Raw genomic sequence first — 72089 nt, forward strand, 5'->3', positions numbered from 1 at the left:
ATTTAACTTATCTTTAATATATATTTTATATTTTAATATATATTTTATATTAATAACTAATTTAGTAACTAAATTTTAATGTATAATTAAAATGGGTGTAAGTGTATATAAAGCAAGGTTTTGAAAACTAAATTTGGTCATTGAATTACTTTACTTATTAATTCACTAGTTTACTAGTCCAATTGATTGTAATTCAACCAAAAAAATTATTTTATAATAAAATAATAATAAATTTTAAATTAACATTCTAAAACATAATTATAATTTAATATAAACTTTAAAATATCTTCTAAATTTAAAACATTATATGAAATATCATCAACCAAAGTCTTCTTATATTAAATCTTAACAAAGTATAAATTCAAAACTTAAATGACTAAGATGTTTATTTAAATATATTTTGAATATTAAAAGTGAATTTTCTCGATAAGAAGGTATTTCGACTGCCAATTGTTTCGACTACAGAAGTAGAGACGGGCAAGCCGAAGTCAAAGAAAGATTGTGCAAAGAATGTCGAAGTGGAAAAGTAGTTATTATCTTTCCTTGAAGATCAAGACTTGTTCCTCGACCTTCAAGCTGAATGGAGAACATATGTATGAAATTTGAGGAGTAAACCGAATAAAATGTAGGACTTGAAAACCAAAGAAGATGTGAGTGTCAAAACTTAGGAGTCAAGATTATTCATGGTCAAGACAAGTTCATGGTCTGAGAAAAAGAAAAGAGTAAGATTGTGGCCAGATTCTCCATGACAAGTCTATCTTCATGGTGTATAAATAGGAGAAACTCATAAGAGTTCTGGACTTCAATAAAAAGCACTAGATCATCACACAAAATTCTACAAAAATTTCCAATTCCAGTGACGCAATAAAAGATCATGGAGTGCAAGTGCGCGTGAGTGTTGGAAGTCAACTTTTATTTTATTTTCCTTTATTTTTTTGTTTGAATTCATTTCTTTACTTTAAGTATTTTATTGTTATTTTGCTTTCTTTCAATTTTAATTTTACGCTTTCATTTATTTAAAACTTTCATTTATTTTACGTATTTTTCTTTATTTGCTACAATTTTCCACCAGTAGTTCGATGCAGTTCGCTTCAACACTAATGTAAGACCCGGATAACTAATATGTAATTAACTTATAAATAAAAATTTATTTTAGAAAATTAAAAAATTGAATTTTATAGTTAAATGTGATAGAGCTAATTAAAAAAAGAATTTTGACACTAATTTTAAAGAATTTGACCCAAAATTAGGCCAAACGGGCCAAACCGGACAAACCGGACCCGTATTGGGCCCAAGACCCAACCCATTAACTCATTAATGAAGGACACAGCCCTTCCTTCCCCAGCAAAACATCACACACGCCGAAAACAGTTTTGGGGAAGGGAAGAATACTCCATAAAAACTAACCCACACTTAGAGAATCAAATCCACATAACTTTCTATCCGGAGTTCCGATTGCCGTACTGTTTGCGGCTACACAACCGCGACGTCGAGTTCTATAAAGCCCACAAGATTATTTAAGAGGTAAGCCACGCATTTTTTCCAGTCTCCCAGCCCTTGATTTTTGAATTTATTGAGTAAAGGTGTTAAGATTTTAAGTTCCTTAATGTTATAGGGTCCAATTAGCTTGAGAAAAACGCTTAATCTTACCTCTTTAGTCCGTTGGTATGGTAAGAATCCTCAACCCATAGTAATTTATTGAATATATGTGATTAGCTATTGAGTTTGTATATGTGGGTGTCTATGATGTGTATTAGGCAATATATATGTATGTGGTTTGGTGCTTGATTGAGATTTTGGAAGCTAGGAAGTGAAATTGTATGCTAAAAAATTTGTTGGTGAGGTGTTAAGGCCTTGGAAGCTTGAGGAAAGGTGAATTGAAGGTGTTCCGAGTTGATCGAGAAATCGGCTAAAGTATGGTTTCGGTTTCTCGTATCTAAAATGTAATGTAATGTGAAAATTTAGGCTAGTGACCCTAGGATAAGAATTGAATTTGTGATGTTGTTGATTTATTGAAATGGATTGTATTGGTTAATTGGTTGTTGGTTTTGGAGGGTGTAATTGATGTCCTTGTTGATGATATATGTGATTTGTATATGATGATGATTGGTATGTATAAAGGTTGATTTTGAAGTTGATATTATACTTGATATGGATATTTGATGATGTATATTGAATATTGTGAAATTGGAAGTATGGGATTGGAATGTGATGAAAATGGAGAATTGGTAGGATGATAAATGTGTATTGTATATTGTTGAAATTGAAATATTGAGTTGAGATTTATGAAGGATGCTGAATTGGTAAAGGTTTGGGTTGGTTCTAAAGGGTTTGGAAATTGTAAGTTTTTAAATTGGAGGTTTGTTAAGTTTTGTGAAAACTATGATTTTGACCAACTTTGGTAGAGCATAACTTGATCTCCAAACCTCTGATTTATATCAAACTTTTTTAGAAAGAAAATTTGGCTCGAGATGTTTATGCCATTCGAAGAATAGAGGAAAATGTTTTAAAACAAGAAAGTAATGCGCGATAAAATTTTGGGTATAAAACTGAAAATTCTGGATTTAACAGCTTTTTGAAACTTCTGCTATACATGCGTACGCGAACCCCCAGCATACGCGGCCATTTGTTTCTGTTAAGTGTGTGCGCGTACGCGGGCAGGTGCTGCGTACACGTCATGGGACAAAAGGGACACTCGTGTACGCGGGCACACGGCTACGTACGCGGATGTTCGTCTCTGTCCAGTGTACTTGCATCCGCGAACAAGGGATGCATACTCATCTTGAGAAACATTGCATTCCCGCATACGCGTGACATGGTTCGCGTATGCGGAGCCCTATTTTCTTCTAAATTTCGATTTTTTATTTCTAAGGTATTCCTCCAGTTTTCAAAACCTTATTTTCTCTTGTTTAAAGCTTGGTAGGTGAATTTTGGATAATGAAGTATAGTGAAGAATGTGAGGAAGATAACTTGTGGATGAAGTAAGGTGTGAATTAGTAATGAATCATGACTAATGATGATTATATGAGTTTGCTGATGATGATGGTGAAAGTGTTGTTTGTGTTATGAGCCAAATGGCTGTATATGATAATAAATTATGGTTGCTTATGGATTATGTTATGGGTCGGATGGCTGTATTAATATTGAATTATGGCTGAGCATGAATATGTATGATTATTGATTTGATAATGTGATTGTTGCACTTCCAAATATCTTAAATACGAGTTTCCTTGGGTGAAAGCAGTGGCGAGCCACCACGTGCTCCAAGTTGATTCTCGATACTCTGCTGACCTTATGTCGTAAGTGTGGCCAGACACTGTAAAAGTTCCGATAAGCTCGCCCCCATGGAATAACGCTGGAGTGTATTGATTGATTAAAATTATGAATTGTTTGAGTTTTGGAGATGCACGACAGAGGGACAGTCCAATGGTTAGCTACCAAGACTTGTCGATTTGACTTTATAACCGACAGATGAGACTCATCAGCCACTAGGACAGGCATACTTGATATGCATCTATATGTTTGCTTGGTATGTCTTGTGTGGATTGCCTAAGTGATTGCATAAACTATTTGCTAACTGTTTATTTGCTATATATGCTTTCTATCTGTGATTTCCTTGCATGTAATAATTGTGTTTGTAACATTTGATTCTGGTGGTGGTTGAGAGGTTCGGAGGAGTTGGAAAGAGGAGTTTTAGATAGATTGAAGACCCGTAGCTAGTTGCCTATTTTATTTTACGGTTTAGTTTATGTTATAAGATTAAATTTCATGTCAGGAGTTCTAGGATTGCCTTTGCCTTTCCCAGGACATTATATGTTAGATATATGGGCACTGTTACCATGTTGAGAACCGCTGGTTCTCACCCCATACATATTTTGTGGTTTTCAAATGCAGGGCGTAAGGTGCCTTGCTGGGGCATGCTGAAAGCTTCTGATAACGGAGATCTTTATTTTTTTCGGATTTACTTTTGGCTTTATATATATAGTAGATGCTTGTTATCTCCACTGCTTATGCATTTGATGTATCAACTTTCTCTTAGAGGTTATTTTGGAGAAACAGGTTCTGTAAACTTTGTCTTTTGGGTTCTTTTAGGTTCTCTAATATATATATATATATATATATATATAAGCTCTGTAACAGTCCAAACTACCCGCTAGCACGATATTGTCCGCTTTGGCATATAAGGTCTCACGGTTTTGCCTTTAACGATAGGGATGATAGCCGAAGCCCCCCACACTCACTCGTCAAAACGTGTCATGCTAGGGAGAGGTATCCACACCTTTATAAGGCATGCTTCGTTCCCCTCCCTACCGATGTGGGACCTTACAATAAACCTGTAATAGCCCAGACCACCCGCTAGCACGATATTGTCCGTTTTGGCACACAAGGCCTCACGATTTTGCCTTTGATGATAGGAATGATAGCCGAAGCCCCCCACACTCACTCGTCAAAACGCGTCATGCTAGGGAGAGGTATCCATACCCTTATAAGGCATGTTTCGTTCCCCTCCTTAACCGATGTGGGACCTTACAATTCACCCCCCTAAGAGAGCCCAACGCCCTCGCTGGCACATCGATCTGGGTTCTGGCTTTGGTACCATCTATAACAGTCTAGACCACCCACACGAGTGAGTATGGGGGCTTCGGCTATCATCCCTATCGTCAAAGGCAAAACCGTGAGGCCTTGTGTGTCAAAACGGACAATATCGTGCTAGCGGGTAGTCTGGGCTGTTACAGATTTATTGTAAGGTCCTACATCGGTTCGGGAGGGGAACGAAACATGCCTTATAAGGGTGTGGATACCTCTCCCTAGTATGACGTGTTTTGACGAGTGAGTGTGGGGGGCTTCGGCTATCATCCCTATCGTCAAAGGAAAAACCGTGAGGCCTTGTGTGCCAAAATAGACAATATCGTACTAGCGGATGGTCTGGCCTGTTACAGATGGTATCAGAGCCGGAGCCCAGGTTGATGTGCCAGCGAGGGCATTGGACTCCCTTAAGGGGTGGATTGTAAGGTCCCACATCGGTTGGGGAGGGGAACGAAGCATGCCTTATAAGGGTGTGGATACCTCTTCCTAGCATGACGCATTTTGACGAGTGAGTGTGGGGGGCTTTGGGCATCATCCTTTTCGTCAAAGGAAAAACCGTGAGGTTTTATGTGCCAAAACGGATAATATCGTGCTAGCGGGTGGTCTGGGCTATTACAGATTTATTGTAAGGTCCCATATCAGTGGGGAGGGGAACGAAGCATGCCTTATAAGGATGTGGATACCTCTCCCTAGCATGATGCGTTTTGACGAGTGAGTGTGGGGAGCTTCGACTATCATCCCTATCGTCAAAGGCAAAACCGTGAGACCTTGTGTGCCAAAGCGGACAATATCGTCACCACTGGTGGGACATAGACTTAACTGCCTTCGTCACCGCCTCAGTAGGATCACGAGAATGACGACGACGACTACTAAAATTGTTAGGGTTTAGGCCTTTGTTTTACTTTTTTTATTGTATTTAATTTATTTGACTTTTAATTTATTTGAACATTTGATATTTAATAATATTACATAATTAGTTTCTATTATTTATGATTTGATTATTATTTGTGTGAAAAATAAATTTAAATAAAAATTAAAATTAAAAAGAAAAAGTTTAAAAAAATTGTGTCATCATATTTTTTTAAAAAAATTGACATTACCGTCAAATTTACCGAGGGCATAATCTGACAGTAATAGTGCGAAAAATAGTATATTGTGGCGCTAACTTTACTGTTGAAAAATTTCGTCGGCACCCAAAAGGTTTCTCGGGCAGGTATTCCGTCGCAAAATCAGAGGGTAATTACTGTCGAACAAAAAAAATCCAATGGTAACTGGTTACCGGCGAGGTTTATACCGTCAGATTACTTCCGACGGTAGATTCGTCGGTAATTAACTTATCGCGGATTTTATTCATTTTTCTGACGATAATTCCAATAGTATTCAGTGTTTTTTTTGTAGTGAAAGTAACAATATGAGAAAAACACAGAAACTCAAGGACAACAATACACAACAACAATTTAACAAATAAACAAGAATAAAACCTGAATAAAAATTCAGCAAATTATATCGTAACAACCTAACAATTTGGCAATTAAAAAAACAACAGCCCAACAATTTCGCAAATTACCAACTTAATATAATAAAGAATCCTAAACTATAGTAATAATAACAATAACTGAAGAAGAAAAATCTGAGATTAACAATCCTAAACTATTTTTTTTTTACTAAAGATAGGGAGACTCGAACTCGTGACCTCTTAGATGAGTATGAGAAGACTATGCCATTTGAGATATAACTCATTGACAACACTCCTAAACCAATTAAAACAATAATTACAGTAAAAAATACTTTCTAGAGCTGAGGTGAGGGAGCACAGAGGGCTGGATGCGGTAGAACTAGAGAAGAGGTGTCCTCTACCGCTGCGAAACTGGAGAAGTGGTGGCCTGGACCGCTGCGAAACTGGAGTTGTGGAGGTTGGAGTGCGCTGGAACTAGAGCAGAGGAGGGTAGAGCGTGGCAGAACGAGAGCAGAGGAAAATTGGTGCGCGGTGGAACAGTGTCGTTGCAGTGAAACAGTAGCTGCGTGACGGAAGAACAACACGAGATGGGTTACAGTGAGGACGGCGGCTTCAAGCATATGTGACGAAGCAAGTGATGTATTTTTTATTTTTCTTTTGCCGAGGGAGTGAGGGATGAGAAGTGGAGAGCTCAAGAAAAAGGAGATGCAACTTAGGAAAAATTAGGTTTACCGTAAATGAAAGAGATGAAGGGGCAGAAGCGCGACAGAGACGAAGTCCTCGCGACGAGCAGCATGACGGTGGTGGGTTTAAAAAAGTTGTGGCTGAGCAAAGGAAAGCAGCTCCTTGCAGCAGCAACGATGTTATAACCTAGGGTTGGTAGTGCTTTAGGATGTTGAATAAATGAATGAAAGTTGAAAGTTGAATAACTTGGAGGGATTGGACTCATCAAAATGATGAGTTTCATGAGAATCGGTTGAGTTTCAATTTGATTCAACTAGTTGGTTCAGCAATTTTTAAACGGTTTTAAAATTGTCAATTTCAAACAATAAATCAAAGTTTATTACTTTTCGATTTGCAGTTGGACTGATCCAATCGGGTAGTCCAATCCAACTTTTAGAACCATGAGTCCCAGCAACCAAGAGTCACTACATCCGCGTCGTACAACGTCCGTCCACGACACAATCAGAGAAAAAGAGTGGCAGAATGGTGCTTCAATAAAAGTATGAGAGTAAGTACTCCTCATACTCTATAATCTATCTAAGTGTAATGTAAGGTGGGATAAAGCTAGATAGCCCCATGTTAGGAAAGATCCACAGATTTGGAACTGGGAAGCGTATCTTCGATTGGAGAGTGAATCATTCACAATTTTTGTGGATAATTTACCTAGCAATGTTTTAAAGAATGAATTGTTTCATATGTTCAAGTGGAAAGGAAGGATAAATGACATCTATTTGGCACGTAAGGAGAAGTATGGCCGGATCCATCGTTTGTTTTCATCAAGTATACTACAAAGGAAGGGCATTAAAGGCCATCAAGGAGATTAATGGAATGCGATTAAGGAGCAAAGAGATCTTTGTGGGTAAGGCTAAGTATAGGAGGAGGATTGATGTCCGGAAAAAAATCACTACGCACGATGAAGATTCTCCTGCTGGAAAACAAGAAAAAATTAAAGAAAATGATATTGAGGTGAACGAGAAAGAGAGAGTTGTCTTGGAACACCATAGAAGTGAAGAACTAGAAATTCAGAGGGAACCATTGGAGTTGGGATGGGATGTGGTGGTAATGATGCCACAGGGGCTATGGGAGGCAGATCATGACAAGGATAGAAAATTATTTGCTGTTGAGGATTTGGATGAGTGGCATGAGGATTTTTTGAAAACGCAAACAGATAATCCTTTGGTGTATCCAACAGTTATGGTGAGTGCAAAATCTATGGGATCTCAAACAATCAGTAACGAAGCAATCTCTGAAAGAACAGAGACTTGGGAATTCGGGGATAAACGGAAAGAAGGGGTTGATCTGGTGTTGAACAAAAGTTCAAGCAGGGTTGGGTTGAAGCATATAAGGCCCAATATGTTAGTGGAGTGTGGCGGCGAAGTGGCTGTGTGGTGCGGCAAAAAGTACATCATTGTGCATTTTAAAAGGGCCTCCTTTCTGGCTGCTGCGGGCGACGGTGAAGATATAGCCGTGGCTGGTCATGGAGTTCGCGAAGGGGTTGATGCCACGGTGAATAGCGCCGACGAGGAAGATCTGGGAGCAGTGCGGAAGTCAGCTTCTAGTGGCAGAGGTGATAATGTCCACGGTGAACTTGATGGCATGGAGGGCAGGGAGGAGTGTGAAGCCCCTTATGCACCCGACGAGCAGAATCAAGCCGGAAAAGAGATTGGCGGTGTAACACCCTACTATACAAGTTTTTACGCTTAAGTCGTAGAACAGAGGTAGTGTGGTGTTACGGACCTCTAATACAGTAAAATAAATACATAATAGAGAAGGGGGTAATATACTAGGAGCCTTGAAACAAAGCGGTAAACAAAAATCGCGAAAAATTAAAAGCGCAACACTCAACGTAAAGGATTGCTTGCGTGCTAAGAAACCTAATAAAAACACGATAGGAATAAGCAAAAGAATAAGTAAAAGCCATGGAAATAGCTTAACTAGCTCTCTGACTCAGCCTGCGAAGCTAAGGCTGGCCAAAGGATGTATATATATATATAAACATATATAGATATCCCCAAAATACATCAAAATATCAAAGTAAACTCCTAACTCTCCTTCAACTTCTAAGAGGGGCAGCATACATAAGTTACTTGGAGAGTAAGCTAGACCTATATATACATATATACAACCAGAAACCAAAATACACCCAAGGACTACTTCGCTTCCCAGGATCCAGACGCCTAGCGAGGAGTCTCTCGACCTGCATCTGAAAAACAACAATACAATATGGAATGAGAACCAAAGGTTCTCAGCATGGTAAAAGTGCCACGCGTAAAATAAATACGGTCCTGAGAATGCTGTAGGCAATCCTAGAACTCCGTTATTCAGTTAACCAGCTTAAATACTAAACAGAAGCCATAAACAGGGGTAGGTATTCTAAATCTACCTATCCTACTCAAGTTTGATCCTAACTTAACGCCAAACCGTTTCTCCGATTCCTCCATTCCTCCATCATTCATAATGCAACAAGAACAAACATCCAAACAAGTTCCGCATAAGTAGTGAACAACTAGTACAAATAGCAAGTATAACAGATAGCAGGTGATATATATCAATTAGGCATACCCAGGAATTGCATAGCAACCAATACAAACAAATTCATATGATGCATGCCTGTCCTATGGCTGATGGGGCCCATCTGTCGGTTATCCAACCAACCCGACAAGTCCGAAAACCTTAGACTGTCCCCCGTCGCGCATTCCCAAGAGTCTATGCATAGAGTTCACATTCATTCGTCATATAATCACTCAATGGGGCTATCCATACCCGGGAATTTATACGTTTCCGGTCACCCTTACGACGTAGGGTCAACAAAGTATCAAGATTCAACCTGGAACACGTGGTGGCGAGCCACGGTTCTTCCCCAGAGAAACTCGTATCTCAGATATCTTTATTCATAAGCCATAACAATTATCATCAATACATCATTAAATGGCAAGCCTTAACTTTAAACCTCATTAACATTCTCATTTTCTTCATAAAAGCCACCGTTTACAACTTTTTTCACCCTCAAGTTATCTTGTTTTCCTAGCTTCTTTTGTCTACTGGACCTAGAACCATACTTAAAGCCTTAAAGGGAAGAAAATGGAGGTTTAGAAGTGGAAAAATTGGTTTAAAAACAGCCAAAACCGATTTTTGCAGCAGGCAACATCCACGCGTACGCGTAAGCCACGCGCACACGTGGAGTGTACATCAAGTCACATGTACGCGTGAGTCATGTGTACGCGTGAATATGCACACACGCGTACGCATGCCTTTCGCGCATGCGTCGCCAAAATTCTACGCCACGCGTACGCGTGAGCCACGCGCACACGTGGGTGGGCGTGTTTTGAAAAAAAATGGGCAAAATGGCCAGAAGCATTTGGCAGCCAGCTTTTACCATCCTGCAACACAGTTTTATACCTCAAACTTGCAACATCCATAACTTTCTCTACGAAGTTTCGTTTTTCACAAAATTGATATCAATCAAAAGTTCTTAAAACCATCTTTTACTTGCAACAAACCACAAATCAATCAAGAATTTGAGGAATAAATTATAGATGTCCAAACCTCATCAAAATTTCGTTTTAACCACTTTCAATAAAACCTCATTTTCACCAACTTAACTTTCTTACCATATAAACCTTCATTGTAATGCCATATCCACTCAATTCATCAACAACCATTGCCAATAATAACTTTAATCAACTTAACCAACCTCAATCATCAATAATTACTCACTTTTACCTCATACATCAACAACCCTTCATTGTTCATATCAAAATTTTACCTATACCAACTTTCACCATATATTTATCAACCTCCCATCCATATACCAATTTAAATGCCATTAGCAAAATCAACCCTTCATACACATTAATTCATCAATTTAACATAATAACTTGTCATTAACAATTACCAATCATAATTCATCAATATCAATATCAACATAACCCATTATAAGTAAGTTCAACAACATGGAATTAATAACATCATCATCCCAATTAATGTTCATCAATATTTATACCAACAACAACACAAAACTACTCATTAAATGCCATTAATAAGTAAATATTAAACGTGCGAAACTTAAACCATACCTTGGCCGATCACTTAATTCACCCAAGGCAGCCTCTCAACACAAAATCACAGCCCCTCCAAGCTCAATCAAACAGCCCCAAAGCAAGCCTTGTCACCAACAAAGCTCCAAGTAATCCAAATTCAAGTCCAATGCATAAATACCCTCTTAACCTACACCTAATACACATATATATGTTCCAATTCAGTTTTCTATTATCAAAAACAAGATTGAGTTAGGGTTAGGATGTTTTTACCATACCCATATACTCAGTAGCTTGAGCCCACAAGTTCCGGATGCTAACTTGAACTTAGAACATAGAAATTGGACAAGATTCACCATATGTTTTCAAGTTTACTAAAGAAAGAGGGATAGGGATTCTGAACTTAATAGGAGGCTTACCAGTGAAATTGTTCGGATAGCAAGGTAGAGCTCGACGCGCTGAGCACGTGGCCGCGAACGGTGCGGCGATCGGAGTCCGGACGGAGGAGTTATGGTGGTGAGAAGAAAAAGTGAGGGTTAGGTTTCTTCTCCTCCCCTCTTGCTGTGTGTTTCGTTGCTTTTGTGAAATGGAGAAGATGAAGCTACTGCTTCATTTATGCTATGGGTCCAGTTGGACCCACGGGCCCGGTTTGGGCCCCAGTTCAACCGGTTCGGCCCTTCCAGTCTGATTCTGAGCCAAATTTTCGAAATTGGTATCAAAATTCTCGTTTCGACGAGCTCTATCCTATTTTGATATTAGTTTTGCATTTTTAGCTTTCCTAATTAAAATTCCATTTATTAACTAATAATTTACCAATTTTAGCGGGATTTATAGGCGGAGGTGCGAAGAATTATTTGAATAGCACAGTAGAGAAAAACGTTCCAGTAAGTATAGTTAATGAGATCCACGCCAGTTTGGACAAGCATGGTAAGCAGCATGTTGGCATATGTCAGATGAGGGGTGATGCAGTGCAAGATTCAGATTTAGAGGATGAGAATACAATGGTGCGTGCAGGAAACTGGGTTGGATGATGAATGGACTGTAAGGAACTTGGAAGATTTGGAGGACTCAGAGCAGGGTGTAGATGATGAAACTAATCAAGATGAACACGGAGGAAGTTGGGATAAAGATATGCCTGAAAATAAGGCTGCTTGGGATCTGGCTGTCGAATCAGGAGCTGTTTTATATGACAAGGATGAGGACATTATGGCTATTCTCCAATCTCAGAATGAAGTATTGGCACAAAAAAGAAGGCAAGCAAAACAGAAAGAAAAGGCAAGAAGGTGTCGCCCCAAAAACCGAAATAAGGTGTGTAATAAAGTTTTTAAATGATTTTAGTTCGTAGAATATGAGGGGTTTAGGGAGTGTTGGAAAGTGAAAAATGGTAAAAAATTTAAGCGTAAAAATAATGTGAATATGTTTGGATTGATAGAGATAAAGAATGAGGTAATTTCTAAGTTTTATATAGTGCAATTTTGGAGTAATGATGCGGTGAGTTTGGAATTTGTGGGATCGGAAGGTGCTTCTGGAGGTTTATTAATAATGTGGGATGTTATGATGTTTAGGTTGAGTAATTGTTACAAAAGGGAGAGATGGTTGTGTATAGAAGGAGAATTGACAAACAATAATTTTTATTTGTGTTGTTTGCTTGGTGTTTGGTGCGCATACAAGGGAAGAAAAGCTTGCTGTGTGGGAAGAGTTAAATTTTTTTACCGAAAATATGTCAGGTTCCTCTTTGCTACATGAGTCTCTTCAATGAGGTTGTGCAGTTGGAAGAAAGAAAATGCGCTAGTGTCTTAAAAGTATTATCAAACCGGTGGATATAGAGCTGAATGGCCGTAAGTTTACATGGTTCAGGGGTCAATCGTGCAGTCAAATTAATAGAATATTGGTGAGTTTGATTTCATTGTTATCATTTGGAGCACTTGTTTGAAAAGAAATGACAGAATTTCAGGAATCAAGAATCAGATGTTGCAGGAATATTTAACAGGTCGATTAAAAATTATAAAGAGTGGAGTGATATTTGATCTTTTTGATTGTTGATGGCTTTTGTCAAAAATGATTAAGAATTAATTTATTTTATCTGTTTAATACTTTTTTGTTGAGACGTTGATACTTCGTCTTGTTGTATTGAATTTTTTATTTCAAAAAAAATTTTAGAACCATGATATGGAGACGTAACTTTAGTATAAGTATCAACTATTAACAATTTGGATAGGGCAATTAACATCTTTAAAATCTTGTAAATATTTTGTACTATACGTATGCCATTTGGTTACTTGCATTTTATAGAGCGAAGTTTTGACAATGAAGTGAGTTTGATAAGATTTTTTTAATATTTGCATATATATTATAAAATAGTTATTTTTTTTATTTGAAACACTAATTTAATTCAAACTGAAGATGGTGAGATAGGTAAAACTAAATAAATATCGCAATACAATTAATAATAACAATTTAGATGTAAAAGTTTGGAATTATATTCCTCTTATTAATAAGACAAAGTTTGTAATTTAATTAAGTAGGGAAGTAAAGGAACACACACATGATTGAACGATTATTGCTGATGAGTTGAATTGGAGTATAATATGACGTCAGCGATGACCAAAGATTGGACTCCAAAAGCAAAGAAATTGAGAAGTGATTATTAAAAAACAAATAATATGTTGACTGCCCAATTACGTGTCAATGACTCTTGTAATTCAAATAATTTAAGAAGAAACAAAATGTGCTTATTTCAAAGGTTGCGGCGATTAGTGCTTCCAATGAGAAACACAACGAATTTAAAACGTAATATTTAAAGATCAAATCCAGTGATCCCAGTCTTCTATACTCAGTTTATTAAGTCAAACTTTCATCACGTTTTTTAGCCTTAGCTGTTTCTAGAGTTTAGCATAAATAATCCTAAAGCAGAACACAAAACACACAAAATTTATATAATAATTTATATACTCAAATTAATTAATTATTTAAAATATAATTTTGTTTAATTTTAAAGTGAATTGGTAATTAATTTTTTTACACCTACATAAATCGGGTTTATTAAAAAGTGGAATAAAAATTCAAAATCTCATTAAAAAGGGTTTAATTTTAAGTGAATTGGTTTAATTTTGTTTCTAAATTAATATTCGAAACAAAAAAATTCAAAATCTCATTAAAAAGAATGTTCGAAAGTGGAATAAAAATTTATCAGATTTATCTAGAATAAAGTATTGTTTTTATTTTTAACATTTTGCGTAAATTTTAAAATTATTCTTAATATTTAAATCGCTTTATTTAAGATCTTAATATTTTAAAATTATTTTAATATTATTCAAATTGTCACAATCTTAGACTAAGTCAGCCTAACTCTCAATATTTAATAAGAAAGCTAAGAACACAAGAAAAATGAAGTTTTGGTAAAAAAAATACTTTACTACTCAAGTATTTATTACAAATGACTCACACACTGTAATACAAACTTTCACCTCTATCTATAGCCATCCACATACTCAATAGACAATTAGAATTAAATCTAATAACGGTCCAGATCGAGTATTCAGAACTTTCATTATAAATATTTAACCTACCACATTTTTTTAAACTCTTCTAGATTATTTTACGCCACTCTTCATACTTGTACATATATCCACATTCTTTTAGAATGTTCTGTCATTAATGATTTGATAACAGAACTGATGGTAGGACAACATTGGAATGATTTTGAAATATTAGAGACTTAAATAAGACGAAAACATTAGGAACAATAACAATACATTACTTTTAGAAGAATTATTAAATTAATTAAAATGAAAGTGAATTTTAACGAAATGAATTGTATTACGAATTCAAGATTTTTACTCATCATTGAATGCTTATAGCTTAAAATGACTAGGAAAAAGAGTATCAAATATATATATATATATATATATATATATATATATATATATAATAAAATATAAATTATATTTTTTTGTGTCTAGTGTACCGAATTTTTTTATGTTTATTTTAATAAATTTTAATTTTTTTCTTCGATAATATCAACTTTTCGAGTAGATAATTATTCAATTATTTTATAATCACATCCAAGTAAATTATTCTTATAATCACATTACTTTTATTCTAAGTAAATTTATTTGTTTTTTTTTATTTTACTCTTAAAGATTTTTACTCATTATGGAATTAAGGCTGCTTATGGATTGAGTTAAATCCGTATATTCGCGGTATTTATCCAAATTCGATGTGAAAATTGCGGATATGATCCAATCCATAAGGCTATCGATTCTAATCCGATCTGCACACTAATAAAATCAGATTGTGGATTTCAGGTTGGTATCCACATATTCGTGGATCCATAAAAAATAAATAAATAAGTAAATAAATATTTTTATGTTTTATTTTAATTAATAATTATTATATATGTATTATTTTATTTTTATAATTTAAAAAATACGTTTAATAATACTTTAGGAGTAAACATATTTAAAAGAATAAAAAAATAAATTTTAGTGATATTTTCAATAGAAATAAACTTTCTAAAATAGTGTTATGTTTTTCGGATATATCCGATTTACAAATGTCCGGATCGGATTTGATCAGATTTGACTAAAAAACGCGAAATTGGATCCGATCTGATCTGCGTACATGCCTACATGAAATGACTGTAGAATGATGATTAGTAGATAAATTTTCGGAAAAGAAAAAGAAAAAGAGCATAGTATATATACAATAAAGTATAAATTATACCTTTTTTCCCTAATGTACAATAATAGACAATGCTTTAACAGGCTACATAATCAAAGGAAGAGGCAACGTTTTTTGCTAGTGGCCAAAGCATGATGACAACCAAAAGAACATATGTAAAGCGTTGCCTAATAAACACAGCTACAAAGCGTTGCCTATTTTCAAGAAAAGACAACACTCCCAAGGAATTATTTCCAAAAATTTTGTTTTTGAAACAGAAAAAACCATTGCTTCTGATCCAAGACAAGGCCACATCTGCAAGGCCCCAAAAGCGTCGTCTCAAGTCCTAAAAAGTTGTTATAGATAAACAATAACTCTTTATCAGTCTTTAGGCAATAATTTTTAAATATTGTCTTAAACTCATATTCTAAAAATGTAGTAAAAAGCTTTTTGAAGGGTAGTAAAATCCTATAAACAAGAGTCACGCATAAATTATAAGACTATATATAAACACCATCTAAACAAGAGTCATATAATCTCAACAACATATAAAAAAGTCAATGCTTAGTCACTACATAAAATTCCATAAAAACCTGTCCTGCAATATATACACACTTGAATTGAAGAAAATGCTATGAAGGAAAGGACGAAGGAGAAACATCCACTAAATATCATGAATAGAAAAATTCGTAAGAAGTAAAAGAGAGGATTGGGAGTAGAAGAATAGTACTAGAAAAACGTCGAGTATCGTTGGATTTAGCGTCGGTTTTACCAATAGTTTTGATGTGAAATTCGTTGGGCTAAATTGTTACTGGTGGATTCCAGTTTTCGATGGTAAATTGGCCATAATACCTGAAGGGAAAGTTGGGAAAATAGGTGTGAAATGTTGCATGAGATTTACCGACGGATTTAACCTATTTTAGTGAAACGTTACGTTTTGGTCATCCACAATGAGTTACCGTCGGATTTATTCACCGGTAAATCCGACTAATGAGCCCTAAAATTCAAAGCGCGAACTCCTCTCCCTCTTCAATTTGAAACTACTCTCTCTCTCTCTCTCTCTCTCTCTCTCTAGCCTCTCTTCTCCCTTTTTCTCTCTAGTTGTGTCTCAACCCCGCCGCCGCCGATGCTCCCCCCTCTCCTTGCACCTCCCATTCGCCGCGACAACGTCTCCATTAAAACCGTCGTTGCGAACCCTAGCCTCCGTTGTAGCCACCGCTCTTCTCACCGCCAACAAGCGCTATTCTTTGCATCGCCAGCTCTGTCATCCGCCGCCAGGTCTAATTTCGTCGTCGTCCACCAAGTTCAAGTTAGTGACATTCCTACTAATTTTTATTATCTTAAATCTAATTTTTATATTGTTCTACTATTTGTTCTGCTATTGTTTTACTATCTTTTTAAAATTCTTATTGTTTTTTATTATTGGTAAGCTATTTAAATACTTATAACTTATACTCCTTGGTATTTTGTGTGTATAAGACTATAAATTATAAGAAATTAAGAATAGCGATGGAAGTTATCATTTTTTGTGCTTAAGAGGTGGAGCTACATGAAATTGATAATAATGACAAGAGCTAATACTTAGATTATAATTTAACTATGACTATGACTATGACTATGCTTGCAAATTAATAACAGGCCGTTATATTGTTGATTTTATTTGAAAGATATGATATGATTGATGGATATGAGTAATAATTCCCACTTTTTGACTACGACATTTAATTTCTTTCTGTTCGTTAGATTTGTTTATACTTACTATTAAAAAACAGTAATAAGCTTATAATTAATCTTTGTCTAATTCTTATTGTTAATTAGACTTCATACTTCTCTCGTATTTAAAAGGTATTTTAGACTATAAATTATACTCATTAGACTACGTATGATTTAGTTATTGTCTTTGCTAGTTTTCTCTTAATGATTGTGCTCTTACACATTTTAGCATTTCTCACACTGTTTTTATGTTCTTAAATAAATTTCTCTATTGATCAGATCTTGAATCTTTTACATTTTTGGCCTGCTCACCCATGTTTCTCATTATTACAAGGCCTTTTAACTTTTTCCTATCTGATCTTTCTATTTTAGCATTGTTGTTCCAGTGAGTGACTGATTGTGATGAACTGAGAAAGAGGTCTTTTTAGTTGTTAGCTTTGATCAACTGATAATTAGTATTTTTTATTGAACCAAATAATTTATTGTCATCAACCGAATATTATGGGAAGAATAATTGAACATGGGAACAGAAACAACTGATGTACACTTATATTAGATAGTTCTGATTGATAAGCTTTTATTTAATTCTCTAATTATCTATGGCATAAGATCTGTTAATGTTCAATAATTGGTTTCATGGTTTGATTAATCATTCAGTAAGCAGTTTTGCTTTTTGTGAATCTACTTCAAGTTTTGCATATTATTTTTGCATTAGATTTATGCATGTCACATCTTATTGCTTTGGATTTGAATTATGAAGGTTCCTTGTTTAGTTGAGTTTAAAGCTTATGAAATTAATTGTGTGTTGAATGATGCTGTAGGTTGAGATTGGTTGGATTTGTGGGAACTGTAAAAGTGGTTATATGTCCAATTTTATGAGAGGTTATGTCTAATTTTTTCGGGGAGTTTTGTTGAATGATGATTCATGTAGTTAATATACGAGGATTAGTGATAATAATATATTCTCTTTGAAAACATAACGACATGTAGTAGAGGTAGACCGAGTGGGTCTCGTGGTCGCCCTCTACCCCGACTACGCCGTCGACCCCTATGACGTCACAGGCGGATCCAGCGGATCAGCAGTTCATCATGGTCCCAAATCCGAACTACGTACTTCCTTTTCCTACGCCTTCTACAGATCCAACAACAAATTTCACATTGGGTGATTCCTCTAATGCCCCCTAGCAGGATGCCTCTCCACCACTACTTATCATCCGGCTAAGGATTTGGCTAAGGATTTGGCCCGATGGAATACAGTTGTGAGTACATTCAATTTTTTAATCTTAAGTTTGTTAATCTTAAGTTTATGTGTTTTTATGTGCTTGTTAATGTTAGATTTTTTCTCTGATAGGTTTGCACCAATCTTCAATGCTTGTGCACAGGAGATCACCAGATCATTAAGTCAATGTACAACCACCCGTGGCCGAGCTACACGAAGATCCTGGCTGATACCAGAGCGATAGTTTCAGAAGTGGGCGGTAAAAAACCAATAATATTGAATTAATTAACTATATTTGAAATGTATTTATTTCGACTAACTAATGTTGTTGAATCACTTTGTACAGTTGAAATTCATATGGGATATGATGCAGAACATAATCTCATGATCAGGAAGACCTTCGATCACTGGGCAGCTAAACGACTTCAACAGATGATAAGCGACGTTCGTCATGGACGCGACCACCTAACGAGCTGGGTCCGTCTATCCATCAATAAGAAACTAGAGGCCCACTTTAGAAATGCTGAAAGGTTCAAGTGTCGCCGTCTGACGAGCGTCGCACATAGGGCTTCTCCCAAGTCATCGAAGTATACGGGTGAGTCGATGATCTTCTTGAAGACGAAGAGTAGATTGGTAAGAATTTTGTCATTGTTTGATTTTTTAATAGTCATTTGAATTTGTTGTTTAATTTGTTCATTTATTTTATTGGTTAATATATTTTGTGGTCAAAGTCGTTGGATCGTGAGGCAATACTGGCGGAGACTTTCAAGTATACCCATATCTTAAAGGCCAACAAGAAGAGATTTGCTGACGAGCAGTCTGTGATCCATTATGTGTGTTTAAATTAATTATAACTTTCAAACTTATTTGGTTGAAAGTCAATTATTTAACTGTTATCCTAATCACAACGTGTATGACACAAGAAGATTATATGAAGAGGTTGGAGACCACGACTCAACAATCTCAGCTACTTAGTGGAAACGACGAAGCCGGCTCCGAGATCTCAGTGGTAGATCCAGATAGGATTTGGCACGACACTACCTTTGAACACCACAAGAATCGTCGCTTCGAGTTAGGGTCATTCTTCACCAATGACCTCCACTCCTCTGCGTTGGCGGCTTCCTCTGCCTCTTCATCTGCCACCAGCCCTGCCGATCCCCAGGAAGTTGTCGACTTAAGGGAGGAGGTGCAAAAGCTGACACAGGCGCTTCACTAGCAAGCGGAGCAGTCTGAGCAGAGTACAATGACTTTCTTGCACGCGTGGGAGGAGCCGTTGCCATAAGCTCGAACCTAACGGAGAAGCTGGAGCAGCTAGATTGATTGCAAGAGTAGATGGAGGAGTACAACCAGCAGATGTGCTAGAGGCAGTAGCGCTACTGGTTCCACTGATAACGCTGCTGGTGGGGCACCGACGTCAGCACCTACTCCGCCGCCTTAGTAGGGGGACCACGACGACGACGATTACTGGGATCTGTAGGGGTTAAGGTTTTATTTTTTTGTTTGTCTATTTCATTGTATTCTACTTCTGTGACATTTTATTGTATTTAGACTATTTATTTTTAATAAAATAATTTGTTGATTTTTACTAATTTTAGATTTCATCTAACAATTTATTAACAAGATTTTTAATTTGATTACTAATTGTGGCTTAACTGTGTTCAAAAAAATAAAAAATAAAAAATACTACTGTAGGATTTACCAACGAATTACTCTGACGGTAATTTGGCATCTAAATACGTGAAATGGCACCAAAGTTACCGTCGGATTAATTCGATAGTAATCATCAACTCAGTCTCGACAAATCCATTGAAAATACTGACGGAAAATCCACCGGTAAACAGTTTCCGACACTGTATATACCGTCAACTCCAAGATGACGATAAATCTGATGGTACTCAATATTTTTTTTGTAGATAGAATTTTTTTAAAAGATATAAGGATAAAGAAACACAATTTTTTGGTGTATTACGAATTTATTCTGTTCATTCTTAATTATAAAAAAATTTCATCTTCTTTCATTGCCCTTGATGGAATGAGATTGGGAATATTTACTGGCCTTTGTTCTCCATTTGATTCTTGACAGATTGGTAGAACATGTGCATGTATTGGTATTCAACGGCAAAACTCAACCATCAAAACAAAGATATGAGTTAATCAAAGTGCTTTCAATGGTGATGAACCCTGAAAAAAAAAACACACAATAGAAAAGGAAAAAAATGAGCAGAATGTGTGTTAGTAATTTTCGTTGGAAAATTATTTTGTGCTAATAAATAAAGATTAATTTAATTGGACTTATTATTAAAAATATTATTTATGTAGCACTACTGTAAAAATATTTATCAAAAACATACCCTCAATTAGGGCGGAGTGGGGTGGCTTTACAATTGAAAAGCGCTGGATAAGGTAGTTAAAGATAACAATATAGTGAAAATTCACATTCAATTATTTTTATATGAAATTTATATTTAAGAATTATTAAATGAGTGCTAATGAGTAATAGTTCAAATGGCATAATCTTTTCATACTTAATTAAGAAATTACGGATTTGAGTCTCCTATTTTTAGTAAAATAAAAATTATTAAATAAGTTAATAAATTTAGCCAAATTATTATCTAATAATTTTTAGTTATCAATCTCATATAAAGACAATCCTACACGTGAATTTTTACCTAGGAATATATAAATTAGTTGTCATTGCAATTAACACAAACTGTTACTATAAACGGTTACAAGGAATAAGAAAGTAGGTAGGGGCGGAACTATAAACACAATTAGGTTACATTGAACCATGTCGTGATATCGATAAAATTAGGACGTTGACCGAGTGTTGCAGCAAAACCCACTGTGTGATCGAGTTTGACAACATTAAGGAAAAACAAATCTTCTTATTATTATATTGCTCACTTTTGTTTAGAAGCGTGTCATAAGAAGTCAACGGGTCAGCCCCAAATGCAAGGTCAAAGACTCAGCCAAAACCTACGAGAAAAATAATACTCTAGACCCATTGAGTCAATTAAAAGATTTTCAATTCGCAGCCCCCCAACTTGGTTTTGACAAATACTCTATCTTGGAAGTGCACATTCTCCTAAATCCAGTGCCTCCTAAGAGCTTACACATCCCTATATATATATATATCACCATTTATATCTCCCATGTGCTCAACAAATCCTAAGCTAAGATATTTTTCTTTCTTTCTTTGTTTCTTTCTCTGAAGCAATACAGAAGATATATAGTGCGTGGTTTTATGGAGATGGAGTACACAAGCAGTGTTCACATGATCATGAGAAGTTTATCGGATTGTGGCTCTTCAGTAGCAAATGGGAGCGAGGAAGACATGGAAATTAGAAAAGGTCCATGGACAGAGGAAGAGGATTCTGCTCTGTTGAACCATATCACCACCTATGGTGAAGGACACTGGAACTCTGTTGCACGCTCTGCAGGCAAGCATTATTCATATATTTACCATTATTCATAAAAAGCTTATACTAAAAATCTTTCGGTGATTCACAACAGTTTTGTTAAGTATACATAAAAAATCAATGACCAAATAAGCCACATGTACATTGAAATAAGTTAAACAACATATGTATTTATACATAAATACCATAGCTAATTTTTGGTGTGCATTTACCATTTTTGGGTTCTGAATCATACACACCATGCATGTCTTAAACAAGGATATGATTGATATAATTAATTAATAGTGTGTTTATTAATGAATTGCAGGTCTAAAACGAAGCGGGAAAAGCTGCAGATTAAGATGGTTAAATTACTTGCGTCCGAATGTTAGACGTGGGAACATCACCCTCGAAGAACAACTCTTGATTCTTGACCTCCATTCGCGATGGGGAAATAGGTACTTAATTATTATATAACTAATTTATTTGATTGATATGTGATTACTATGTGAATGAACAAACCGTTATGATTGTGTTTATCAACAGGTGGTCGAAAATAGCCGAACAATTGCCTGGAAGAACAGACAACGAGATCAAGAACTACTGGAGAACGAGAGTGGTGAAGCAGGCGAAGCAACTAAAATGCGACGTCAACAGCAAACAGTTCAGAGACGCGTTGCGCTACGTATGGATGCCGCGCCTTATGGAGCAGATTCAAGCACAAGGAAGATCCACCATGTGCGTCTCCCAAGCTCGCGAGATAGTTAATCCTGTCACTTCAGTTTCGATGGCTTCGTCTAAATCTTGCTCTTCATTCTCAGGATGTGAACAGTTCCAAGCCTCTTCTTCAGTCTCTGATTCTTGTGTGTCTTATTACAGTTTAATGGGTAGTGGAAGTGGTGGGGGTTCTTCAGAGCGTGCGGAAAAGGGAGCCACGTCATCATCCACGCCATTTGAACCGGAAAATGGTTTCGCGGGTGCTGATTTTTGGACTGATGAAAACATATGGTTCTTGCAGCAGCAACTTGCTGATGACGATCATCTTTGACTCTGACCATATCGATAATTTCTTTTACGCTAGGCACCGCACTAACATGTTTGATTGCAAGTGTATTAGAGTTTACGTGACATTACGGTGGAAATTTGTTGTTTTTCTTATGAAATTAATAATTTAATTAAATATATTAAATTATTTAATAATTATTTATTATCAATTTCATATAACAAAAAATAAATTGTTTGTGAGTCTCCATCCACTTGACATTATTGTTAATAAAATTTAATTGCATGTTTATTTAGTTTCTTAGGATTATTATTTTTGGTTTTTTAGGTCGTAATCCTCGATCTACGTATATCAACATGATAATTTGTTTCCAAAGATTGTTCATGTATCATGTTGTAATCGTTACATTTATTTAATTTGAAATATTTCATTTCATTTTTAATTTCTTCCGTTAATATTTCATTTACACAGGTTATGTAGCATATTAAATATAATGATATCCCACCGATTGAGTTTTTCAGAGTTAATACTCAATTTAAATTCTAAATTTATATAGAAGTCTCAATTTAGTTCCTAAAATTTTAATTATTTTTTAATTTTTTTAGTTTTTAAACTTTATAAACGTAATTTATATTAATCATTGGGATAATTTTTTGCACAAAAATATTAATAAAATACTGACATAGACAACTAATGAACCAAATGTCATGCTGAAATTTATAAAATAATATCGTTTTGATTTTAATATTCAAACAACTCAAAAACGATACTGGATCAATTGTTTTAGAAAAAAAAAAGAGTTTCAATAACAACATATTTTTTTTTTGAATTATTTGAGTGCCAAAATAAAAATGACATTTTATATTTTACAGAGTTTAACAAAGTATCTAGCTATCTATGTCAGTATTCTATTAACGTTTGTGCATAAAAAATTATTTCAAAGACTAAAATGAGTCACATCTGCAAATTTTGGAGACTAAATAGAAATCATTGAAATTTTAAAGACTAAATTAAGATTACGTACAAATTGAAGAACCAAATTGAGTATTATCTCGAGTTTATCACTTATTTTGATGGTTCAAATTTTTATTTACCTCGAATAACGTTTGTTTACAATTATATATAAAAGATTGGAAGCGTTTCTGGTGAGGCTGGCTCCTGTACTGCTAGTTCAATACGTCAGTCCTTTCATCCATTAAGATATATTGTAAAATATTTAAATGGGTAAGATTAAAAGACACGGAGATAATGTGATAATCGATGCGATGAGGTGAATAGTAAGGGTCTTATCGAATGATTGGGTGTGCAGTTGTTATTAATTTGAGGGGGTAAGTATTGTTTTAGTCCCTAATATTTAGAATTGGAATCAAATTCGTCCCAATGTTATTTTGGATTTAAAATCATCCCCAACGTTTTATTTAGTATTAAAATCGTACCCTTTGGTATATTACAAGAGAGAGAGAAAAGCAAGGCTCTTCTTCGTTATTCACTTCTTCTCACTCATATTTAGAGAAGAGATAAGCAGAAACTCAGAGCAGAGACTCAGAGAGAGAAAGAGAAGGAGAGAAGAAAGTCTCGCCGTCGTGGTCGCCGACGCCCTACACCTCAACCTCGCTTCGCCGCACCTCGCCTTGCCTCACCGCACCTGGCTCTTGCCCTCGCCTCTTCTTCCTCCTCGTCATTGGGGAGGTGGTGGTGGTGGTCGTGTTCCTCGCATTTCTAACATCACCGCCGCGCCTCCCTTCCCCTTTCCTCCCTACTTTCCACTATCCAAATTCACTGGCACCACTACCACGCAACTCCACCGTCATTGCCATCACAGGTAAGTTAAGATTCAAGTTTCTAATTCTTGTTCTTATTCATCACAATCTCTAATTTTTAAATTCATCACAATCCCTAATTTTCAAATTCATTATAAATCCTGCAAAGGTTTTCGTCGAGGCTGAAGAAGGTCGTCGCCGAGCTGCTCCCCTCCTTTCGTTGCTGCTGCTACTGCAACCACCTTTTCTAATCATTGTTCTTGTTTTTGTTATGTTCTTGTTTCTAGATTGCTGTTACTTTTTTCATTTTTTTAAAATCCTAAATCTATTGTTGTTGTTGTTGAATTTAAAAAATAATTTTTGTTTTTGTTTTTGTTTCTGGATTGCTTTTGGATGCTGTTATTTTTTTTATTTTTTATTTTTGTTTTTAAATCTGAATATGTTATTGTTGTTGTTATTGTTGGATTTGAGAATTTGATGTTATTTATCATAATTTTTAATTTCTTAATTTTTATTTTTATTTTTGTTTATTATAATCTTGAATTTTGTTAATTATATTTAAAGATTTATAATTTTAAATTTTGTTAATGGAAAAAGAAGAATTTGTAACTTGAATTTTGTTAATAGAAGAAGAAGAGCAGTGAACTGGTGGAAAAGAGTTATTTTTGTCATTTAAAAAAAATTATTAAAAAAAAAAGATTTTAATACTGTTTTAAAATATTGGACACAATTTGATTCCAATCATAGGCGTTAAAAGACCAAAACAATATACTTACCCCTTGATTTGAGATGGCGTCAATATTCAAGCTAGTGTAACGTAATGGCTCTTTCTATATAGCAGGCTTAGAAGGATGGGCCATGGGACCTTAAGCTGTTTTTTTGTTTTGAAATGATTCAATTTGGGCTAGGTATTTAGAATTTTCTTTTTGGAGTTAATTGAGGTGGGCTCATAATTTATTTAGAATGCAAGTGTCGGGAGTTTGAACCCATCTTCTGCATGCAGTAATTCATTGGCCAGCAACAGACTCTTAAATGAAACTCAGATCCACGACGGATTAGTCTTTAACCTAGCGAGTTGGGGGATACCGTTTAGATAAACTAAAAAAAATAAATATATATAAAAAATATAATTAAAGAATATTGTTTCTGATATGGTGGATAAGTATGTTTAAGTAGAGTTTGATATATAATAATAAAAAAAAGGTTATTTTAAAGGATTGTTAAAAAAATCTTTAATATCAAAATTATTAAAAATGATTAAATATTTTTATAATATTTAAGAAGAACAATAAAATCTTTATAAAAAAATAAATATACCTTTAATTATTTTTTTATTTATAATTTTTATGTTGATAATTTTTATTTTTTTAAAAATTTTAGTAATTTTTATTTATTAATTATTTATATTTATATTTTTATTTTTGTAATTTTTATCCAGTGAAAAAAAAGACAAAAGATCTTAAAAATAAATAAATAATAAAAATTATTAAAACTTTAGAAAAAATAAAAATTGTTAATATAAAAATTATATTTAATTTTTATAATATTAGACTAATTTAATTAAATTTTGTTAAAAAAAATTAAATGTATAAAATTATTTTTTTATTATTGAACATCAATAAATAAGAACCATGAGATGACACATGTTGTAATAATAATGGTAGAAAAAATAAAAAAATAGTTATAATCTTTATAGCTCTCATTAACGTTTCGGCCATTGTATTTTAACTGTCCCTTTTCGCATTTTTCAAAGGGTTTTACAAGAATAACATTGTCAATTACTAACTCACTAAAAAACAAATAATTAACCCAAAAATTATTCATACATGACATTTCAAACTTCCAAAAAAAGGACAGGAATATTCCTGAATTGCTTCCTAAAAGATTTTCTTATTAAATATTACGAGTAGTTGCTTGTAGTGTGTATATATATATATGTGCGGGCGCGCGCCTATAATAAACTAAATTATTCTAATACAAAAACTATAAGTTATAAATATTGCATGTCACATTTTAAATACCTTAAGAACTCTAACTAGATAATTTCTTGTGTTTGTATAATTAATAATACATATTATTTTTAATAAAATATTTGTAACCAATAAATACCCCAATAAATTATTGTGTTACTGTATAATAATAATAATAATTTATTTCTTTTTATTATAAATAATGAATACTCTTGTTTTAAATTTCGTCTGTAATTTAAAAAATGAATGAATTTAGCTTTCTCTATACTGTGCTTGGACATGTTCCAAAATAAATAAATAAATAAAATAAAAAATTCATATATAATTGTATTTATATAAAATTATGAATTAAAAATTATTAAATAATATAATATATTTAACTAAATTATTTAATAATTTTTAATTATTAATTTTATATAAAAATAATTGTATGGAAGAATTTATTTAAATAAAAACTTTTTTTATTGAAGATGATAGATATAAATAACTCACGTGAAACGGATGCTTTCTAGTATTTTTGTCCTTGATCAATATGTCCAATACGCGGGCATAATAGTTGAAATGTTGAATAGATCACCCTTTTGGCTTACCTGGGAATGAAGGAAAATGTTTTGGACTTTATTGGTACTTTGGTGCTCATTTTCTTAAATAGGAATAAATTTTCTCAAATTTTTTTTAATAATTAAAAAAATAAAGTGTGATTTTTTATTATTAATTTTATAAATGAAATTAAAAAAATTATGAAAAAAATAATAAAAAATTAGAAATTATATTTTATTTCTTCAATTCTTTTCAATATTATTTGAGAAGATCTATTTTCTAAATTTGATACAAATATCTTCGGACAAAAAAGTGGGACACTGCTAATATATTTAAGGGTAGAATATATTTTTTATTTTTGATATTTGTAATTTTTCTAAATTTTATAATATTTAATTTTGTTTTTTAATGTTTTTTATTTATCCATTTTTTAACATTTTCAATTTTATATGAAAATTAATATGATTGTTATAACTTAATCAAAATGTTATAAATCAACTCCGTACGTTATAATTTGGGTTTATATGTTATAACTTGCTCAAACATTATAATTTGGTTTCGCACACCAAAATGTATATCATAATGTCCAGATATAATATTATTTTTTTAATACATATAATTTTTAAAGCATAATTGTTAATATCTCGTCTCACATATAAAGAAGGTAAGATACTTTATCAAAGATATGATCACTACTTTTACATATAAAAACTGACTTGAACGTTGGAGTGCCTTTTGCATGTACTTCTTCTTTTGTTCTCTTTGCACCAAGGTCTTTCTAAACAAAAAGCTCAGAGTTGTGATAGGAAACTCTGAGTTGACTGCCGAAAGGACGAGCTGTACCCTAACCAATCCACGTAAGAATAATTGGCGCCCACTGTGGAGTCTAAAAAATAAAAATTATTTTTCCTTTTTAAACTCCAAAATTTCCTTGTTTTGCATATGACTGATCAACTTCCTTCAATATCATCAGAATTTTTTCGGATGGTAACCGAGTTATAACAGGCCAATCAGCGTATGGCAAAAAAAAAATCAAAGAAAATCAACCTTCTAATGAATTTATATTAAAAGTAATTTATAAATAAGTTATTTTATATTTATTTTTTTAATTATAAAAATACTTATTTTAAAATGAAAGTGATACAAAAATTTTATTATAGGCGAAATTATTTTTTTTTAACTTCTCCATAAATACTTTAAATTAGAGGTGTTTGCGTTGCGATTTAGATTGGATAATTCCGATCTAATTTCAAGAAGTTTGGATTGGATTGAATTAGCGAAGTTGTAAATTAAAAAATTAAATATGTGTCACAAGTCTCAAGACCAAATTTTAAATAACCAACAATAACATAATAAGTTTTAATAATATCTTAAAAAATCAATAATAACATTCAATAGAAATAAAATTATAGGTTAGTTAAAATAAATAAATAAATTTTTTTAACATAAAATATTTATTAAATAATAATAATATATAAATAATATAAAAATATATAACAAATTGAACAAATTATAAATAAAATTATAAATACTATAGTATATTATGCAATTTGGATTAGATTGGATTGGGCTTGTGAAATAGATTCAAAATTCGATCTGATCCATACGATTTGCAAAAATAGAATCTAATTAAATTTAAATTAGTGCAGTTTAATCAGTTTTTGATTTGAATTGGATTTGATAAACGGTTTAATTTGAATTGATTTGTATTTAAACACCTCTCCTTTTAATAATTTTTTAGAAAATTACAAATTAATTTTAAAAAATTATATCAAATATTAATGCTCTAACTTTTTACAAATTAAAAATAAAAAAATTACTTATAAATTTATCCAAACTGATCTTAAATGATATCAAGTTATTTAACTAGCCAATATGTAGGACTAGAAGTGAGCCGAACAAGCTTAAGCTCATCTCACAAAAATTGAGTTTAGTTCACGGCTTAGTTCATTAACAATTGAACCTATTTCTTAAGTTTAAATACGCCTCACCGAAAACTCATAAGCTGGCTCGAGCTTACGAGCTGGCTCAAATAATAAGAATATAATCTATAATTTTATATCAATAAATTATGATTTATCTATTTTAAAAAATATTTAAAAACTAACTAAATAAACTTTACACCACTAACCAATGCAATAAATAAATAACTGTAAAAAACGTACATGTGAAATCACTTGAAAGTGGAAGCCACTATCACTACAGAGTGCATACCGTGTTACATGTGCAACATGTCAAGTTAATCTTCTACATAATGTTTCACATGCTCTCCTCCATTATTAGAACCAGTTAACTAATTAGAAGCATGAAAACAAATTAAATTAAACTAATGAAAGAATAAAGGCAGAGACTCATAGAGTGATTAGAGTCAACCTGAGAGATAGGAACTTAAAACACTTTAATTTGTTTTGGGAATGGGAGGGCCCGGCTTAACGTATTCCCCATGTAACACATTGCTTGCTTCCTCTCCACAAACTCTCTTTTTTCTAAGTTCAAAAGCAGAGACCAATTAAAAGTGCTTTATCAAGCGTAGAAGTAAACTCAATTGAGTGCCCCATCCTCTCTCATCTCCAAAGTACTAGCAAACAAAGGAAACTTCTTTCATTTTTTCTTTTCTTTTCTTTTTTTGGTTGTGAATTATATTCTCCACGAGATGCAATTATCTTCCGCTTGGAAACATCCATATTATATAGAAACGATGTTAAATCTTTATTTCCACTAGAATCTATTTTATCACAATTTTAAATCCAAGACTTTGATTAGTGAAAACTAACATGCACCAAAAGAGTTAGTTCCCACTGGTTAAGGAAACATGTTTGTTGGAATTTTTTAATTTTTAGGTATTAATATAAATTTTAACTTTTATTGTTTAATGTTTAATATTTAGTGGAATCAGCTAATTTGTGAACGAAAGAAAAGTAATTATTGAAAAAGACTAAATAGTTTTTACAGCTCATCCAATTCTTTATATAATAAGTATAAATTTCTTAAAGAATTTGGTATAATATAATAAAAACAATTTATATGACAAATAAATTCATTATTGTTGATCTACTTGGTTAATTTTAGATATTAAAAAATAAATTTTAAATTTTAAACTAAAGCCATAAATTTTAATACTATAAAAATAAAGTGTTAGTCTAAAGTGTTAGTTAATATTTGATAAAAAGTATTGGTTCTAATATCTTTTATATAATAATATGTCTTAATTTTTTAACTTAACTCTTAAAATGAAAACAAACAATATTATTTTTGTTCATCAGTTAGCTAGCTATTAATATCTAAAAATATGAGATAAAATATGTTGTTAGATTATTAAATTAAATAAACTAAATTAAAAAATAGAATTAATAATTAAGTAATAATTAAAAGTAATAAATTTTAATCGCCTCTAAAATTTCTTTTATGGTAATCTATGCATATATAATAGACTCATTTGAGTGAAAGAGAAAAAAAAAAAAAAAAGACTACTGAGTTTTTACAAAATAGATTGACATTCCATTATTGAAACGAAAGAGACTAACAATAATAGGTACACTTTCCATGTGTTTGTAGCTATCGATGGTAGGAGAATTCATCCCCTAATGGCCACAATCCACCTATTACCTACACTCCTACTTTGTACATCAAAGTCTTCACATTATGCTTCACGCAAGAGAATTGAATTTCACTTCAAGATCATCGCAAAGTTGTTGTTGCAAGAACCACACATTCTCATCATTCCACAAACACTCTAGTGACTCACCACCACCACCACAACCATGTCCATTTTCATTTGTCCCCTGTTCAAACAACAACTGATTATTGAAACTTGACCATTGATTTCCCACACTCACATTCTGTCCCGACGACGAGTCCGATAGGCAGTTGCTCTGTTTCGCGCACAGTAAAGGTCCGGAATCTGAACCGTTTCGGTTAGAAACAAGAACTCCGGTTTGGGTTTCAGGTTCGGTTTGGTTAGTGAGTTTTTGTGGTGCAGGGTGGAGCCTCTCGAGCAATCGCGGCATCCACACGTAACGCAAGGCGTCTCTAAACTGCTTGCTGTTAACATCGCACTTTAACTGCTTCGCCTGCTTTATCACCCTCGTCCGCCAGTAGTTCTTGATTTCGTTGTCCGTTCTTCCTGGCAGGTGCTGAGCAATCTTTGACCACCTATACGGAACATTATATTGCTTATTACTTTAGTAAAAGTTTTTATTCTTCCTCCGATTCTGTTACTTTATCACTTTACGCTCGTCTACTCATTTTTATTATGACAAGAATGAGAACAAAATCTTTACCTATTGCCCCACCGGAAGTGGAGGTCAAGAATCAATATCTGTTCTTGGAGTGTGATATTTCCACGGCGCACGTCGGGGCGCAAGTAGTTTAGCCACCTTAATCTGCAGCTTTTACCGCTTCTCTTCAATCCTGATGATATAATTAATTTCGATAGATCGTAATTGAACAAACTATGTGATAGAACATGCCATCTGTTAAGAATAAGATATATGCTAACTATTAAAAGTAACGGTGATGATATGCTAGTACGAATTATCCATGCAGGAGGAGATACGAAATTTGTTTAGCAAAGTCATAATTAGAGTATGAATGAATTTGACATGCCTGCAGAACGTGCGACGGAATTCCAGTGACCCTCACCGTGTGTGGAGATGTAATTGGTGAGAATGGCGTCCTCGTCAACCGTCCATGGACCTTTTCTTAGTCCCATCTCGTTTGCAAGTTGTTGCACCTGTGACCCTTCACTTTTCTTAATAACATTAACATCCATATGTATAGTATAATAGAGACCTTATCTCTAAACCAAGTTGGGATTTTGGGTGAGGTAGACAGAGCAATATGATCTAATATATATACTAAGAGTAGATAGTACGGCTATGAATGAATGGAATAGTGGGATTTGTGCTTTGTTGTTAGTTTCACTTATTGGGGTCATGTATGCGTATGTGCGCGCGCTTTTACATATAGAGGCGTGGATAAGATTAAACACGCTGCAAGTGCATAGAACTAAAAGGGGAAACGGGGCCAGTGACTGGTTGCACGGAGAGAGCACACATGATTCCACTTAGCTTGATATTCTGATTAAGTACATACGGGACTATTATTAGACGCATGATACATTAGAAATTTAGAATGATATATATATATATATATATATATATATATATATATATATATATTAAGAAAAAGTATAGATAGACAATAATAGTACTAAACAATGTAAACAATTGTTATGTCGGATGTTTAATTTAATAAGTATGCATATGATTAATTATGTTTATTGTTTTTAATTGGATGATTATTCCTTTTGATTCCGTTTATTTATGCACAGTTAATAATGGGTGGATGTTCAATTCATTAGGTGTGTGGATGGTTATCCTAATATTAGAGTTTAGAGAATAATTTGAGAGTGGAGTATTCTTCTACTTTGTTAGGCCAATTTTAGAGTTCATTATTCATATTGTTCATCCATCGTATACAAATACAGTAAAATACAAGTATATAGATACATTGATGCAGAAACTACCTAAGAATACATGATGGCCAAATCAGAGAACCATAACCCACCCAACCCAGTTCTTCGATCGCGCGCCACTATTCTTCACTCCTTAATTTCTTATCTTCTCTGTGCAGTGCTTCACTCTCCTCTTCTTAGTGCTATTGAGTCTCTTCATTCTCCTCATTACCGTTCGCACTGGAGCCACTGCTCTTCACTCCTCAATTTTTTCTCTTCTCTACGCAGCGCTTCGCTCTCCTCTTCTCAGCGCTGTTGAGTCTCTTCATTCTCCTCATCGCCGTTTACTCTTCTCAACATGTTGGAGCCACTGCTCCTCACTCCTCAATTTCTCCTTTTCTTCGTGCAGCGTTTCACTCTCCTCTTACTTAGCGTTAGGGTTTTGATTCTATTTTATTAGTCAGATTAGGAAAGTTATTGCTTATTGAAGTAAAATCCAAAATTCAAATTCAAAATTCAATAGAATCTACAACTTTTAATTATGAGATTTGCATTTTACTTAATTCATATATTGTTAATTTATGATTCTGATTTGATTTTAGCCTCTCTTCATAAACTTATTATTCATGATTTGTTGTTTTAATATTTGTTCTGTCCGAGTTATTCACTATTGTTAGTAACCAAACACTTTTTAACTTGTTAACTGTAAAGTCTACTAACTTTGCACCAGTGCGATTCAAATAACAATTTGTTCTGGTATAAAAAAAGGTATAAGAATTTGCAAGTGGCATCTAAGATGCATCACTTCTAACAAGTTTATAATCTGTTATGTATATGTAGAGTTGTTAGATTGTTCATTCTTCATAGATACACGAATATATGGAGGCATAAGGTTAAAAATGAATTCTGCCCCTATGGGGTAATAAGGGAGAATTATTAGTGAATTTTTAAGTTTATTGTGTGCTTTGTGATGATATATGTTTTTTTAAATTGCTACTGTTATTTTTAATTTGCCATATACCTAAGTTTGTTTGAAGGAATTTTTGTGAGTGAACAAATACCAAATTTTAGACATCTAATTTTTAAAATTTTAATTATATAATTTTTTTTTTAGTTTGATGCTATAGTCAGATAATCAAACTAGCTCCAAATCATTTTATGAAATCTGGTTATAATCAAACATGTCCAAAGTAATAATCAAAATCGAAAATACAAATCAAATTTCAACCTCATGTTATAATTAGCACTATAAGAAAAATATTGAGTACTGTTAGATTTACCGTTGGAAGAAATCAGACGGTATAAACCTTGTCAGTAAATGTTTATTGTCAGAATTATTTTGTCCAACGGTAATTACCTTTGGATTCTGCAACGAATTACTTGTTCAAAAAATCATTTGGTTACCGGCAGATTATTGGCTCCACAATATTTTGCTTCCCGCACTATTACCGTCGAATTATTCCCTTGGTGAATTTGACGGTAATGCCAATTTTTCTTAAAAGAAATTGTTAAATAAATTGTCAATTTTAATTTTTTATTTAAATTATTTTTCACACGATTAATAGTCAGTTTACAAATAATAAAAATCTATTATTTAAAATAAATAATAAAATATTCAAATAAATTAAAAATCAACTACATCAAATAAATATAATGAAATAATAAAACGAAAAACTAATAACTAAAGATTCAGGTAGTCTTCGTCGTCGTCCTCGTTTTCAAAGCCCTGATGAGGCGGCACAGAAGGCCGTGATGTCTGTGTACCACCAGTAGAACCACTGTCACCAGCAGCGGTGCTGCCACCAGCATGGATAATGCTAACGACGCGCATCTGAACCTGATACACCTCCATCTGAGCCTCCTCCATCTGCTGAAGTCACTCCAGGTGCTCCCTCCATTCCAGCCTATGGTTATTCGTGTCCGTCACGCATGTAAGGATCCCCTGATACCTCTCGCGATAATTGTTCAATTTCTGAACCTGCTGGGGAAGGCTACAGGTGAGCTCCTGCACCTGCAGCCTCAAATCCACGCCTTTCTCGGGATTGATGGCTCGAATGGTGGTAGAAGTGAACGATGGATTTAACGTGAAGGTGCGGAGGTTGTTGGTGAAGAACGACCCTAACCAATAATTCAATAATCAGGAAACATGAAACACTTTTAGCCATTTAAACTTACAACCCTAAATCCACTAAACTAGAATCAATAATTAGGTACTTTCATCAATTCAATAATCAGGAAACATGAAACATTTTCAGCCATTCAAACCTACAGCCTTAAATCCATTAAACTGGAATCAATAATCAGACACTTTTCAGCAATTTAATAATCAGGAAATATAGATGACTTAAAGTGATACTTGTTTCGTTTCGCCATCAAGTCAAATCGTTAACCGTACGATGGGAAGTGGTTGAGGGGCATCAGTTACCTCACTTCCGCGAGAGGACTCCAGGTTAACGGCTTCTGTCATTGGAGGCAGCGTCACCGTGGCAACGGGACGCTGAATGGTTGGAGGCGGCGGTATCGCCATGGACGGAAGGACGTAGTTGGGGTTAGGGACTATGATGAACGGCTGGTCCGCTAAACTCGCAACATATGACGTCATTGGAGTAGTCAGTGTAGAAGGAGAGGATCCAGAATTCTCGGGGATACTGGAGTCCCTTTACCACGACCACGACTATGACCACGATCAGCAGCCTGATCTGCAATACCTCTACCCGTCGTCATGTCTGCAAAGAGCAAAACCAGCCGTAACACAGTGAATCAGCATAATTCAGACAATTTCAAACAACTCCAGCAACAATATTCAGCAATTCAGTTCAATAGCACTAGATGATTTCAAAATATTTGTGAGTTAACAATAAGAAAACGATCAACAATAAGCTCAATAATGTACATAACACATATACTCAAAATAATATTCCTTACTAAAATGTCATATTTTTAAAATAAGAAAAATTTCATTGGATAATTAGAATAATGCCAATTTTTTCTTTACATTATGAATTTATATAAAACCCATTCAATAATCAATAATCAATAAAACCTCAGCATATTCTTAACCAGCAAAACCACTGCATATTCATATTCATAAACAAATTCATAAACCAATTCAATATTTCAACCACTATCATATTCTAATCAGCATCATAAATTAATCAACAATAAAATTAACAGTAATAACATAAATGAATCAAATACTTAAAATTAATATAGCATATTAAATATTAGAATAACTAAAAAAAAATTAAATGGTTACCTGTTGTTGCAGAGGAAAAATCGACTCCAGAATGTGGACGACGAACAACAGCACGCAGACAGCACAACCATGGAGGTACGGACGAGTAGTGACAACTACCCACATAGACGGAGCAAAGGCGGAGGGAGGCGCGACACGCAAGCAAGAAGCAAAGTCGAGCAGAGACGTGAGGAGGGAGAGAGGCAAAGCTAGGCAGCGGCGGTGGATCTATGGTGCGGTGCGTCAGTTCCAAGAAGGGAGAAGGGAGGGGTGTTGGTGATGGGTAGGCTGACGGCAACAGAGAGAGGGCTGTGATGGTGGTGGTGTCTACGGCGACAGATGGTGGTATTGGGGAGAGGGGAGGAAACGGTAGTTGAGTGAGAGAGAGAGTGAATCCCAAATGAGGAGGAAGAGGGTTCACGATTTGAATTTATGCCCAATTACAGTTAGATTTACCGTCAGATTTTTCTGAGAATAAACTATTAAACGTCACCAAAATGCAGCATTTCACTAATTAAGTTTACTGTTAGATTTTTCGACAGTAAAAGACGTGCCAATTTATTTTTTTCCTTCTAAATATTACTCGCGGATTTACCGCGGAACCCAAAATCCTCCGGTAATTACTTAATCTTATGAATTCGATGCCATTACTACCGGTATCTCCGACACCATTTTGCGACACTAAATCCGACGATAAATTTAATGTAACTCAACATTTTTCTTGTAGTGTAGATTATAATCAAACATGTTCAAAGTAATAATCAAACTTGAGAAATGTAAATCAAAATTCAAACTCATGTTATAATCAAACACACTTCAAATCAAACTTTAAAAATCCGGATATAATCAGACAGAAATTAACATTTAGCTTCTACTAATGTTTAGCATCCCTTTCTCAAATCTCACTGTCATCATAACCAAAAACGACACACAAACATGCACTTTTGTGTTCATAAGATATTGTTATTGATAAGACCAATATACTAATCATTGTCATTGAACAAAAATTAAAAATCAGTTGATAGTTCTAATTGTAGCCTACAAATGAAGAAAAATATTTGCTTTCATCTTGTTTTTGTTTGTTACCTTGTACCCTTTTATTCTCATTTTACATTGAAACAAAAATCTCAAATAAAGAAGCAAAATACTAGGAATAGAAGAGAAAATGCAGAAATTTAAAATGAAACATGTGACCTAAAATACAAAAATTAAAAATATAAAAATAAAAACAGAAAGAATTGGAACTCACCTTGATACAGAGAGTAAAATACAGAATCAAACAACAATAAAGAGAATTGCACCACACCAGAAGGAGAGGAAAGGAAAATTACTCTGCGCCAGAGAGAGAGAGGGAAGGGGATAGTTTTGACGTGTGGGTGAGAGTGGAGTGGGTGCGTGTTATAAAGTGAGAGTGGAGTTTATTTTTTAATTTTTGTATTTATATACGTATTTATATACTTCTTTTCTTTAATCAACCGTTTCAAACTTTAGTACTTTTTTGTGTTCTCAAATAAGTATTTTTTTTCATTTATATTCTTAAATTAATTGATAAGAGAAAATAAATTAGTTAAACAATTAGAAAGAATTATTGAAATCAAGAGTAGTTTTGCAACTTAGTTTTTAAAATTAATATTTAATTTGACTTCTAAAATTTGATTTAATTTAAATCTCAAAATTTATATTAGCAACTTGTATTAGTTTGTAAGTTAATCTCCATTAATATCGTGTTGATTTTGTACATTATTTTACTACGATTTTTTATTCTTAACTTAATTTTATGTGATTGAAACTTACTAAAATATTTAAAAATTTAATTATCTTTTTAACATTTTTATGACGATCATAGAGACGATATGAACGAATTCAATTTATAAAATTTGAAAACTCTAAAACAGCTGTCAAATTTTTAGACTCTAATAAATTTCGAGCATATAAAACCTAAACAAAAAATTTAAATCACGACAAATTAACATATCAAATCAATACGGCATAACAAAGGGGGTTAAGTATGAAGTCTTAGTTTTTATCTCTTATAACTTCAACAAGTTTGTTCTCGAATACAATTCAGTTAGGGCAAATACGTTGGGTCGCAAGTAATAAGAAATTGAATGAAAAAGTTAGCATTTTCTTGAAAACTAATTAAGTATAAGCTCAATTGAGCCTAACACTATCTAGACAAAACACGAAATCAACAAACTATAAACGTAAGAAACAATAAATAAAAAACAGGTGACAAAATTCAACTTCATCCACAGTCTTAAACTCTTTAATAACTATTCATCCACACTTTTTTCAATATAATATAATTAAAGTAGAATTGCTCTTAACTATAATAGTATTTTGATAGTTCAAGTACAACGACTTTTCTAATTAGAATAATCAGCTTAATAACTTAATTTCAATTTAAACCTAACAATCGATTAAAAAAAATTGCTAAGACCTCAGAAGCAAACAATCAATTCCTCAATAGACTATATTTTAACGAAGTAAGCATCAAAGTGGTCCTTGAAGTTACCCTCGAGGCTTAAAATAATCCCTAAACTTAAAAATTTGTCGAGATCGTCCCTGAAATTGATCTCCGGTACTCATAGTGGTCCTTCCGGTAAATTTCGTCCAGCTGGCGCAACCGGAAAGCTGACATGGCGTCGTTGGTGACACGTTAGTAGCACAACGGCTAGCTGACGTATCGCAGTAAACATTTTGGACTCAATTTGGTCCCTAATTTTAGGTTAAAAACCCTAACCCCCAATTGACTCTCTTCTTCTTTCTTCTCCATCACACACGCTGTTCTCCTCTACTCTCCGTCACACTCTTTACTCTTCATTTCTCCCTTCGATCGTCATCTTTCTCTGCGTCTATTGGATTCTGTAAACGATGATATCCCCGAACAAATTTCCGGCGGATCGAGGCTCTCCTCCTCAACCTCTAAGGTAAAATTGTATCTCAAGAGAAAAACCTAAAATTCTCTCCATTTCTCTAATATTTTGCTTTTGGATATGCACATTATTAAATGGTTATCTCTAATTTGTGGCAATATTTATTATTATTGAGTTTTATCCTGTGACCATAGAATAGGAGATTTCTGCTTTATGGTGTTTTTTAGTGCGCCAATGTTTTAGCATTTGATTGTAGTCATTATCTTAATGTTTCAGTTGTTTTAAGAACTCGGTTGTAGCCACTGGTTCAAACTTTTTATGATGATTGTTCCTACCTTACCATGCTGTCTAATATGTACTAGATTAGTTTTGATTTGTGTTTGTAGTTGGCTCAGTGCTAGTATATTACTGTGACACATTGACACAATAGACAAGATAATATTAGGAATTAGTGTGGATTGTGGACAAATTTGGTGTATCATTTACTGTAGGAAAGACATGACTATCTAATTTTATGTGACTTATCAATTAATAATGATAATATAAGAAAGTCTTGCGTGGTCTGGTCTTGGGAGAACAAGATAGTGGATGCTAGATTAAGAAGATTATATTGGATGTTTGGTAGGAAAATATTTAAAAATGGACGGTTCTAACTTGTAGACAAAATTAGTAAGAGCTTGAATTTAGATGGTGTGTTTCAGTGTTTGTGGATATAGTTTCTGGTAAGATACAAAGATATTGTTTGATTTATGTAATTGATGTGGTACAGTAGGAAAAAGCTTTATTGTACTCATGAATTTCTGAGTCTCGTGACATTCTACTATGCCATACTGATTAGTGACTGGGTTTGTTCTTAGCGTGCTGATGATAATCTTTCGTTTGTAGACAAACACCATTGCAAATTATTCATGTTGCTGCAAATTTCATGAGGATATGGTCGATATACTCCATATATCGCTACTTAACCCAAAGTGGATCTTCGGTTGTTCTTTTCTTGTTTGCCTGCATAGCTCCTGCAGCAATCTTCTTTTTGATTTTGCAAAAGTCTTGGAAGGGCAGGCCACTTTCTAATACACAGATAAATTTAACTGTTTTCATCTTAGGGCAGAGTGCTATATACAAACCAATACATTCATATCCAAAGGTTTTAGTGATATGAACAGTCCTTGACTAGTACCATTTGTTTTTCAGGTTGTGCCATCCATAATAAATGGTGCTATAATAGCACTGTATTTTGTCTTGTGGGGAAAGGGATTGAGATCATGTGGACCAGTTAGGTTGGTTTTAGTATGTTTGTAGAAAATTTTAGTTTGTAAGATTAGTGTGCCATATTATTAGTCTTTAACTATGTCTTTTTACTCATGCAGCATCTTGAATGAAATTCATTCGCATAGAACCCTGATTACTGATTTACAGTTTGTCATTACCAATTGTTGTCAGCTGCCATCATTATATAGTTATTTCTTCATTATATTAGTATTGCGCATGTTGAGTGATGCTTGAAATCAGATTTTTAATTTTTTATTTATGAACTTAACATAGTTATTCTCTTTCTTACTGATTCAGAGCAATACTATTTGAGTATTCTGGTGCTGCCCTTGGGGTACTATCTGCACTGTTATATGGGAAGAGAAGCAATTTGTGGAAAAATGTGAAACTTTCAGATTGTAACATTCATAGATATATTATACAAATGTGTCCTCATGATGCTTCCAAATGATCGTGGGTTATTGGAGCTCACAACTGCGTTGTTAGCGCTAGCCATAACGTGTGGTTTTCGAAGATGAAGAAGACACTGAAGACTCACCTCTGGTGTGACGGAGAGTAGAGGAGAACAGCGTGTGTGATGGAGAAGAAAGGAGAAGAGAGTCAATTGAGGGTTAGGGTTTTTAACCTAAAATTAGGGACCAAATTGAGTCCAAAATGTTTACTGCGCCACGTCAGCTAGCCGTTGCGCTGCTAACGTGTCACCAACGACGCCAGGTCAGCTTTTCAGTTGCGCCAATTAGACGAAATTTACCGAAAGAACCACTATGAGTACCGGAGATCAACTTTAGGAACGATTACGACTAATTTTTAACTTCAGGGATTACTTTGAGACTCGAGGGTAACTTCAGAGACTACTTTGATGCTTACCTCATATTTTAACTTATAACTATGTATTTTAGTAAACATAAATCAATTCTTAACTTTATGAATCTTATGGAAAATATTAGAAAAACTAAATAATTATATAATTAATTAAATCAAAAAAATAAATGAAAATAAAAGTTCAAGAGAATAATTCAAAAAGATCCATCTTAACCTAAAACCACTTGGCAATTAGAAAAATTGTATCTAAGTAAACTTTTCTAGTACTCTACTTATAGGAAGCAAAAATTATATACTTATTCTCTAAGATGTGTCTATCATTATCATATCTTTTAAGGTGGCTACTACGATAAAGTTATCCTTTTTAATTTTATGTAAAGACGTTTTCTATTTTGTGGTTGTTATTGATTTAAAAGCGTATCACTAAAAGTGTTGCTTAAAGAGAAAGTGTTACCTTTAATCGTTAACTTGGCTCTGATACCAAATTTTATCATTTTCAACATTTCTTCTAACTCAAATTTTTTCAATTTCAAAATTTCTTCTAAATTTCTTAAATCCTCAGAAACTTCTTTTATTTCTACACTTTCTCTTATTTCTAACAGTTTCAATTCTTTTAAATTGTAATATGGTTTTCCAGGCATTTATAAATTTCCTAGATTTAATTCTAATTTGTTTATATTTATTCTTATTTCTATCCTTTTTATTATAAGGTCATCAATTTTGATCTGAAGATTGTTTAATTCTCTTTTATACTCCTCTATTTTATTTTTTAATTTTTTCGCTCTTTTCCTTTTTATTTTATTTTCTGGTTTTTTAATCTTTTTATGCCTCATAAATTAGGTAATCTTATTATAATTTCTAAAATATTTTTGTTTATCATTATTTTAGAATTTCTGCAAACTCTATCATTGATTCATCACTATTTTCCAGAGATTCTATTAGTTTTTCTAACTCTTCAACTTCTTTTTTCAGTTTGTTATAGATTATTTTTAGAGCTTCAAATGCTCTTTGATTTATTTCAGAAAACTGCAAATAATTCAAACGATTTTCTCTTTCAAAGAGCTCTTGTTTCTTATCTTGATAAGTTACATATATTTCTTCCTTGTTTATCGTCATAATTTAGTATTTAGGGTTTCATTTAATTTTTCAACCTTTTTTGTTAATTCTTTTATTTCAGAGTTTTCTTCTTTAATTTTTAATTTAGATAAACTTAAAGGACTATTGATTTTAGATTCTCTTATTTGAAAATTTGATGAAACCGATCTTTTTGATGGTTCTTTTAATAATAGAACTGGGTTTTCAATAGCTTTATATTTTGGTATTTCTGTTTTTACAATTTTTTTAAAATAATTCATCAACATAATTTTTTTCTCTATTTTTAAATATTATACTATGATGGCTATTTGTTAAAGCATAATTTATTGCATATGTAATTGAAAATGGTTCATCATCTTGTTCCATTAAACTTTTTCTATGAAATTTATAAGCTAAACTTATAGATCTTCCAAGATTTTCAGTTGATAAAGGTATGGCATATCCAAGATGGGTATTAAATTTAACATTTACATTTGCCAAGTTTCCATGAACAATTCCAATTATTTGATCTATTGGGTCATCAGTAATTCTTTTGTCACAGATTGCTAGACTTATTGGTGAATTAATTCCTTTCATATATGTAGATTTGATTAAAACTTGTATGGTACTAATATGAATCCATCCAATTTTAGATCTTTTTTGTTGATCCTTAATTTTTTCAATCTGTTTACTTAATTCTTCATCATTTATCAAAGCTATTTCAAGTTCTCCATTAGCAGATTTTATTTTTACAGGGGCTTCAAGTTGAATTTTTCTATAATATTATATTTTTTCTATTAAAAATATCTTTTAAAAGACTTTGTTTATTAAAATTTTCATTTGATTTGAGATTTAGTTCTGTTTTTAGAACAGCCTGTTTTTCATTATCTAATAAAGCAGTTAATCTATAATAATCAGATTCTTCCGTTAATTCTAAACTTTCTAAATAATTCATAACTAAGAGATTATGACAAAGACATACCTTTCTGGAGAAAAACTTCCTTTATTTAGTATATTTTACATAAGGTGTTTTTATCTCCAGAGGGGAGATTGTAGATATTAACTCCAGAGGGGAGTTTAAAACTATTTTTTCCTAAGGGAATTCTTTTGTCAGACTACAGAATCGCCTCGGCAGCTTCCTCCTTGCTCTCCTAGCATGAGTACTCTTAGCCTTCTGCTTTCTGTTTTCTGATGCTTCTACAATTGCCTAAGCAATCTATTTATAATGGTTGGGTCTGATGGACAATTTACATCCTTACCCTTCTTATGACGTCATTGCTTACGTCATTGTTTATTATCTTGCACTAGCTACATTGTTGGTGCTCTATGACCTAAGCGCTTACGTTATTATGCAATAATGTTGAGGGATGCTTCAGATGCACTGTCCTCTTCTTTTATCATGTGGGTGGATGCACTGTCCTCTTCTTTTATCATGTGAGTAGATTCCATTTCATTATTGCTTCCTTCAGATATTTTCGAGACACATAGCTGGCACTTGTGGTCTTTTCTGTCTTTTATCGAATAGCAGAGATTCCTTTTTATCCCTTCAGGGAGCTTTTCTAAGAGTTTGGATAGATTATAGAATGCAGATTCAAATTCCACCAAAAGTCTCATCTCTCTTTCTTCAATTTCATTTCTTTTACTGGACACAAGCAAAGTATTTCTGCTTTTATAATTAATTCTTGTGTGAGATTCCCTTGTTATTTTTTGAGTTCTTTCAAAAACCCTTGCTAATGTGCTGGCTAGTCTTCCTTCATGACTGTAGATTGTTAAATCTTGAATTTGATCAATTGGTTGAAAGTTTTCTGGGAAGACGGACATGAATATTACTTGGTGTGCTGGAACTAAGCATTCTTCTTCTTCATTAAAAATAGGTTGACTATTTGTAAATTTTAGGGATATATCCCTTGGATTTACATTGTCAATCATATTTTTAAATCTCTTTACTGTATCAACGAATCCTGCAGAAAACTCACTAATAATTTTTAGATCATTAAAAATTAAAATTGTATCAATTAATCCATACTAAAAAAATTGATAAGTGTCAGATGGGGAAGCCTCTGGAAAAATAACTAGCTTTGTTAGCTGTTCTTTGGCAATAGGATAGTATCCCAAACTTGCCCTTTTTTCTTCAGTCCAATTTAGGACTATATTAAGGGTTTCTCTGAGATTTGATCTACAGACCCTTTTCTTTTCCTTGATTTCAGCTCTTGTAGGAATGTTTCTCATTATTCCTATTCTCTGGGCTTGAATCGGAGCTTTATCTGCTCTTTTTAGGGTTTGTTCTGGATGAAGAGCTTCATATTCCCTGAAGGATTCTTTTGCCTTTTCTAGTGTTGAAAATCCTCCTTTATGAACTATCTTTGATTGATATGTGAATGGTGCTGCTTTTTCCCAGACATCATATACTCCTTTCATGGGGCCATTATAAATCACATAATATTTTTTGTCTTGTATGAATTTTTTAATAATTTCAACAATTGTTTTATTTTCTGAAAATTTATCTTCACCTGGTTTGTCCACCATGCTTAGCTGGCTGAACTCTGATGGTTTTGCTTGTTGTGTTGATTTCATTGTTTCAATGGCCTTCTTGAGGGATTAGATCTGTGTCCTTATTTGCTGACAATGTTTGCATTCTTCGAGTTCTTGCTGATATTTTTAAATTTCTTGATTTAATGCGTTGTATACGAACTCCATTCTCTTGTTAATGTATCTGCAATAATATTTTTGTCACCCTTAATATATTCAATTTTTATTGGATATTGTAACAAAAGTAATTGCCATCTTACCAATCGCCCATGATTATAATCAACTTTTAAATTGTATCGAATGAAACCTGTTAGGTAACTTGAATCTATCCTTAATGTAAATTCTTTAGGTAGTAAATCAATTTTCTATTTTTTAAGAGATTTAATTGCTGCTAGAGTTTCCTTTTCATGAGTAGTGTATCTCTGTTCTGTTGGAGTAAAAGTCCCTGAAATATACATGCAAAGTAATTCCTTTGGGGAATATTTAGAATCTAGTAATTCTTTTTCTTGTTCCAAACTTTTTATAGCTTTCTTAACTTTTAGACATCCTGACCATGTTATGTTTGAAGCATCTGTTTCTACTATTAAGTAGTCGTTTTCTACTGGAATATAAAGTTCCAGAAGCTTTTCACATAATACTTTGATTCTTTGAATTTGCATACTATCTTTTTCTTCCCATTTCCATTCTTTTTTAGTACTTATTTTTGGAAATAAGTTTTTAGTGTATTCTGTTATATTCTTTAAAAATCTTTGATCGGAAATATAATTTATACACCCTAAAAATCTTTGTAATTGTTTTCTATCTTCTATTTTATTAGGGAATAAACTTATCTTTTCTAAAGTATTTGGTTGAAGTTTTAGTTTTCCTTGAGTAGATAAAATTAACCCAAGAAATTCTATTTCTTGTCTTGCAATTTTTGCTTTCTTTTTGCTAAGAACTAATCCTTTTTCTTTACATCTTTCTAAAACTATTAATAATTTTTGAAGATGATCTTCTTTATCCTGTTTTGTAAAAATTAATATATCATCAATGTAAACTAAAATAAATTCATTTAACTCTTTTAGATTTTCTTCCATAAATCTTTGATAGATACCTGGGGCTTGTTTTAATCCGAATGGTAAAACATTCCATTCATAGAGTAACACACTTGTTGATTCTTTTGTTGGGCAAGTAAAAGCAGTTAATTTCTTTGTTTCTTCGTCTAAACGAAGTTGCCAATATCCTGATTTTGCGTCAAGAGATGAAAATCAAGTTGCTCCTTTGATTTTTTCTAAAATAGAATCTTTTCTTGGAAGTTTATGAGCATCACCAATAGTTGCTTCATTCATTTTCTTATAATTAATTACCATTCTTCGTTTTCTCCTTTTAATTTCATTATTGTTTTCGACATAAAAGGCTGGAGCCGCATGAGGACTTTTGCTTAATCTTATAATTCTTTTTTCCAAAAGATTTTTACATTCTAATGAGAACTCTTCTCTCTTGCGGAATAAGGAATTTTATTTGGAACATTTATTTCTTTTGTAGGATCTTTTAATTTAATGCTTACTAATTCTTTATTTGTATTTTTAATATCTAAAGGATTTTCAGCGCAAGTTTTATCCAAAAGTTCTTCTATTTTTATTTCAAGATTATTTTTTGGTATATTTATCTGAAAATATAAATTTAAATAACATGTTTCTAATATAGAAAATATTTTAAATTTTAAAATCTTATCTATGGTAGTAGTTGGTATCTTTATACGTTTTGATTTTTGATTTATTGAAGAATCGTGTGGAGCTTTTAAAACTATATATGTTAATTCTTGAATGAATGGATGATATAACTTTAAGAAGTTATTTCCTATGATAAAATCCATCCCAGAATCTATCATATATATGGATGGAACAATAAACCTATAATTGTGAATAAATATTTCAATCATTTCTGCTTTTTGGTCAATTTTATGTATTGATTTGTCAGCTATTCTAACTCTTAATAGTTTCTTTAATTTTTTCCAATCAAGTTTTATATTTGTACTAGCAAAGCATTGTGTTGCTCCAGTATCTATGAAAGCATTTATAAACTTTTCTGTTATTTTTATAGTAATAAATGTGGCATTATTGCTCAATCTCTGAGTCTGTTTCTGAGATATATTCAAAAATATAGTCTAAGTTATCATCTGATTCTTCTAATGGTTTCATGAAACAAGACTTAGCAATTTCTAATTGTTTGGTAAGGTCTTTTTTATCCTTCTTTTTTGGACATTCATTTGCATAGTGTCCTTCTTCTTGGCAATACCAACATTTATAATTTTCTTTTTTATTTGGGCAATAGTCATTTTTTGTTTTTTATTTTTATTGTTATTTCTTTTTCTAAAATACCTCTTTTTTCTCCAGTTTGGATAGTATTTTCTTTTTTTAAATTGATATTTTCTTTTTTTTTTGAAAATTTTTATTAAGACCATATTTTTTAGGTATTTCTTCATTATCCTGACAGCAAATTCTAATTATATTTTCAAATCTTTTTTGAGTTGCTTCTTGTATACAACGTTCTTTTATTTTCTCTCTTATTGCAGAGGTTGCTCCGCCAAAATTATTTTCAATTGTTCCTCTATTTATTTCTCTTATAAATCTTCCCATTATAAATTCATTAGCAGGGTATGGAAGTTTTGTTATATACATACTAAGATAATGGTTTTTATCTTCCTCTTTTAGTTTATAATAATGTAGTCTATATTCACATATATAAGATTCCACATTACATAAATTATATATTTGAATATTAGCTAAATGGTTTTTTGCTTCTTGATATTCTTTATTATAGACTTCTTGTCTATGATCTATAATATTTTTTCCAAAAAATTCTTTATACAGAATCATCATTATATGTAATATCTTATCGTAAACTGTTGTTTTTATTGCTAATTCTTCTATTATTTGGTTTTCTATTGATGTCATATAATCTCTTACAGTTCCTTTAGTATGAAACCCTATATAATTCCAGTCTCCTCCAGACAATTCGCTAAGTTTTGGATTAGTAAAGGCTTCTAATAAGAAGGAATTTAACCAGTTCTCGAAGATTTCTTTTTCATTCTTTTTACAGTCTAAATCGAGCATTCTTTCTCCTTCCGTTTTTTGGATTTTAGGAACGTACTTTGATGGTATTTTTGTATACTTTGAATTTTTATTTATAAATCCCTTTTTAAAAGCATAATTTTCAAAACATGTTTCCCATTTAAATTGAGATTGATTATCCTTAGATATTCCAGCTTCATTTTTTACTTGTATTGGAATTACTGGTTCTTCATCACTTGAATAATCTAGAATGTGTTCTTCATTTTCTATATTTTCAGAATTTACTAATTCTTCTTCTATTTGAAATTCTTGTTCTATAATATTATTTTCTTGAGCCATTTTTAATTGTTTAAAAAGCATTGTAACTTCTTCTAATTTTTCTTCAATATTCATAATTTTAATGGTGGTTTTACTTTTAGATTTATTATATTAGCTATATTTTGAATTTTTTCTTCTTTGGGATTCTCTTTCTAAAAATATTTAGTTAATATCTGTTTAATTTCGTTTATATTAGGTTCCTCTTTTTCCTTAGTTCTTTGAAATTTTATGGATACTAATATTTCTTCAAGCATATCTACTATAGAATTTAATTGTGGGTTAAAAGTATGATAGAGATGTGGGGAATCATTTTCATGGTAGCATTTTTTAGAAATTCCATGTGAAATATAAGTTTTTTCATGTTTTTGAAGTCCTTCAATAAAACTTATAGTAAAATAAAGATTTTGAGAAAAATCATTTTGTATTGATTTTAAGAATTTGGTGTCATTACAATTAACATTAGTTAAAATCATTAGTTTTTGATCTATTAATTTTGATAATTTAATTATTTCTTCTCTTAAATCTTCTAATTTACTTTTTTCCATTAGGTGACGCTTTTCTCGTGAAATGCTATGGTTTTAAGTGTTATGTAGTTAAAAATATGACTTTTAGAATATATGGTTTAGATTTTGCCACGTAGGCGTCTTTAGAAAAAGTTATTTTTGGGATCTTTATTTGAGTGGTGCCTATCTTCTAAATCAAATCTCTCCCAATCTTGATCTTTTAAATCTCTTCCAAATATATTAAATTTGAAATTTGAATCTTAACAACTCTTCTTAAAAGTCTTACTTTGATCTTCAATCAAGATAATTGATTCAAAATTTTTATAATTCAAAACTGGATTGCACATAAAGTTATCCAAAATAAAATAGATATCAATTCAAAATTTAACAATAAAAATATATTCTCACTATTTTCTATAAATTGCCTATACTTGAGAATAGGTCATCATATTTTTAGCCAATATTATCTATTAATTTAGATACATTTTATGATAAAAAAATATAATTATACATACATGAGAGATAAAATGACCACTAAGTCAGAAGATATTAGTATTATTGTCATCTTTGGAAGAGTCATCGATAATTTTAAGGAAAAAAATCTAAAAAGTTAACCACAATTATACGCCAACTCAAATTAATTCAGGCCAATTTCTTCTACTTTTAGTTTGGAGATTCAAAAAATTAAGGTAGTAGGGGTGAATTTTTTTTTATAACAGACTTGTTTTTTAATTAGTTGGCTCTAATTGGTTACACTTTTAATTAATTCTCTAATAAAATCGATTTTAATATTAAAAGATTGGATTTGGAAGAAAGATTAAGACTAAGACTGAAAGACAGAGATTTAATTAAATCTGTTAGAATATATTAGGATCAATTAGTATTTATTAGAATTATTTAATATATCTGAATATTTATTATAAAATATTACGTTTTTATTATTACAATTCTCTTAATACTTATAAATACCTTTTATATTGTATCGTTTCAGACAACTTGAATATACTTAATAATATACAAAATTTTTTCTCTACTTTAGTCTCTTATTTGATTTCTAACAAAATCTATGTATTGTGTTTGATTTACGGTGTACAAAATCAAATTATAATTCTGTATCTTGTTTAGTTTAAGATAAATATAAAAATTAAAATAAAAATAATTATTAAAATATTTTTATTTATTAAAAAAAAATAATAACACTACAAAGCTAATCTTTCTCAGCTTTTCTCTCCCCCTCTTAGTGAGCCCTCAGCCTCCCTCCACCTGACCTTTCTTCACCTCCCTTCACCTATATATTTAATTTTTGGGCAAATTTTATAAGTTAGGATCTTATGATAAGGACTAGATATATAGGACTACTTAATTAACTTTTTTTTCCTCTTTTTCTTTCAATATTTTGGTTGTTTTTGTTTTTAGACTTTTTTTTGGGTCAATTGTTGAATTCTATGAATTTAAATTTACCATTGTTTACTTTCTAATTGGGAGTATCTCATAACACTCATGCAAACAAACAGAAATACAGACAAAAGAAGATTGAAGAACATAACGAAACTCAAGAGAAACATAAATGGACAGAAAAATGAACACAAAATGCTAAACAGCGAAAGACCGACGATGACTTATCTTCGACGCAACAACATCGGCGACAATAGGATGGAGCTTGAGGAGGGAGTGCCATTGGGTAGAGTTTGCCTGAGTCAGAAGAGAAAGAAAAAATTAAATGAGAGAAAAACCCTGATTTGTTTTTAAAGAGGGATTGAATTAAAATTTAAAAAATTGAATGCGTATATTTTGAAAAAGAAACATTATTAAAATTTCAATTTTCGTCGGTTTAAAAAATTTAAGTCTCCTATATTTCTATTTTTTAGAGATAATAAATAAACTGAAATTTTGTATTTTAAAATTAAAAATTTTAATTTTAATTTTTAACTACCGAATATGATACTGAGACTTAATCTGTCATTTTCAGCCTTTACAAACAAACATAATTGAAAATTTTTTAACAAAAAAATTAAACTATTATTATATCCATAAAAAATAAATTTTGTTTAAAAAAATTATTCCATTGTACGTTACTTTTTTTTTGTTAACTATATATTTGGTTAAAAAAGTACATTTAATTTCTAAATTATCCCTATCATCTTCAACTTGTGAAGCCCTCAACCCAATTGCAATGACTTTTTTTTCCAAACTCTAGAATTCTAAAACCCTCTTCCATCACTACCTTACCAACACTTCTAAATCCTCAAAGTCCAAATACACCTTAAGGGTACCCTTAGCTACCACCCATCATTTGAATTAAATTAATTATTATATACTTTAATATTAACAACAGAGACCGACATCTCTCCTTTCCCCGTGGCTTGTTCTTCATACACTCACACACATTACAGGTTTATTCTATCTCCATTTACTCGGTTATATCTTCAAATATTTTAATTTTATCATATAATATGAGAAATACACATAATATATGGTACATGATGAGATATAATAATATTATTTAATGTATATAGTAAACTCCAGTTAATAATAAAGAAAAATTGATTTTTTTAAATAAATGAAATAAATATAATCATTATTAATATATAGAAATAAATATGAGAGTATTTACATTTCTACTTCACATTACATATATATTTCCAAATTCCATTATAATAAAAAAGGAGATAAATATATGTATATTTCGCTCACACGACGAACAAAATAAGTAGCAAAATTTTGTTATTGTCAATGTTTGTTTGTTTTTTTTTTTTTTTTGGTCAGGGGTTTTTGTCAATGTTATATAACACTTTTTGTCTCTTTTACTCATTTTTAAAGTACGACCATTATGCCATGATTTTTATGCTCCAATAAGAGTATCAATTATTGGCTAAGAAGAAGTCTGAAACCTGAAACCATGGAAAAATAAAACCATGCGATGGGTACATCCGACCATGGTTTTTATTCCTCCCACTAAGTACAATGGTATTGTCCGTATTGACCATGGAATGGGAAGCGAAAATTCACATTAGCCACCACTGCATGCAAAAACACGAACTTCTTAATTCTCAATTAATTCAATTCGTTCGAAAATATGTATAAGATTTTTTTTTTGTAAATACAGGCAAATTAAGAAATTATATATTATTTTCAATAGAATTTAGAGTATTTGAATTAATTTAATCTAAAATCTATTATATATATATATATATATATATATATATATATATAGTGTAGTTAATTTTTCTTTTTTGGTTTTTTAATCAAGTGTACTATAGTTATAAATAAAGATATAAATAAAAAGTTACATTAAAATAATCTTAATAGAATTAGAGCAAGTTTAATTTGCGTTTTCATACTTTTTATTTTTTATATTTAATATTTTTTATTTTCAAAATTTATGAAAGAAAATATTCAAAAATATTATTTTATTATTTAAATTACAAAAAACTATAAAATAGCGATCGATTTTAGTGACCAACAAAATTGGTCCCTATTAGCGACTGATTTTGCAATTAATCAAACTTTTTTATTTTAAAAAAATCGATTACTAAATTAGCGACCAATTTAGTAACTATCCACTCTTGGTCGCTAAATTGATCACTAAAATAAAAATTAGTGACCGATTTAACTACTAATGACAAAGCCAATGTAGTCGGTCGCTAAAATCGATTGCTATTTTTTTTAACTTAGCGACCGAATTAGCAACTAAAACAAAAAAACAAGATTTTAGGATATGTAGTTGGTGGCTAAATCGGTTGCTATTTTTAATTTAGCGAGCAATATAAAAACAAGCCTAATAATGGTTGATCTTTAAGAAGTTGGTCGCTAAATCGGTTTTAAGTGTTAAGATAGCAACCGATTTAGCGACCAACTAGAAAATGCTGGTTTTAAAGCATTCGGTCGCTAAATTGGTTGCTATTTTATAATTTTGTGACCGAATTAGCAATTGACTTAAAAATATGTTAATAAAATAGTTAGTCGCTAATTTGGTCGCTAAGATAACAGTTACTAAATTGGTTGCAAAGGGTTAATATAGCGACCGATTTTAGTGACCAACTATAAAATCTTAGCATTAGAGCAATTGGTCACTAAATCGGTCGCTATTAGCGACTGAATTTGCGACCAACTAAAAAACAAAAGTTACAAATTAATTAGTATGTTTTAAATAATAAGAATAAATTAGATTTCAAAATAAATTAAAAAAATCATCACTTTTCAACCCTAACCCTAAGCTCTCTCTTCAATCCTCACACAACGTCCCTCTCGCTGCCTCTCTCACTCTCCGGCGGAGTGGAGAGAGAAGTCACTTTTCGTTGAGTTTTAGTCAGCGCTGTTCTTGTCGGAGCCATTCTCGATTGTCGGTGTCATCCCTCTTCCTCGAGTCTTTATCGTTGTCTGCCCCTTGTTGTAAATTCCGTAAAATTAGCGAATAATTAACTAATAAATTAAAGTTTAATAAAAAAAATTAGGAATGTAAATTTATAATAAAATAAGATAGAGCAAATCAAAACAAGAATTTTGACACGAATTTCAAAGAATTTGGCCCAAAATTAGACCGAACGAGCCGAAATATACCCAAAATGGGCCCAAGGCCCAATTCAGCCCAATAACACTTAATGAACACAGCTTCCCCTTCCTCCTTTCTCTTTATTCATGCTGCAAAACCTATCAGGGATGGGAAGAAGAACTCAAAACCCTTGACTCCAATTTCAACCACTATATCTTCTCATTTTGAGCTCCGATCGCTGCACCGTTTGCGGCCACACGACCACCACGTCGAGCTCTACGAATCTATCGGAACAATTTCATAGGTAAGCCACACCCTCACTCCAATTTTTCTACCTCTTGAATTTCAAAATTTATGAGTATCTATGTTGAGATTTTGATTGATTTTGGTACTCTAGGTTCGATTTAACTTGTGAAACTTGTTGGACTTGGTTCGTTTGGTCCGTGGGTATGGTAAGGATCGTTAACCCTAGTCAATTCTATGATTTTGTGTGCTAGGTATTATGATTTGGATATATATGTGTGGTTATGTGAATTTAGGTGTATATATATACATATTGGAGCTTGAATTGTGGGCATTAGAAGTTGGTGGAGGTTAGGTGTCAATGCTTTGGTGATCTTGGACCTTTGGGGTTGTGTTTGGCTTTGGTGGGTTGCCTTGAAAAATACGTAAAAATTGGTAAGGTATGATTTTGGTTTCTCGTATTTAATATATAATATTCTGTGAAAACTTAGGCTAGATGACCATAGGATAAGAATAAATGCATGTATATGTTGAATTGCTTAGTGTCATGATGATGGTAATTGTGAACAAGGTTGGGAGTTGGGTATTATTGAATATTGGGTGTGGAAATAGAATGTTAAATGATGCTATGATGATGATTGACATACTGATAGTAATGAATTTGTATAGATAATGAATTATTGATGTTCTTATTGATATAAGTGTGAAGTTCATGTGCTAGAGTTGTTTAAATTGGAGTTTAATGGGTGGTGGAAGGATGTGGAGTGAGGTTGCTATGATATTGTATGAGTTGGTGCTGAATTTGAGTATTATAGGCTGATTTTTGAAAGGTGACTTGATAAAAAATTGAGGTTTGAGATTTTTGTAAAAAAATAATTTTTGGCCGAATTTTGGTAAGCCATAACTTGACTTTCGGACAGCCAAATGATTCCAAACTTGATTCATAAAAAATTGGGTCCGTGAAGTTTACGTCATCCGAAGAACGGATAAAAAATAATTTAAAACGAAAAAGTTATGCGCATCAGAAGTTTGGGACTCAAAACTAAAATTATGCAGATTTTCAGACTTAGCCGTTCGAAATGGGCCAAAATATTCGCTCACGCATACGCGTGGCCCACGCGTACGCGTAACCTGGGCAAAATTACACGTATACGTACGCATACACATGACATTCGTATGCATAGCCCCGTTTTTCAGCAAATGAACATTTTGTATTTAAAACCAAAATTTGTACCTCTAAACCTCTATTTTCACTCTTTAGTCCCTAAACTTTAGTTGTATGCTTAGTGATGAGGTGAAGATAGGAAGGGGTGGTAACTTCTTGCAAGAGAAGAAAGCTTGAAAATATGATGAATCATGATTGAGAAGTGTGAAAGTGTTATGGAAATGATGAACATTTGTGATAATGATGTGATGATTAATGATTGAACTGATTTGGGATAAATGAATGTATGTTTGAGATACCTGGACAGTAGCAAGGGCTGCAGTTCATCCCGCTTGCTCCAGGTCAGCGATTGTGATGCCTGGGTAGTAGTAGCAATGGTGGTGATTCCACTTGCTCCAGGTCGAGCTTTTTAAACTCCCGCCTGGGTAGTAGCCGCAGTAGTGGTTATTCCACTGGCTCTAGTTTAAGTGAGTAGTAGCAAGGGGGTTGTAGCTCAAACCCACTTGCTCTGCATGGATGTTTCTGTCTATGGTTAGCTACCAGGACGTGTTGGATTGGCTATATAACTAACAGATGATATCATCAGTAATAGGACAGGCATGCATCATATGCATATTGTTTGCTTTGCTTGTTTGTGCATTAATTGAGAATGCCAAAGTGAATTATTATGTTAATTGTTATATTTGCTAATTGCAATACTTGTATACTTTGCCCTTTCTTGCTTGATTGTCTGTACAGTATCATTGTTGTTGGAGGATTGGAGGAAAGACAGGGAAGTTAAGGAGTTCAATCTAGTTCAAGATTTGTTTAAGTTAGAACCTTAGAAAACCACTCGTTATGGTTTCTGTTTTTGTATTTTAAGCTCTATGGTTTTAGTGTCGGCGTCCTAAGATTGTCTCTGGCATTCCCATGGCCTTATATCTTATGTGCATGGCACTTTTACTATGCTAAGAACCTCTGGTTCTCATCTCATACTATGTTGTTATTTTTCAGATTCAGGTCGAGAATCACCTTGGTAGGCGTCTGGAGCTTCTGCAGTGGAGTGGATTAATATTGGGAATTTACTTTTGGTCCTTTGCTATATATATATATATATATATATATATATATATATATATATATATATATATATATATATATATGCTTGTTTTATTTTGTACCTCCTATAGGTTTATGGAGAATTAGGATTTTAAACATGTAATTTGGGCTATTAGCTGTATTTTCTGTATGTAAATATTCTCCGGCCAACCTTAACTTCGCAAGTTGAGTTAGGAGCTTGTTATTTTGTATTCTTGACCCTCTATTCCTACTTTCTGTTTATTTATGCCTTTGAACCTTAGTGTCTTCACACACAAGTAATATTGTTTCCGGAGCGTTGCGCTTTTTATTTTACAATTTTTGCTTTAACCGTTTTTCAAAGCTCCTCGTATACTGTATCCTTTTCAATATTATTATATATTTTTATTTTAGAAGTCGTAATATCACACCACCTCTGTTTTGCATCTTAGGTGTAAAGTTTTGTGTGGTAGGGTATTATACTCGCTGCGTACTTCCTCTACTCGCTCCGCCATTGTCGTAGATTGTCGCATCCGCGTTCAGATCTGTCGTTGCTCGCCTCGCGACGTTCTTTTCTCAGCGTCGCCTTTTGTGGTAACTTCTTCTCCAATAACAACAACAACGCTCTTCTGGTTAAGCTGATTTTCTCCTTCAATCAAGGTACTTTAATTTCGTATCTCTGATTTTGATTTCTCACTATAATTTCAGAGAATGTCTCTGTATTTTTATTTTGATTTGGTTTTATCAATTAGGATATTTATTTTCAAATCTATTGTTATTTATTTTCTTCTTGAAAAGTTTTCTTTTGTTTTATTGAATATATATAATGAAGCCATTGGAGACATACAAAGCAGATCTGAACACTGATTTGAAGAAGCACCATGCGCTGGTAACATTTCTGGACAAGATGGCTTATTGGACTGTTAAATCGCTCAGATTCCCCACTGATCTATTCTTTCAGGTATTCATTATTCATTGATATCTTTTCAAGTGGTACATGATGGTGCATGTGATGTTAGGTTGCTGAGGATTAGATCATAAGTTGATTAACCAGCATATGATGGGTCTATTATTATTATTATTTGAGAACTAAATCATGTAATTAATAATATAATACCTTTTATCTTTTGAAATAGGATAAAACAAATTTCTGAAAGTTAAATTATCTTCATGAAGATTAATAGCTTGGAGCCTCTTTAAGGAAATTAAACTGATGATGATTACAAAGAATACTTTGTTTAATTTGGGAAGTCCATATTACCTCTTTGTTCTTTAATATAGAAATATTACATCTTACATACCTTAAAAGAAAAATATAAACCTTGATAATTTCATAATCTATACTATAAAATGCTTAATTAAGCTTTGTTCTTATCATATGTTTTATGCAAATGTAACAGCATACGAATGCTTTCCATTTTTCTTTATCAGTTTTTCTTATCATACAAATGCTTTATTCTTATATTTATATTTCTTCTCATCAGTTTATGAAGGGGAAAAGCCCTTTTACAAGGAAAAAGACATTGCTATTCCGGTACATGTTTATGGTAAAACTAAAGACGTAGCTGAGCAGTTCATTTCCGAAAATTACTCGAGTTATGCAATTTTGAGAAGCAGTATCATCTATGAACCACAAACAGTCTCACCTGTTCCAAAATCTCTTCCAATTCAGGTGGATATGCAATATCTGAACTTTGTATGTTATTATTTAATAGTTACTCGATGCTATTAATTAAATCTATCTCTTGATGCAGTGGATGGATGGCGTCCTTGCTAAAGGAGAAGAAGTGCAGTTCTTTCACGATGAATTCTGTTGTCCGATTTTTATTAAGGATCTTGTAAATATAATACTAGCTTTACCAAGCTTATGAATATCAGGTAATAGGAGTTTTAGAACCAAAGCTTATATATTGATCAAAATGTTTTTAAGTAAAAGAAGATCTAAATGAGAGATTTAGTATGTCATTCTGAACATTATATTGGAGAAGGGTTACTTCCTATCTATGAAAATTATTCATATATTATAACTGAGTTACATATAAATACAGAATTTCATGTAAATATGATTTTCCTTGGCATTTTCATTTTCTTTTAGCCCTTTTCAAATTCTCTCTTTATTCTTTTTGAACTAATTTTGCAGCCATGATTTCTACTTTTCTGATTTTTTTATAGAGGATAAGCAAATACAATTGCTACTGAATGCTGGTCGACCTGATAAGGTATCGCGAGTTCAAATGGCCAAGGCTGTTGCACAGTTTAGAGGCCATGACACCTCAAAAATAAAATCAGTGTCTGCCTCGCCCGTATGTAAACCACTTCATTTTATCACAATTTTCTGATGTAATTAGTAATTGTTTATTGGTTGCTATAAAACTGAATCAACTAGAAAAAAACACAGGGGAAAAACCTTTTTTTTTTGTTCCAATTAAATTAATCAAAATAGATGGTTGCTGTTGTTCATGTATGTTGATTGGTATTGATTCTAGTGTGCTTGTTTGAGTATATAGGAAATTTGTAGCTGAAAATAAAAATTAGACTCAGTTGCTTAGAGTAACAAAATATGAGGATAAATATATATGCTTCATTTTTGTTGCAAAATGCTTATTTGTCTCTGGTTCCCACCTATGTAACCAAACATACCCTTTTTAATGGGGTTAAAAAAGGTTAGTAAAAGCTGATGCAAGATATTTGCTTTGTTATAGAGCAATTTACTGGAATGGAGCATTATGAATTTTCTGTTACTGGAGTTGTATCTCACTTTTAACATTATGAATTTTCTGTTACAATGGCATTACTTAAATGCTATGCAAGATATTAGTCACTGTATGCAAGTTACTAAGATAGTTGACATTTAGTTTAGTTGATTATTCCTTGTAACTTAAGTCACTAAGATAGTTAATAAGTTAGTTGGTGTAACAGTATGCAAGTTAGTTTATTGTGCATGAAAAAAATGGTGAGTGAAGACCAAAAACGAAGCCCGAGAAACCAGAAGTACCCTGCAACTGAGGGAAATGGCCAAAGCCAAAACCTTAACGATGCCGTTTTGAGTCCGCGATTCAAATCTGCCGCAGTTATTGCCGGCTAGGACGAAGAGGCACTGCTTCTCGCGAGCCTCGTCGTTGAAGACACACCAGATAGAGATTTCAAACACAGGAAGCGCTTTGTCTTGAACTCCAAGACTCCACCCACCAATTCAAGAAGGTATTCTAATCCTGCTTTCTTCAACGCTTTTTTGTTTGAATTGCGTTATTGCAATTATGTGATTATTGGAGTGAACTTTGTGTTTAGGAAACGCAGGGCACAGAGTTCCCTAGAATCGATATGAGTGGCTGATTTTGATCTTGACGAAGAAGACACTCCAAGAAAAGGTTATTTTATTTGCATTGTTTTCAATTTGGGGTTTAGGGTTCTTGGTCTTTCATAATAGATTCTTATGTTATCATTACTATGCAGATAGAAAAAGACTAAAGAAAAGAAGGCCACTGTAAACGAAGAGAGTAAAAAAGGAGGGAAGGAATCCAATGTTGATGCACTTCCCTGCATTGATAAGCTCAGAGACGAGCTTTCTTGTGCAGTGAGTGGTTTTGATGTCGATATCATTGTTTTCAAGGTTCATAAATTCCTAGTTTCGAAATCATTTCATGTTTGATTTTATATATCATTGTGCAGATTTGTTTGGAGATATGCTTTGATCCAAGTACCACCCCTTGTGGTCACAGGTACACTTCAAATAATTTTTTTTTGAATTTCTTACTTAGTATGATTTGTCCTGGCCGTTTTTTAAATTTCTATTAATTAATTGATTTTCATATCCTAGATTTCTAATTCAAAATCTTGAATATATATTTACAGCTTTTGTAAATGGTGCCTTCAATCTGCTGCAGACAAATGTGGCAAAAAATACCCAAATGCAAGCAAGTAATGGGGATATATATAGTTTCTTTTCTTTCTTTAGACTCATTCTCTTCCTGTCTGAAACCTTAAATGTCCAGTCTTAGTTGGGTTAGCTTCTTTGGAGAGAAATAATGATTCAAAAATTTGTCTACCAGTTTATTCCATGTTTTCAAGTTTAATTTGGGCTGATTATTCAGCCACCTCTTTGTTTGACCTTTTACAACAAATGAAAAAAGTAATAGCCTGTAGACATCCTGGTCTACTTCACTAGTTCTTACTATGTCAACTATCAGCAAGGAATTATGTGGGTTCTTCTTGTGAAAATCCTTGAAATTGGAAGATTTGTTACACTAGAGTGATTAGCTATGGGTTGAGCTCAAAATGAGCTACTCCAATAGGAGGCATACTGATTTTGCTTTCATAGAAGTCAGGAGTAGGTGCTATATAAGACCCTAAAGTTCTTCTGGGTTGTGCATTCCCAATTAGATCCATAGTGATTTCAGTATTCCTGCACAAACAAGAGACAATAAAAAGTGAGAGTTTCTATGTCAAAGTTTAAAGAACTCCCAGCGAGATATCCCAAAAAAACAAGAAAAGATTTTTTTTGAATTAATTTGAAAATAAATTAAGAAACTAAAAAATAAATTATTAGAAATTTCGAAAATTAAAAAGAGAAAGTCAATTAAAGATTTTGAAATTCAAATTTGATAGGAAGAAAGACCAATGAAACACCAAAGTTAAAATTAAAACAAGATCAAGCAAAAAATAAATTAAAAATATTTAAAAATAAGATTAAAGATTTGATTTTAAAATTTTTGAAAGTTGAAAAGAAAGAGTCAACCAAAGATTTGCAAAACTGAATTTCGAAAAAAAAAGTCAACAAGATAAGATAAGATTTTAAAATTAAGACAGAAGATTTGAATTTTTTTTTTAAAATACGTTTTGAAATTAAAAAAGAGAAGAGAGAGAAGGAATTAGAAATTTTTGAAAAAAGGATGAGAGAGAGAGAGTAGTTAGAAGGTTTTGAAAAAAAGGAAAGAGAAAGAAGAATAAAAGAAAGAATAAGATAACACAAATAACTAACTAACTAACAAGATTTGAAAATAAAATAAAAGATTTGATTTTGAAAATTTGAAATTTAAAAAGAAAAAGTCAAAAGAAGATCTTGAAAATTAAAATTGGAAAGAAAAAGTCAAACATAGATTAGGAAAGATAAGATTTGAAAAGATTTTATTTTTAAAATTTGAAAATTAAATTTTAAAAATTTTGAATTTTAAAATTTGAAAATTAAATTTTGAAAATTAAATTTAAAATTTGAAATCTGAATTTTAAAACTTGAATTTTGAAATCTTGAAGTTTGAAAATTGATATTGAATTAAGGTAAGATAAGAATTTGAAATTTGAAATTTGAAATTTGAAATTTAAAATTTGAATTTAAAACAAGATAAGATAAAATTTTGAATTTTAAAGAAAAAGATAAGACAAAGATTTGAAAAGATAACAAGAAAGTTTAAAATTTGAATTTTGAATTTTCGAATTTTGAAAAATTATAAAGGCAAACACTAAAAGACACGAAATTTAAAAATTTAGAAATCAATTTGACTATGATTTCGAAAGTTTGGAAAGAAAAACACAAAATGACACCAAACTTAAAAATTTTAAGATCAAACAAAAGAAAATAACAAGAACAGTTCGAATACTATGAAGAACACTCAAGAAAAATTTTTGAAAAGCTAAAGGAAAGAAAAACCAAGAAAAACCAAAAAGACACTAAACTTACAGATTTTGAAATCAAACAAGAAAAATTATCAAGAAAATTTCGAACATCAAGAAAGAAAGCAAGAACAATTTCAAACATTCAAAGAAAAAGATGAACGCAAAAAAGGGACACCAAACTTAAAAAACTGACACAAGACTCAAACAAAAGATAAAGATTACTAAAGAAAAGAAAATGTTTTGAAAAGTTTTTGAAAAAGAAAACAAGAAACACAATTAAAAGAGCAAATAAACCATAAAAAGTACCTAATCTAAGCAACAAGATAGTCCGGTAGTTTGTCAATCTCGAACCATCCCCGACAACGGCGCCAAAAACATAGTGCACGAAATTGAACTCCCCGACAACTGAATCCCACGGAGATTGTCGGATTGAGCAAGCAATGGCTATCTTTTAAATCCTAGTCAGGCGATTAGAAAAGATGATTGTTTGAATGCCTAAACGAAATAGTAAAGAACGAAATACCAGATTGATGTGAAAACAGTGATAAAGATTCAGTTAAGGCTTCGGAGATATTATTTATTTCCAGATTAACTTTTTTTTACTGTCTACTTCAATAACGAATGATTCATTCAATGGTAGCCGTAAGTGATTAACTCATGTCCTCTCATCAAGTTAATCTTTTCTAAACCACAACAGTTCACCATATTCGAGTAACTCATGTCCTCTCATCAAGTTGACTCATGGCTTCTCACTGTAGCCGAAGATGAAGCTCTAAGCAACCCACTCCCCTTCGCGATCCTACTCAAAATGCCACAGACAAGGTCGGATCTTCCAAGTCAAAGAGTGTTGCTTTTCTGACTCTAGCCTTAGCGCCACAGAGACCTTAGTAACCCACGGTCAACGAGATTTCATATCATGTATCCAAAGTTGCCCAGGTACTCTCTTGGAATCCGCAATGCATTCTCTAGCTTTACTTCAATGCTATCCGAGTCAGGACTCACACGGAACCCATGTAGAACAAGGATGAATGTATAAGAGAATAGAATCAGACATATTGAAATAGAAACAGTAATATTATTAATCCATGAGAATTAGCAGAGCTCCTAACCCTAACTTAGGAGGTTTAGTTGCTTACAGCTTACAGAAAATAATAATAGTAATGTGTCTATGCTTCTCCCCTCCTGGGAGGCATGATCCTCAGGAGGAAGGAAGTTTCTTATTCATAACCAAATACTAGACCTAAAAGATGCTACTATTAATTAAAAATAACAAAAATGTGATAAACTAAGCTAAATGGTGCGAAAATCCACTTCTGGGTCCACTTGGTGAGTGTTTGGGTTGAGTTTGGAGTAAATTCACATGCTTGGACTCCTTTTGGGACGTTGAACGCCGGATTTGGTCCATTTTGGGCATTCAAAGCCGAGCTTGCTCCTTTTGGGGCATTGAACACCGGACAGGGGGTGATTTAGGCGTTCAACGCCCATTTTGGGACTTTATTTCCAAAGACAAGTATAGACTATTATATATTTTTGGAAAATCCTGGAAGTTAGCTTTCCAAAGTTTTTGAGAGTGCATCAATTGGACCTCTGTAGCTCCAGATATCCCTATTTGAATGCACGAGGTTAGGAGTTGACAGCATCTGCAGTCCTTTCTTTGCCTCTGAATCAGACTTTTCCAAAACTTGCTAGATTCACCCAAAAATCACCTAAAATCATAGGAAAACCACAAAAACTCAAAGTATCATCCAAAAAGTGATTTTTGCACTAAAACCTATATAATAAAACTTAATCAAATGTACTAAAAACACTAAGAAAATAATGCCAAAAAGCGTATAAAATATCCGCTCATCAATTGTCTATGGTAAGACTAAAATAAACAACGTTCTCTTGTTATTTTTATATATAATCTTTTCTTTCTAACCCTTAAATGTTTTTTGTTACTAAAAATGTTTGGTTGCTAATTAGCGACCGATTTAGTGAGTCAAATGTTAGTTGCTAAAATATAGTTTCTACTTAGTGACCGAATTAGAGACTGAAACATTGGTAACAAATTAGAGACCAAAATGCTGGTCGCAAATTAGCGACTGATTTCACGACCAAAAAGTTGGTCACTATTTAGCAACCAATATACTCAGCGATCGATTTAGTGGCCGAAAAATTTGGTCACCATTTAACGACTGATTATATTAGCAATCGATACTCTATGGTGAGGGTTTGGTGTCTTTGTTCAAAAATCGGTCGCTAATGGTTAGCAATCGAAGTTGGTTGTTTTTTTTAATTAGCGACCAAGGTTTTAGCGACCACCAAAATTGGTCGCTAAATTGGTCGCTATTCTGGTAATTTTTTGTAATGTTATACTGTTTTTACATTTTGTTTCTTCACAAAATTCAAGAAATATAAAAATTAAAAATAAAAAATGTAAAGCAAATAGATATCATAAAGTTAAATAATCTATAGTGGTAGAAAATTTTAAATTTTTTATTTTAATAAATGCATAACAACCACTACAAGAGAAACGATACTTAGCAGCGATTTTTATAGGGATTAGTGACGGTTTTAAACCATTGCAAAACGAGTTACTAGTGCTTCAAGAAATGTTGCAGTATGGGAGTGGAGATTTGATTTTGCGGGGTTTATTTGGCCAACGTTGAATTCGACGACATTTTCTGGCAGTTTTGAACCGCTGCAATTTTGTCGACCGTTGTATTTTTTAAACATATTTTGCGGCGGTTTGTAGCCGCCATTATCTGATATTCAATAGTTTTAAATTTATTTTTGGCTATTTTATAACCGTGGCTATTTGCTCGATTAAATGGATGAAAAAATATTGTATTTTGCACCGGCAATCAACGCTTTTTAATTTGAATGTACTGGGTATTATGTTTTGTTTTTTGTTATTTTTTGAATTTTTCCTGATATTATAAATCTTAATTATTTTGTAACTGAAAAAAATTAATGGGTAAACGACATTAGCAAAACTGATAAAAATACTCATATATTTATTCAAATATCAATAAAGTGTATTATTTACTAAGAGTTGCATAGTAAAAAATAAAACGGTGAATATTTAACTAAAAAATTAATTTCAAATTTTAAATTCTACTATCTATTCTCTCCCTCCAATGAATTCATCCATGCAGTCACGTCTGGTGGCAGTGATGAGCGGATAATTTATACGCTTTTTGACATTGTTTTTAGGTAGTTTTTAGTAGAATCTAGCTACTTTTAGGAATATTTTTATTAGTTCTTATGCAAAATTTACATTTCTGAATTTTACTATGAGTTTGTGTGTTTTTCTGTGATTTCAGGTATTTTCTGGCTGAAATTGAGGGACCTGAGCAAAAATCTGATAGGAGGCTAAAAAAGGACTACAGATGCTGTTGGATTCTAATCTCTCTACATTCGAAATAGATTTTCTGGAGCTACAGAAATCCAAATGGCGCGCTCTCAATTGCGTTGAAAAGTAGACATCTAGGGCTTTCCAGTAATATATAATAGTTCATACTTTATTCGAGTTTAGACGACGCAAATTGGCGTTCAACGCCAGCTCCATGCTGCATTCTGGAGTAAAACGCCAGAAACACGTCACAAACTAGAGTTAAACGCCAAAAATACGTTACAACTTGGTGTTTAACCCCAAGAGAAGCCTCTGCACGTGTAAAGCTCAAGCTCAGCCTAAGCACATACCAAAGTGGGCCCCGGAAGTGGATTTATGCACTTAGACTTATTTCTGTAAACCCTAGTAACTAGTTTAGTATAAGTAGAACTTTTTACTATCGTATTGGAGTCTTGGTTATCCTAGTTCCCTCTCTGGGGCCGGAACCAATGAATACCTTTATCACTTATGTATTTTCAACGGTGGAGTTTCTACACACCATAGATTAAGGGTGTGGAGCTCTGCTGTTCCTCGAGTATTAATACAAAGTACTATTGTTCTTCTATTCAATTCATGCTTATTCTTACTTTAAGATATCCATTCGCACCCAAGAACCTGATGAATGTGATGATTATGTGACGCTCATCACTATTCTCACTTATGAACGTGTGCCTGACAACCACTTTCGTTCTACATGCAAATAAGCTCAAATAAATATCTCTTGGATTCCTTAATCAGAATCTTCGTGGTATAAGCTAGAATCCATTGGCATTATTCTTGAGAATCCAAAAAGTCTAAACCTTGTCTGTGGTATTCCGAGTAGAATTCAGGGATTGAATGACTGTGACGAGTTTCAAACTCGTGACTATAGGGCGTGGTGACAACGCAAAAGGATAGTAAATCCTATTCTTACATGATCGAGAACCGACAGATGATTAGCCGTGCGGTGACAGCGCACCTGGACCATTTTCATTGAGAGGTTGGACGGTAGCCATTGACAACGGTGATCTCCCAACTTACAGCTTGCCATGGAAAGGAGTAAGAATGATTGGATGAAAGCAGTAGGAAAGTAGAGATTCAGAAGGAACACAGTATTTTCATGGGCTTATCTGAAACTCCCACCAATGAATTACATAAGTATCTCTATCTCTATTTTATGCTTTATTTATCTTTACATTCGAAAACCATTATAACCATTAGAATCTGCCTGATTGAGATTTACAAGATGATTATAGCTTGCTTTATACCAACAATCTCCGTGGGATCGACCCTTACTCACGTAAGGTTTATTACTTGGACGACCCAATGCACTTGCTGATTAGTTGTGCGAAGTTGTGAAGAATGTGTGTGAACCATAGTATTGTACACCAAGTTTTTGGAGCCATTGCTAGGAATTGTTCGAGTTGTGAAAAGTATGAGTCACGATTTTGCCTATCAAGTTTTTGGTGCCATTGCCGGGGATTGTTTGAGTTTGGACAACTGACGGTTCATCTTGTTGCTCAGATTAGGTAATTTTCTTTTCAAAAAGTTTTCAAAAATCTTTCAAAAATTTTTCTTCTTTTTTGTTTTTTCAGAATATTTTTCGAAAACAAAAATATACAAAAAAATTTTTTAAATCATAAAAACAAAAGATATTTTGTGTGTTTTGTTTGAATCTAGTGTCAATTTTTAAGTTTGGTGTCAATTGCATGTTTTTAAAATTTGTGCATTTTTTTCGAAAAAATTCATGCATTGCATTCTTCATGATCTTCAAGTTGTTCTTGACAAATCTTCTTGTTTGATCTTTAAATTTTCTTGTTTTGTGTTTTTGTTGTTTTTCATATGCATTTTTGCATTCATAGTGTCTTAGCATTGAAAATTTCTAAGTTTGGTGTCTTGCATGTTTTTCTTTTCTTGAAAATTTTCAAAAATAAGTCTTGATGTTCATCAAAATCCTCAAAGTGTTCTTGGTGTTCATCTTGACATTCATAGTGTTCTTGCATGTATCATGTGTTTTGATTCATAATTTTTATGTTTTGAGTCATTTAGTTGTTTTTCTCTCTCTTCATAAAAAATTCAAAAAAAATCAAAAAATATCTTTTCCTTATTTTACTCATAATTTTCGAAATCTTTGTGTTGACTTAGTCAAAAATTTTTAAAATTAGTTGTTTCTTGTTAGTTAAGTCAATATTTCAATTTTAAAAATCTTATATTTTCAAAACTTTTTCAAAAATCGAATCTTTTTCATTTTTTCTTTTATATTTTCAAAATTTTTTTAAAAAAGTGATTTCAAAATCTTTTACTTAATTTCATTTCAAAATTTCGAAAACTTTACTAACAATTAATGTGATTGATTCAAAAATTTGAAGTTTGTTACTTTCTTGTTAAGAAAGGTTCAATCTTTAAATTCTAGAATCATATCTTTTAGTTTCTTGTTAGTCAAGTAATCAATTTTAATTTTCAAAATCAAATCTTTTTAAATATCTTTTCCAAATCATATCTTTTTCAAAACCAATTTCAAAATCTTTTCTAACTTCTTATCTTTTCAAAATTGATTTTCAAATCTTTTTTAACTAACTAATTGACTTTTTGTTTGTTTTACTATTTCTTATCTTTTTCAAAACCACCTAACTACTTTACTCTCTCTAATTTTTGAAAATCACCTCCCTCTTTTCCAAAAATCTTTTTATTTAACTAATTGTTTTAAATTTTAATTTTATTCCTTTTTATAAATTTGAATTTTAACTTTAATTTAAAATAAAAATAAAAATATTTTTCTTTTATTTTAGTTAATTTTCGAAAACTCCTCTCTCTCATCTTCTTTTACTTATTTATTTATCTACTAACACTTCTCTTCTACTCAAAATTCGAACCCTCTTCTCCCCTCTACATGTGTTCAAATTTTCTTCTTATTTTCTTCTACTCACATAAAGGAATCTCTCTACTGTGGTAAAGAGGATCCCTATTATTATTTTCTATTCCCTTCTTTTTCATATGAGTAGGAGCAAGGACAAGAACATTCTTGTTGAAGCAGATCCTGAACCTGAAAGGACTCTGAAGAAGAAACTAAGAGAAGCTAAAATACAACAATCCAGAGAAAACCTTACAGAAATTTTTGAAAAAGAAGAGGAGATGGCAGCCGAAAATAATGAAAACAACAATAATGCAAGGAGGATGCTTGGAGATTATACTACACCTACTTCCAATTTTTATGGAAGAAGCATCTCAATCCCTGCCATTGGAGCAAACAATTTTAAGCTGAAGCCTCAACTAGTTGCTCTAATGCAACAGAACTGCAAGTTTCATGGACTTCCATCAGAAGATCCTTATCAATTTTTAACTGAGTTTTTGCAGATCTGTGATACTGTTAAGACTAATGGAGTATATCCTGAAGTCTACAGGCTCATGCTTTTCCCTTTTGCTGTAAGAGACAGAGCTAGAACATGGTTGGACTCACAACCTAAAGATAGTTTGGACTCTTGGGATAAGCTGGTCACGGCCTTCTTGGCCAAGTTCTTTCCTCTTCAAAAGCTGAGCAAGCTTAGAGTGGATGTTCAGACCTTCAGGCAAAAAGATGGTGAATCCCTCTATGAAGCTTGGGAAAGATACAAGTAGTTGACCAAAAAGTGTCCTTCTGACATGCTTTTAGAATGGACTATTTTGGATATATTCTATGATGGTCTATCTAAGTTCTCTAAGATGTCACTGGACCATTCTGCAGGTGGGTCCATTCACCTAAAGAAAATGCCTGCAAAAGCTCAAGAACTCATTGACATGGTTGCAAATAACCAATTCATGTACACCTCTGAGAGGAATCCTATGAGTAATGGGATGCCTTAGAAGAAGGGAGTTCTTAAAATTGATGCTCTGAATGCCATAGTGGCCCAGAACAAAATATTAACTCAACAAGTCAATATGATATCTCAGAGTCTGAATGGATTGCAAAATACATCCAACAGTACTAAGAAGCATCTTCTGAAGAAGAAGCTTATGATCTTGAGAACCCTGCAATGGCAGAGGTGAATTACATGGGTGAAGCCTACGAAAATACATATAATCCCTCATAGAGAAATCATCCAAATTTCTCATGGAAGGATCAACAAAAGCCTCAAAAAGGCTTTAATGATGGTGGAAGAAACAGGTTTAGAAATAGTAAGCCTTTTCCATCATCTTCTCAGCAACAGACAGAGAATTCTGAGCAGAGCCCCTCTAGCTTAGCAAATATAGTATCTGATCTATCTAAGGCCACTTTAAGTTTCATGAATGAAACAAGGTCCTCCATTAAAAACTTGGAGGCACAAGTGGGTCAGTTGAGTAAGAAAATCACTGAAACTCCTCCTAGTACTCTCCCAAGCAATACAGAAGAGAATCCAAAAAGAGAGTGCAAGGCCATTGATATTATCAAAATGGCCGAATCCAAAGAGGAAGGGGAGGACGTGAATCCCAATGAGGAAGACCTCATGGGACGTCCCCCAGACAGAAAGGAGTTCCCTATTGAGGACCTAAAGGAATCTGAGGCTCATATAGATACCATAGAGATTCCATTAAACTTCCTTCTGCCACTCATGAGCTCTGAGAACTATTCTTCCTCTGAAGAGGATGAAGATGTAACTGAAGAGTAAGTTACTCAATATCTAGGAGCCATCATAAAGCTGAATGCCAAGTTGTTCGGTAATGAGACTTGGGAAGATGAACCTCCCTTGCTCATTAGTGATCTAAATACATGGGTTCAGCAAACTTTATCTCAAAAGAAACAAGATCCTGGTAAATTCTTAATATCCTGTACTATAGGCACCGTGACCTTTGAGAAGGCTCTGTGTGACCTGGAGTCAGGTATAAATCTTATGCCACTCTCTGTAATGGAGAAACTGGGGATCTTTGAGGTACAAGCTGCAAGAAATCTCATTAGAGATGGCAGACAAGTCAATAAAACAAGCTTATGGATTGGTAGAGGACGTGTTAGTAAAGGTTAAAGGCCTTTACATCCTTGTTGATTTCATAATCCTAGACACTGGGAAGGATGAGGATGAATGCATCATCCTTGGAAGACCCTTCCTAGCCACAGCAGGAGCTGTGATTGATGTTGACAGAGGAGAACTAGTCCTTCAATTGAATGAGGACTACCTTGTGTTTAAAGCTCAAGGATCTTCCTCTGTAACCATGGAGAGGAAGCACGAAAAGCTTCTTGACGATTGGATTTTTGATGGTTTAGAATTCACAAATGAATTCTCGTTGCAAGTATAGTTTCTAAACCAATCATTAATCCTTTCATACAAAAAGTTGTTTGTCACTAAAACAAACCCCTAAATTTATAAACCGAAGTATTCAAACCTCGGGTCGTTCTCCCTAGGAATTGCAATAAAGTGTCTTGTTATTGGTTTGAGTTGTTTTGGGGTTTTGGATAAGAGACATGAAAGTAAATGGCAATGAAAATAAACTAACAACTATAAAAGGCTCTTGGTAAGGTATGAGAACTAGAAGTTCTATCCCAGTTATCCTTCTCAATTGTGATGAGAATCGTTCATTGCTACCACTTAGTTAACCCTTGCTAATAAAGGAAAGTCAAGTGGATGAATTGACTTGAGCCACAAGTCCTAGCCAACTCCCAAGGAAAGACTAGCTTTAGTGCACTCCAAACCAATTAGCAATCTCTCCAATTATCAATCAACAAAGGAATTAGATAACTCAAGTGTCACTAATTACTCCACCTAGGCCAAGAGGAACAAAATCTACACTAAAACTAAAAGAGACATTTCAACAAACACATAAAGTGCAATGGAAGTAAACATTATTAAATGCAAGAATTAAAGAGAGATCTAACTACAAAAGCAAGAGATCAACAATAGAAAAGCAAAGAAGAACAATTATTATGAATTACCTCTTATTGAATTGAAAGAAAATGGAAGGAACAATAGTAGATCTACAACAAAGTATAAGAACAACCATAAAGGAAATTACAATAAAAGAATAGAAGAAGGTGAATGTAACAACAAAGAATTGAAAGGTAGAAGTAGAAGAAAGCAAAGATTAAAACCTAGATCTAAGAACTAATCCTAATCCTAATCCTAATTCTAGAGAGAAGTGAGAGCTTCTCTCTCTAGAAACTACTTCTAACTACTAAACTATGACTAATGATCTAAAGTATGAAAAGTATCTTGATTCCCCTTCAATACTTGACTTAAATAGCATCAGAAATGAGTTGGATTGGGCCCACAAGGCTCCTAAAACCGCTGGGGACGATTTCATTAAAGTGGGCAAGGACAGAATCGGCGCGCGTGCGCAAAGTGCGCGTGCGCGCCCCTGAACGCGAAGCAACATGTGGCAAAATTTATATCATTTTGAAGCCCCGGATGTTAGCTTTCCAACCCAACTGGAACCGCATCATTTGGACCTCTGTAGCTCAAGTTATGATCAATTAAGTGCGAAGAGGTCGGCTTGACAGCTTTCCGGTTCTTTCATTTCTTCATGAGTTCTCCAACTTTACATGCTTTTTCTTCATTTCCTTGATCCAATCTTTGCCTCCTAAATCTGAAATCACTTAACAAACATATCAAGGCATCTAATGGAATCAAGGTAAATTACATTTAGCTATTTTAAGACCTAAAAAGCATGTTTTCACTCTTAAGCACAATTAAAGGAGAATATACAAAACCATGCTAATTCATTGGGTAAATGTGGGAAAAAAGTGATAAAATCCCCTAAATTCAATACAAGATAAACCGTCAAATTGGGGTTTGTCACTTCTCTCAATACAAAGTCAAACAATGCCCCTACAATCAAACTCTAAGTTTGGTGTTGGGAGGCCACAACCAAACTCTAAGTTTGGTGTTGAACCCCCACATGCAAACTCTAAGTTTGGTGTTGGGAGGTCCCAACAATGCTCTGAACATCTGTAAAGCTCCATGAGAGCTCACTGTCAAGCTATTGACATTAAAGAAGCGCTCATTGGGAGGCAACCCAATTTTTATTTATCTATATTTCTATTGTTCTTTTATGTTTTATTAGGTTTATGATCATGTAGAGTCACAAAATAATTGCAAAAATTAAAAGCAGAAGAAAAAATAGCAGAAGAAAAAGCACACCATAGAGGAAGAGCTGTCTGGCATTTAAACACCAGAAAAAAGCATCTGCCTAGCGTTTAACGCCAGAAACAAGGATCTGTCTGGCGTTTAATGCCAAAAACAAGCATCAGGCTGGCGTTAAATGCCAGAAGCAAGCTACATTTGGGTGTTTAACGCTAGAAATAAGCATCAGTCTGGAATTAAACGCCAGGATTGCATACAGAGGGCGTTTTACACGCCTAAAAGGTGCAGGGATGAGAAATTCTTGACACCTCAAGATCTGTGGACCCCACAGGATCACCTCAGGATCTGTGGACCCCACATGATTCCCACCTACCCCACTTCTCTTTTCTTCACACAATCCAATAACACTATACCCTTCACCAATCACCTCAATCTCTCTTCCCTATTACCCTTCACCAATCACCTCAATCTCTCTTTCCCATTACCCCTTCACCAATCACATCCATCCACTCTTCGCCATAAACCCTACCTACCTTCAAATTTAAAATCTCTTTCCCACCCAAACTCATCCTAAATGATCGAACCCAAACCCCTCTCCCTCCACTATATAAACCCCTCCATTATTCTTCATTTTTACACAACATTACCCTCTCTTCTCCCCCTTGGCCAAAACCCACACCTCTCTCCCTCTCCTCCATATCTTCTTCTTATTCTTCTTCTATTCTTTCTTCTTTTGCTCGAGGGCGAGCAACATTCTAAGTTTGGTGTGGTAAAAGCATAGTTTTTTTTTGTTTTTTCATAACTATTGATGGCACCTAAGGCCAGAGAAACCTCAAGAAAGAGGAAAGGGAAGGCAATTACTTTCACCTCTGAGTCATGGGAGATTGAGAGATTCATCTCAAAAGCCCATCAAGACCACTTCTATGAAGTTGTGGCCAAGA

At 32.9% G+C, this 72089-nt stretch overlaps 3 protein-coding genes, 2 long non-coding RNA genes and 1 other non-coding gene across 6 annotated transcripts; 3 read left to right on the forward strand and 3 right to left on the reverse strand.

Annotated features, from left to right (window-relative positions):
- Positions 1–21493: 21493 nt before the first annotated feature.
- LOC112710577 (transcription factor MYB78) lies at positions 21494–23058 on the forward strand. The gene is made up of 3 exons (XM_025762854.3): positions 21494–21837; positions 22124–22253; positions 22342–23058. Exons 1-3 carry the CDS (start codon positions 21642–21644, stop codon positions 22841–22843), a joined length of 828 nt encoding a protein of 275 aa, XP_025618639.1. The 5' UTR covers positions 21494–21641; the 3' UTR covers positions 22844–23058.
- A 7485-nt stretch (positions 23059–30543) lies between these two features.
- Positions 30544–32004, reverse strand: LOC112710578 (transcription factor MYB2). The gene is made up of 3 exons (XM_025762855.3): positions 31674–32004; positions 31349–31478; positions 30544–31220 (listed from the first exon to the last, which is right to left on the reverse strand). Exons 1-3 carry the CDS (start codon positions 31837–31839, stop codon positions 30716–30718), a joined length of 801 nt encoding a protein of 266 aa, XP_025618640.1. The 5' UTR covers positions 31840–32004; the 3' UTR covers positions 30544–30715.
- Positions 32005–34031: 2027 nt separating this feature from the next.
- On the reverse strand, positions 34032–37166 carry LOC112710579 (uncharacterized). The gene is made up of 3 exons (XR_003156906.3): positions 35780–37166; positions 34949–35249; positions 34032–34641 (listed from the first exon to the last, which is right to left on the reverse strand). It is a non-coding gene; the product is annotated as an uncharacterized lncRNA (long non-coding RNA).
- Positions 37167–38632: 1466 nt separating this feature from the next.
- LOC140175076 (uncharacterized) lies at positions 38633–40354 on the forward strand. The gene is made up of 4 exons (XM_072201985.1): positions 38633–38688; positions 39520–39724; positions 39826–39911; positions 40201–40354. The coding sequence occupies exons 1-4, from the start codon at positions 38633–38635 to the stop codon at positions 40352–40354; spliced, it is 501 nt and encodes a 166-aa protein (XP_072058086.1).
- Positions 40355–55995: 15641 nt separating this feature from the next.
- Positions 55996–59324, forward strand: LOC112710580 (uncharacterized). Its single transcript, XR_003156908.3, has 8 exons — positions 55996–56119; positions 56643–56830; positions 56913–57036; positions 57331–58359; positions 58447–58526; positions 58612–58732; positions 58828–58877; positions 59011–59324. It is a non-coding gene; the product is annotated as an uncharacterized lncRNA (long non-coding RNA).
- An 8336-nt stretch (positions 59325–67660) lies between these two features.
- On the reverse strand, positions 67661–67768 carry LOC112714009 (small nucleolar RNA R71). Its single transcript, XR_003158967.1, has one exon. It is a non-coding gene; the product is annotated as a small nucleolar RNA R71 (small nucleolar RNA).
- Between the last annotated feature and the right edge of the window lie 4321 nt (positions 67769–72089).

Source organism: Arachis hypogaea, chromosome 9, assembly GCF_003086295.3.
Source record: "Arachis hypogaea cultivar Tifrunner chromosome 9, arahy.Tifrunner.gnm2.J5K5, whole genome shotgun sequence".
Lineage (NCBI taxonomy): Eukaryota > Viridiplantae > Streptophyta > Magnoliopsida > Fabales > Fabaceae > Arachis > Arachis hypogaea.

Bases quoted from the DNA above. Each gene is read 5' to 3' on its own strand.
- LOC140175076 (XM_072201985.1), top strand. From the start codon at position 38,633: ATGATATCCCCGAACAAATTTCCGGCGGATCGAGGCTCTCCTCCTCAA. The intron at 38,689-39,519 runs GTAAAATTGTAT...TTTCGTTTGTAG, and splicing joins TCTCCTCCTCAACCTCTAAG to ACAAACACCATTGCAAATTA. The intron at 39,912-40,200 runs GTTGGTTTTAGT...TTACTGATTCAG, and splicing joins AGATCATGTGGACCAGTTAG to AGCAATACTATTTGAGTATT.
- LOC112710577 (XM_025762854.3), top strand. From the start codon at position 21,642: ATGGAGATGGAGTACACAAGCAGTGTTCACATGATCATGAGAAGTTTA. The intron at 21,838-22,123 runs GCAAGCATTATT...AATGAATTGCAG, and splicing joins CTCTGTTGCACGCTCTGCAG to GTCTAAAACGAAGCGGGAAA. The intron at 22,254-22,341 runs GTACTTAATTAT...GTTTATCAACAG, and splicing joins CATTCGCGATGGGGAAATAG to GTGGTCGAAAATAGCCGAAC.
- LOC112710578 (XM_025762855.3), bottom strand. From the start codon at position 31,839: ATGGATGTTAATGTTATTAAGAAAAGTGAAGGGTCACAGGTGCAACAA. The intron at 31,479-31,673 runs GCATGTCAAATT...TTATATCATCAG, and splicing joins TTCCGTCGCACGTTCTGCAG to GATTGAAGAGAAGCGGTAAA. The intron at 31,221-31,348 runs GTAAAGATTTTG...TGTTCCGTATAG, and splicing joins CACTTCCGGTGGGGCAATAG to GTGGTCAAAGATTGCTCAGC.